The sequence below is a fragment of the Talpa europaea genome (assembly GCF_964194135.1).
Source record: "Talpa europaea genome assembly, chromosome: 12".
Taxonomy (NCBI): domain Eukaryota; kingdom Metazoa; phylum Chordata; class Mammalia; order Eulipotyphla; family Talpidae; genus Talpa; species Talpa europaea.
The window spans coordinates 92213028-92285116 of NC_140079.1; the positions used below are offsets into that span (position 1 = coordinate 92213028).

General features: G+C 45.4%; 2 protein-coding genes across 3 annotated transcripts; one reads left to right on the plus strand and one right to left on the minus strand.

Annotated features, from left to right (window-relative positions):
- Window positions 1-1107: 1107 nt before the first annotated feature.
- Window positions 1108-18507, plus strand: GDE1 (glycerophosphodiester phosphodiesterase 1; the record flags this gene model as incomplete). 2 transcript variants are annotated; one of them, XM_084249373.1, is made up of 6 exons in its annotated part: window positions 1108-1368; window positions 8694-8869; window positions 11872-11977; window positions 14319-14411; window positions 17024-17235; window positions 18360-18507. In XM_084249373.1, the coding sequence occupies 6 exons, from the start codon at window positions 1108-1110 to the stop codon at window positions 18505-18507; spliced, it is 996 nt and encodes a 331-aa protein (XP_084105499.1). The 2 variants fall into 2 exon arrangements, with proteins under 2 accessions (XP_084105499.1, XP_084105500.1); XM_084249374.1 differs by lacking the exon at window positions 14319-14411.
- Window positions 18508-23904: 5397 nt separating this feature from the next.
- Window positions 23905-56132, minus strand: TMC5 (transmembrane channel like 5; the record flags this gene model as incomplete). Its single annotated transcript, XM_084250229.1, has 19 exons — window positions 23905-23946; window positions 25144-25251; window positions 28047-28125; window positions 28805-28978; window positions 31009-31142; window positions 31348-31423; window positions 33242-33337; window positions 35167-35264; window positions 35988-36066; window positions 39334-39485; window positions 41793-41948; window positions 42792-42936; window positions 44723-44874; window positions 47428-47676; window positions 48110-48197; window positions 49266-49365; window positions 52261-52350; window positions 54095-54252; window positions 55477-56132. 19 exons carry the CDS (start codon window positions 56130-56132, stop codon window positions 23905-23907), a joined length of 2832 nt encoding a protein of 943 aa, XP_084106355.1.
- Between the last annotated feature and the right edge of the window lie 15957 nt (window positions 56133-72089).

The window sequence follows — 72089 nt, forward strand, 5'->3', positions numbered from 1 at the left end:
AGGACTAGGGGTTGAGAACAAAGGAATGAAACTTTATTGGCTGAGAAGGCAAGGAGAATAGACTTGGCATAAGTTGCTAGCTGTGGTTACCAATCAGCTGCAGCTCAGTGGTCATGCAGGCCTTGGCCCATGTCCAAAGTAAAGATTTCACGGAGGCTGTGTCCCCTCAGATCCAGAGGAGGCGTGTCCCCGCAGATCCAGATAAACAAGTCTAGTCTAGTCTCAATGTCTGGGACTCCCTTTTCTTTTGGGTCCTTAACTCCCCTTTTCTCATAGCAGCCAACTTGATAAACTGTGTAAAGATAACCCAGGAATGCCGGAATGCCAGGCTGGGGGGAATTAGTAAAAAACAAAAAAAAGTGTCAAGGAAATTGATGGCAGCAGGTGTCTGGGCTTAATGTCATCAGAGTTTTAACCTCTTGTTTACCAGCCCATGGGAACAGCAAAATTGAATGGCAATACTTCTGCAAAGTTTTTCCTTGAGTCCTGTCCTATCTCACTTCTAGGGTCGACTGAATCCTTGCAGTAATGACTACCCACCAGGGTTGGGGAAACAGATCAGGTAACTACACTCAAGCATTTGCTGGCACAGAACCTGGAGCATGGTAAGTACTTTACAAACGTTAACTGTAATTCTTAATTGCCCCACAAGAGCAAACACTGTCCCGCTGGTGCCGTGTCCAGAGCCCCTGGACCGCTGTTGGCACACCCTGAACTGACTAAAACAGTCTAAGCATCCAGTCCCTGCAAAGCTCCTTACGGCGGCGCCTCTTAATTCCTCCCCTTCTGCAGGCTGAGAACCCTTGACCCAAGCTCCAGCTCGCAAAACTACCCCAATGTCACTTTGGAACGTGAGCCTGGGTCCAGGGCGGTCCTCGTTGCCATGGCATCAGCCCCGCCCCCCGAACTCGGGCGCTCCCGGGCCCTGATTGGCTGCGGCGCTCCCCGCTCTCCGGATGTGCCTGCAGCCGCCATTGTGCGGCGCTGGTCCCCTGGGAGGGCGCCCGCTTCGGGGAGCGCCTTGGGCTCTCGCCCCTGCTTCTCTGTCTCCTGTCGGGGGAGCCCGGCGGGCCCGGGACCCCCGCTCGTGCCGGTGCGGGCGCCGGCATGTGGGTGCTGGAGGACCAGGGGGGCCTCCTGGGCCCCTTCTCCTTCCTCCTCCTGCTGCTGCTGGTGGTGACGCGCAACCCCTTCAATGCCTGCCTCTTCACCGGCAGCCTCTACCTGCTGCTGCGCCTCTTCAGCTTCGAGCCCGTGCCCTCCCGCCGGGCCCTGCAGGTGCTCAGGCCCCGAGACCGCGTGGCCGCCATCGCCCACCGGGGCGGCAGCCACGACGCGCCCGAGAACACGCTGGCGGCCATTCGGCAGGTGAGCCCCCCACACCTGGCGACCTCGTCCCCCGGGCTGGAACTTGCGCTTGTCCTTGCGAAGGATCCCCAGTTTTCTCGTGATAGTCTTCCCAGCTCCCCATGTGTCCCCGGTAGATACAGTCAAATGGCCTTTGATCCCTCTGAAGTCTGGAGAATCTCCCAATTTCAGGTATTTATAGAACACAGCAAATAGTGACATATTCAGCATGCACAGACATGAGGGCGCAGTCATGAACCAGACAGAAAGAGCCTCTGCTTTCCAAAGCTGGCCCTGGCGGAGGAGAGGCCTGTCTTAAGCAAGTAAACGCATAAAGGGTATAAGGTGCAATGAAAAAATTAGGTAGTGGGATAAAAAAAATGACAGGGCGGTGGAGCTGGGGTGTTTTAGATAGAGTCAGAGAAATCCTTTCAGAGACGATTTTTAAGCTGAAACTGGATTATGGAAACCAGCCATAGATCTGGGGAGAAGTATTCCAGGGAGGGCAGTAGCAGGTGCAAAGGACCTGAGGTAGGAATGATATTAGTGTGTTCAGATAACAAGTTTGTGTGTGACCTCACTTAATGGGAGAAAACACAGGCTGGTGTATAAGTGAAGCTGGAAATGTGACCAGGTTAAGTGGAGTCTTGGTCAGTGGTGGAGTTTATTCTAAATGAATCACCTTCAAAGCAGCTGGCCTTGCTTGTCTTCCAGACTGTCCCCTTCATATCTTTATCTCCTTTCCCTCCAAACACACACGTTCAGCTCAGACAACCCTGGCAGTAGGACTCCTGATCAGTTTTTGCCTCCTCTTTTCACAAGGCTTGCCTGAGACTCCAGAGCCCGCCCAGTTCTCTTGGCAGTTTCCTGACTTCATAATAATGACAGCTTGCATGTAAAAGAGTTTTTGCATATGTGGAAATACTATCTCTTGCTCTTATTTCTTTGAGACATTATTTTAACATTGACTGGACCAGGAAAACTGACTCAAATACAAAGAGCTCTTTCTGGAATTCAGCCTTCTGATTCCAGCCCACATGCACTTTGTCATAGACTAGGATATATTCTGGGGTGTAAAAAGCTTGGACTGACTTCTCTTCTTCTAGCTGGGGATAGACAGTATTGGGTAATGAGCAAGTTACCTAAGCTCTGTGTCCCAGACAGTCGTGACCATGATGTGGCAAGCAAGGCAACCCAGGAAACCCCTCCTCATTCTAGTCCCAGCCCTGACCTCAGTTTTCCCAACTGTAAAATAGGAATAATGTTGGTATTCTCCCTAATGGATTGTGATCACTGAGGTAGTCCATGTAAAATGCTTGGCCCACGGTAAAAATTCACAAATGTAAGCTCTTTAAACCAGGAATCTGAAGATGGCTTGACTCTTTAAAATCACCTGTGTAAAGGCAAAAATTTTAGGTGTGAAGAAGGAAGGGGGTCAGGTATGCAGCCACCTTTAATATGATGGAGGATACCTGTATTTATGAACTAAGTCAAACTTCTGTTTCACTCCCCTCGGTTCTTTACAATGGAAGGGAGATAGAGCTACATTTCTATTCTGTTTAAAAATAAGTCTAAAGTAATCAATTGTATGAGGAATATAAAAATAAAATTTAAATTAAAAAAATAAATAAAAATAAAAAATAATCAAAGAATGTATTTACATCTAAACTCAGAGAAGTTGGATGAAGTAACAGCTATCTAGGAGATGGAATTGTATGAAAAGAAAGATATTTGATTGCTAATAAGAAGGGGGGGCATATAACTGTCATTGGCTTCTGTTTCAACTTAACCTTGATGTAAGATGCTTTAAAGTAGAACTCAGTGTTAATTGAGCACAGAAGGCATCCTTAAGCATTTACTAATGGTTTGGTCAGGAACAAGTTTGACTGAATATAAATCATATTAAGGAAGTAGATGTATGAAATACACAGTGTTTCACATCCTGTTGTGTTACAAGGAAATTGTAGCTAAATTCCATTCATGTCATATGTTTTGGCTGAGCATGTATTTAATATATATAAAGCCGATTACCACTCTTACGAGATAATGAGGTGTGGTGATGCAGGTTGTTTAACAAGGTCATTGCCAATGAACTTTTTAGCTCCTGAATACAGACCTCGGAAGATAAGATCACATTGTCCCACTTGACTTCAAAAGAAATATGTAGTTGATTTCCATCAAAGTTTGTTTTTTGTCCTGTTCTTTCTTCCTTTGCATTGTTGCTGCTCATAATTTATATTCATAAACATTTTACTGTATAAAAACGGCCTTCCTGGTGGCGCAGGCAGTTGAGCACAGTGCTGTGAAGCTGTCTGCAGCCTCTGCAGTGCTGGTTCGATCCCCGCCGGCCTTGGAGCAACCCACATGGTGAGCAGACCTCTCCTGTCTCGCCCACTGCTCCCCTCAGCAATGTATTTCATCAGTCTGCCTGTTCTGCTCCCCACTCTGTCTCTGGTGAATCCTCTCACCCTCCTGCACATCTGGCCTGTTCTCCGGCTCTTGTATAAATAAAATAAATCTTTAAAAAAAAATCAGGGAGGGCCTCCCCGGTGGCGCAGCGGTTGAGCGCTGGGTTGCGAAGCTGCCCGCGGCCTCTGTCGCGCGGGTTCGATCCCCGGCTGCTCCCCGGCCACCAGAGGAGGGTCCCACATGGCGCGCAGACCTCTCCTGCCACCCGCTGCTCCCCTCAGCAGTGTACTTCGGTCCTTCTGCCTGCTCTGCTCCCCGCTCTGGCTCTGGTGAATTCTCTCACCCTCCCGCGCTTCTGACTGTACCCAGTGCTTGTATAAACAAAAAAACAAACAAATAAATAAATAAATAAAACATGCCTCTAAAAAAAAAAAAAAAATCAGGGAACATATTCTCATAGTAATAGAATTTCTGGTCTGGTCTATTATAAGATATAGAAGAACAACTTCAGTGATGTGAAGTGAATATATTCTGAAAACAGATGCACTATTAAAAACAATGACGGGAATGAAACTGTACCCACAGTCGCTTTTCAGTGTGCACTTTGATGGTTTTTGATGAAAATATACCCTGGGGTTACCAACACTAAATCTGTTTCCAGCAGCCCAGAAAGTTCTTTTGTGCTCTCTCTGGAGTCAGTACTCCACATCCCACCTCTGCCCCAAGGCAACACTGATCTGATTTCTATTAACTACAGTAAACTGTACTATTCTATTACTGAACAGTTGCTGTAGTTTCAAACATTTTAAATGAAACTACCAAATTTATGTAAACTAGTTTATGTGAAATTATTATATTTAGAATAAAAATAGTATTAAAAGAAATTTCCTTAAATAAATGAAAAGGTATGAAGTATATACTCGTGGGTGATTTAGAATCAGGGGGTTATTTTCTTGACTCTATAACCAGAATAACAAAAGAAAGTTGAATTTAAGCATTACTAGATCTGGTCTAAGAAACTCTAATATGGTAGTTCTTACATAGGGCTTTTGTTCTGGTCCTTAATAAACTCAGAAGACAAGTAAGTGAACTCACTAATTCTAGCATTTTTGCTAAAATACAGCGTCTCACCATTGTCATTTTCTGTGTTGTAGCCAAGTAAAGTTGGTCCTAATGAGTAAAAGTATAATTAAATGTAATAGTAGTGCTGGCACCAAGGAATAAGGATAACATTCGTGGCATAGTGAGAGAGATGCAATGTGGGTACTGACAATGTCATTTTTATCTGTGTTGTAGAATATAGGACCCAAGTTGATATACCTTACAAGTCAGTAGCTTATTCTGACTTTAACTTATAAGGTTAAGTCTCAGCGCTATCATCTCGCCAGCCTGAGTTCGATCCCCCACCAGGAAGCTAACCCATATTTGGCACAGCATACCTCTCCTGTCTCAGCAGTGTATTTCAGTAAATCCGCCTGTCCCCCACTCTGTCTCTGGTGAATTCTCTCACCCTACCCCCATCCCCCGCACCTCTGGCTTACACCCCAGCTCTTGTATGCATAAATAAATATTTAAAAAATATTTGAAAAGAATTCAGTGAATAACAATGGCTTGATTTTATTGACTGCTTCCAAAGCACAAGACCAGTGCTATATGCTGTTAATAGGCACTTAAATGTGGGGTAAATATATACAGGCCTGTAAGTGAATGTGAGAATGGCGCACATCAGCTTTGAGAGGGTAGTTGGCTCTGGAGAGGACGAGGGGAAAGTTTTCGCTCTGTCTGTGGTGTGGATAAGTACAGTTGTGGTAATTGAGTTCCATCTACTACCTCCTAGTTTGACCCAGAGCGAGTTTCTTCATCGTACTGTGTCTTAATTTCCTCATTTGAAAATGAAAAGATTACCTTATACAGGGTTGAGGGTCACATGAGTTATTACATTTAAAGCACTTGGACTAGTGCCTGACAAATAGAGATGTCTCAATCGATAGCTGTTACGTTTTAGGGCAGCAAGAAATTAAAACAAATATGGCAAAATGTTAACACCTCTCAAGACTTTTTTGCTATATACTTTTATGTATGTTCGCAATGGATGTTGACATAATTTTTAAAAATTTAAGTTAATGTCTTCATCATCGTGAGCATTTCACATCTCCATTGTGACAAAGAAGTCAAAGAAAACAAGTTTGGACAGTGTGTCAGAAAAGCGTGACCCATAAAACTTAATGTTCGAGGGCCTCCCCGGTGGCGCAGCGGTTGAGCCCGGGGTTGCGAAGCTACCCGCAACCTCTGCAGCGCCGGTTCGATCCCCGGCTGCTCCCCGGCCACCGGGCCAGGGTCCCACATGGCGCGCAGCTCCTGCTGCCCGCTGCTCCCCTCAGCAGTGTACTTCGTCAGTCTGCCTGTTCTGTTCCCCACTCTGGCTCTGGTGAATTCTCTCACCCTCCCGCGCGCTTCTGACTGTACCCAGTGCTTGTATAAATAAATAAATAAATCTTAAAAAAAGAGAGAGAGAGAGAGATTACATAATTCAAACTGAACTCTAGGAAGGTGGGCTTGGCCGCAGACCCTGGAAGACGGTTTGGAGAAGAATGGCAGAAACAGCTACCGAGGATACTTAAAAAATAAAACAAAAAAACTTAATGTTCATGTCCTTTTCTTAGATAAATCCTAGTATATCCCATCCCATCCTAGTATATCCCAACAAGCTCCCCGGCCTGTTGGCCAACACCCATGCTGCTCACTAATGTAGTGTCCCCTAAAAGCAGACTTGGTGTCTATGCTGCAGAGGGTGGAGTTGAACCAACAAAAACCTGACTCATCTTGTTTATGCCAAAGTAGCACAGTATCAACAAGCACAGAAGAATCTTCAGAGATACTGTACCAAACAGAGTATAGTTAAACAGTGGAAGTTGTTGACATATATGTAATTGTGAGCTTTAGTCACCCATATAATTGAGGAACTGCTGGAGACCAGCTCCAGCTAGAAGTTGTGTCAGGGGTCTCAGAGAGGAGAGGACGGTGTCGGCCAAGTTTTCTCGGAGGACTGAGGGGAAGTGGAGTGAGGTAGGAGTGAGGTAGACACAGACTCCTTTCCTGCAAGTATCTCCTGCTGAGGGTCTCAGCGGGTCTTTATACCTTAAGGCGAGCGGTGGGATTTCATCAGCGTAAGCACTGAAGCAGAGCAGAGACAATCGATACATATTTTCTCATGATCATGTAAAGACTCCCTTGGCCTTACACCTGTAGGCCATTTCTTTGGTAACCTAAGAACAATTAGTTTCCTAGGTACAGCTCATTTACTAGCATGATCAGTCATACAAGACAGCACAACATTTGGCAACAATTAAACTTTCCCAATTACAAAAGTGGGTGTAAAATTCCTATTCTATATTCAATTACTAAAATCAGTCTATCTCCTAGCACTCAATTAACTTGGTTAATAATTACTTCAAAGTGGTTGTAAGGGCAGGACTGGCCACAGTGCAGATTTTCTGATCTCATGCATACTGGGTAAAGGAGGAGTCAGAGTCCTCAGTGGTTTTTTGCAGGTCTTTTATTGGGGTTCACCAGGCATATGGCAGGCAGGGGTGCTTGTCTTCACTCTGTCTGGGCTCTCCGGCCTTCTCTGCTTCTCTCCCGGCTTCTGTTTCGGCTTCTGCTGCTTCTACTGGCGTCCCCGTGATGCCGCCCTTAAAAAGCACAGTCTTAGCACAGGTGTACCCACTTCAGGTGCCCGCCATCAGGCATGCATTCAGGATCATAGGGTTCCCTCATCTATCCTGATGGCGGGAGGGCAGAAAAGCCGATTTTTTACCTTACCCTACAGTGGTCTAAAACAACTCATCAAATCTATGTAAGTTCTACTGAAGTCTAGCTCTTAACTAGAAATTCCTAACCTCCACATGGCCTGTGAACTATTGACCTCTTGCATACACCAGGAAATGTATTGTTGCAGCAAACAGGCACCCCCTCAGGTTAGGCTATGGTTTCCACGCACAGCTGGTTCAGGGCAGCTTGTTCTCCATAGTTCTCAGGGCCAGGACATTTCTATCCTAACTATATCTTTAACAATTTTTACTTCTTTTGTGATAGTTCATGCGTAAGAACAATAAGCCAATTGTCACCTGGGTCCAAATTAGTTTTTTTTTTTTTTTAAAGATTTATTTATTTATTTATTCATACAAGCACTGGGTACAGTCAGAAGCATGGGAGGGCTAGAGAATTCACCAGAGCCAGAGCGGGGAACAGAACAGGCAGAAGGACCGAAGTACACTGCTGAGAGGAGCAGCGGGCGGCAGGAGAGGTCTGTGCGCCATGTGGGACCCTCACTGGGGATTGAACCGGCGCTGCAGAGGCTGCAGGCAACTTCGCAACCCAGCGCTCAACCACTGCGCCACCGGGGGAGGCCCCCAAATTAGGTTTTCACAGGCCAATTAATAACTAACTTACCTCTGCATTAACCAAGAACAAATTGGAGAGTATTAGCAGGCATTGCCATGGAGACTCCCTAGTTCAGATCTTCCTTGGGAAGTGCAAGAACTCCCTTCTTGTGGGAGTTCTTTCCAACTTTCCCTCTTTGGGGAGCACAGGAACTCCCCTCTTCTCAGGAATTTCCCCCAATGCTCAGACCATGTCAAGAGACAGCATGGGAGCCGCAGCCTGCTGCAAGGAACCAGAGAAACCTTAAATTTCCTAAGCCTCCTCATCTGTCACTGTGAGAGTGGGGGAAGTGGGGAAATTGCCATTTTTAAGGAATCCATAAGTGAAGAAGTTGAAGTAAGGCTAGAAGGAGGCCGGCTTGCTGTCGGTGCAGGATGGGAGTGGCGTCAGAGCGGTTGTCCACTTAGCGGGCCCTGCGGGTCATCTTGAGTGTTGTTGGTTGAAAACGACGCCCATGGCCATTTGACATTAATATTATGGATGCTTTTGTTAAGGCAGCTAAGAATGGAGCATCAGGCGTGGAGCTGGACATTGAGTTTACATCTGATGGGATTCCTGTCTTGATGCACGATAACACGGTAGATAGGACGACTGACGGCACTGGCCGACTGTGTGATTTGACATTTGAACAAATTAGGAAACTCAATCCTGCAGCAAATCACAGATTAAGGTAAGTGGTTTATTGTCGCGTAAGCATACCTTCCAGCTCTTGTTGGCAGCCACAGGACAGCGGCTCTACTGCATCTTCTGCTCCAGGAGAATTGTTTTGGTGTGCTTTGTTTCGAATGGGATACAGGTTTCCCAGGTAATGAGCAGGCGCCAGGAACAACAGAAACATGGCTGGATGTTTTTCACCATTTCCCATTGAGGCCACATTTGGTCTCAGAATCATTCCCAAGACAATGCTCTGTCTAGTCACTAACATGACAGTTACTTTCTACGGTCATACAAATTATAGCATCATAAGGCTAAAAGCAATTGCAGAGTCACTTGTCAGTCTTCTTGCCTTCACATGCCCCAAGAAACAAATTATGGGGCCTGGGTTTGGGGCAAAATGGGTGAAGTTGTTCTAAGGGTACAAGTTATAAAATAAATAAAAACATGGGGATGTCATGTATGGCCTGTTACTATAGTTAATACTGTATTGCGTATTTGTAAATTACTAAAAAGTAGAACTTAAAAGTTATCACAAGAAAAAAGTTTATAGCTAGATGTAATGGATGTTAACTGAGAGTTATCATGGTGTTCACTACACAGAATATACAAACATGAAACCATTATGCTGTACACCTGAAACTAACATGTTATGTGTCAATTATCAAAAGAAACAAATGATGCATTCTTTAAAATCTTCAATAATACCACCTTTGAACCTAGCCCTTTTAACTCATCAGGTCCTTGTAACAGACTTTTGAGGAATCAGAAAATCCTAGAAAGTATCCTAGAAATCATCTAGAACAGCATTGTCCAAAAGAACTTTCTACAGTGATTAAAAGAAAGTACATCTGGGACCTCCCTGGTGGCGCAGCGGTTGAGCACTGGGTTGCGAAGTTGCCCACGGCCTCTGTGGCACCGGTTCGATCCCGGGCTGCTCCCCGGCCACCAGAGGAGGGTCCCACATGGCACGCAGACCTCTCCTGCCACCCGCTGCTCCCCTCAGCAGTGTACTTCGGTCCTTCTGCCTGCTCTGCTCCCCGCTCTGGCTCTGGTGAATTCTCTCACCCTCCCGCGCTCCTGACTGTACCCAGTGTTTGTATAAACAAAACAAACAAACAAACCAATAAATAAATAAATGCCTCTATTTTAAAAAAAAAGAAAGTACATCTGTGCTGTCTAATGCAGTAACCACTTGCGGTGGTGAACACTTGAAAGGTGGTTACTGTAACTGGGGAACTGAATTTTTAGTTTTATTTAAATGTAAATTTAGATTTTAATAAACATATATTCCTACCATCCTAGAGCCTGCCTATCAAAGCAATCCTACTCTTAGAGATAAGCTCAGAAAAATTAAGTGACTTACTCGAGCAAGTACTCCAGGAAGAGACCAGGACTAGAATCTAGACAGGTCCATTTCCAGTCAAGAGAAACATCTGCTCTGTCACACTCTTCCTGGCTGCTTCGTGTGTCTCTACCCTGTAAGAGAAAAAGTCCTTTCAGATGTCTGATTTCATCCCCTCTTGCCATAGTTTAAAACAGTAACTTCCAGAGTATTTGTGTGCACATGCATCGGTGTCAGAGCTAGTCTTATAAGGGGTTGCACAAGAAAAGGGTTGGTTCCATGATCCTGAGAGCAAACACTGTCTACTAGATGTTGCCCTTGGGGATGAACAGCTCAAGTCAATTAATACTTTTAATTTAGTGTTTCTCAAATGTATATCACCACTGAGCCCACACCTTTTCCACCGTTAACAACCGTAAACACTGTGGAATTGGTACTGGATAATCTTCTTTGGAATATGGTTATTCCCTCTCCTCTTTGTACTGCTGAGAAATGTGTCTCACTGCTAATTGTGCTGCATCCCTTCTCCAGGCAATGGTCAATATGCCTGTATTTGACTCAGTGAATTCAGTCTTTATTTTCCTGGGTTCTAAAAGAAAAGCCAGTCAAAGAAAATCATAGTTTAGCCTAGAAAAAACATTAATATACTTGAAAGTTCTGAGCCCAGGTTGCTAGAATTGCTTTTCACTATCATCAAATATGTCATTGTTCTAGGGAAACAACAAAAGGCTGATTTTAGTGTTACAGTGACATTGCAGCTAATAAGATGTGAGGCTCAAAGTCACCACTGAAAGCAAGAAGTGCTTAGGGTCAGCATCACCCTTAAAAATCCTGTAGGAAGGCGTGATGTCAGAGGCAGTGCATGTCCTTCTGTCTTTAACACCAGTCTTGTCCCACAGTTGAAACAGAGGTGCGTTCCTTGGTGGAACGCCAGGTGAAGGAATTGGCTTGTGGCTGGGACCACATGGTAGGAAAATGGGCGTTTCTCTAGAATTACCTTCACTGTGGTGAGGTGCACATCCTCAGAGGTGGATGTGGAAGCTAAGACTGGCCAAGGTTCACATTTCTTATCTCTCCCAGGGAACAGACATTGAGTAGGATGGCGGGAGGATTTGCCTATGGTATTTGTCTTTTTTAAAAAATGTCTTAAAGCTGACTTTTTATTTACCTTTTCTTTATCAGAAAATCATGTTTTAAAATTATTTATTTTAAAAGTTGCACTTAAAATAAATGTACGATACAGTTAACAGATTTATGTCTTCTGAGAACTTCCTTTTACACAGGGTTCTAGACAGGCAATTACAATCTTGCATTAAGTCTCTGCCTTCTTGCCAAGTGGCACACACTCTGTCTACGCATTGGTGAATAGTGACTAATTTATATTAATTCAGTGGAAATCTAGTTATTTCCCAAAAATTAAAGGAGTATTGTTGCTGTTGTTCTTTTCTCAGGAATATCTGTAATTTGGTTCAAGTGAATGTAGTGAGTTATCCTTGGACTTTGCATATGGTTGAAGGAAGGAAAACACTTTGGTTTGGAAAACATTTTTCTATGATTAAAGGTGGGGAAACACTTTCCTTTTGGTTGGGAGACATTTGTCCAATGTCTGTTCCACTAAACTTTCCTATTTTTCCTTTTCCTACCATGTGCTATTCCTTTCCCCTCTCTTGTAGGAATGATTTCCCTGATGAAAAGATCCCCACCCTGCGGGAAGCCGTTGCAGAGTCCCTGAACCATAACCTCACCATCTTCTTTGATGTCAAAGGCCATGCAAATAAGGTACAGTTTATAACCGAGTTCACTTCTCTAGGACATTGCATTTTAAACCATTTCTAAAATTTACTATATTTTTTGTTTATTCTTAAATTATTTTTACACCTAATATATTTGCTTAATGGAAGTGTGCAATACAAAGATCCACATCATTGAAGAAACAGTAAATTATGGCACCTTTTTAACCTTTAATAAGCTTTCCAACAACTCTTTGCACTCTATAGCTAGCACAAAATAGAGGTCAGGTTTCCTTACTTGCATGAAACATTTATAAAAAGAGATTAAATTATCAATAAAAGGGTACTTCTTGAACAGACCATTCCAGTAACCTTATGAAAAGGAACGCAGAAGATGGGAACAAAGCAGTTGGGTCTGGCGGATGAGTTAAGTGTCTTAGATAGATAGCTGCGAACTGAATTTAAGAACTCCTATATTTAAAGCTTCTGCTAGTTTATCGGATATCTATCTTTTACACAGATTCATCCCATCTGTATGATTTATGTCTCTTGTGTATGGTTTTGTTATCCTATGATTTGAGTAGTTACACTTTATCACAACTATAGCTTATTATATGGATGACATTCCTAAATAAAATTTTACTTAAATTTTAGAACATACCCTTTTACTCATAAAAACATAATATTGCAATGGAAATCATGGGGAAAATATGGTTCAGATTACATTTGTTCTCTTATAATCGGCTTGTCAAGTACAAATACTTTTTTCCTCATCTGGGCAATGTGGATAATTTTCCCCAGCAATAGTTCCAATCAGTTGCGGCCTCTCCTCAATTCTGAATTCTGATGATGTCAGGTGTTTTTTGTTGGTTGTTTAATCCAGGATTTAATTGAGCTCAGTTGTCATCTAACTTCAATACAATCAACTCCTACTTTTGAAGAAAGACAACAGTGCTCTTTCTGTTAAACTGATGGTTGTGTACATCAAGGCTTTCCAGGCAGTCTGCATCAAAATCACCGGGAATACCTTTTAAAAATACGCATCGAAAAGAAAATCTGAAAATGTCTGGGCTGGAGGGGGTCAAGGAACATGTATTTTTAATGAGCACCTCAGGTTTTGAGGCTGACTTGCCCCATGTTTGAGACCCCTGGTAGGCCCTAGATCTCATCCATGGTATACTGACTGTCATGTTTACTGTCTTAGAATAAGGAGAGGATAAAAGAAGCATTTTTTTTTTTTTTTTAAATACAGCAATTTGAACGTTCTGGTTGGGTGCTCACAGGTGATCTAGGCCACACTGGCTAGAACATAGTGATCTAATTCACCAAAATGGCCGTATGAAGGAAAAAGTGCTGGCGGCAAATTGGAGATGGTCAAGCACAGGAGCCAAGATCATGGGCTTTTGGAAACCAGCAGACCGTGACTAAGCTCTATCCCTTCCTACAGTGTGACCTTAATCTTGATCAGCTTGTATCCTTGAGACCAAATAGCCTAGGTGAAGTTACACACAGTGCATATTAACTCAAACAGCAAGAAAACAACTCTGTGTTTCTCACACTCCATTACATTAGGGAAGGGGAAGGCATGTCCTGAGTACATTCTGTATTTTTTTTTTCTTTTTTGAAATGCATTTTATTGTTTATATCTGGTACAGGTATGTGTGAGTTTCTACAAACTCGCTGATTTTTAAGAATCATGATGTAGTAACATTAGATTTGGGTCAGCTCTGTTATTTTTAGTTTTTGCTGTTCGTGCTCACCAGCCAAATCTGTTAATTCACTAGAGGTTACAAAAAATATTGTCATTTCTTTTGCATTGATTAGCGGGACTTCCACAAGAGGGAACTTTTGTTCACCTTGGGAAGAGCTGAGCAACTTCACTTCTGTGAACAGGGAGCAGCTCCTCCCTGTCCCTTTGCTTCCGCCTTCCTGTTGGTGGTAGATGGCGTTTCCTCTCTGTCCCCTGGACTGAGAAATTCCACCCTTTGTAGCTCCCATGCTGGTGGGCTCATGCTCCAGCTAGGAAAGGTAGAGGGTGATGGAGTTGTGGGAATAATGATGATGACTGCACTGGGGTATAAAGAGACGATTTTAAAGTCTTGTTTCCAGCTTCCACCGGCTTGCAGTCTGTCATACTTCCAAAAGTATGACAGAAAGGGTGAGCTTTTCAGTAAGATAGTGAAGCAACAATCCCCCAACTTCCTTACCTGCTACAGACATGAGTTTAAAGGTATCCCAATGGATAATGGAATCTACCAATATCCCTTTCAGTATCTGGATATACTGCAAATTTCTGAATTCTTTGGAAGTGTTGTAATTAATATATAGTAGCTATTGGCTGGGACAATTGCATATTAATAGATTTTTAAATATGTGAATCTGTTTTACAGGCTACTGATGCTCTAAAGAAAATATATATGGAGTTTCCTCAACTATACAACAATAGTATGGTCTGCTCTTTCTTGCCAGAAGTTATCTATAAGGTAAAACTCAGCAATCTTGTACACAACATTATGTTAGTTGGGGGTAATAACACCAGTGGGCTAAGTAAGCTTTAGATAACACCTGTTAAATCAAACTGGATAAGTAAAGAAACTCCTCTTTTAATTTAACAAGGGACATTCAAGGGGGTCATGTACTCACACCCCTGATTCCTCTTTAACTTCCCATATGTTGTTTGTAGGTTTATTCAGATAACTTGGTAAGTGTTCCCAGGACAGTAAGAATTATGTCATTCTGTGTCTCACTAAGTAACATCCCTTTGGAATGGAACTAATTTATGAAGAATTTCAAATATTCATAAAGGCAGATAGTGGCACCAAGGGCCCTCTCTCACCATGATCCAGTTTGGTTCATCCACACACCCATTTATCCTAAACATCATCGTGTCATTTCATGGTTAAAAAACTGCATTAAGTATCTTTAAAAAAATGACTAAAAAATGACTGCATTAAGTATCTTTAAAAAATGGCGCAGCACGTTGAGCAAAGTGTTGTGAAGCTGTCCGCAGCCTCTGCAGCACAGGTTCGATCCCAGCTGGCCAGGGAAATGTGGCGTGACAGACCTCTTCTGTCTTGCCCGCTGCTCCCCTCAGCAGTGTACTTGAGTCTGCCTGTTGTGCTCTCCGCTCTGTCTCTGGTGAATCCTCTCACCCTCCCGTGCCTCTGGCCTGTACCCCAGCTCTTGTATAAATAAAATAAATCTTTAGAAAAAAAAAATGACTAAAGGGCCCTCCCTGGTGGCCTCAGGGTTGAGTCTCAGCACTGTTACCATGAAGGCCTAAGTTCGATCCCAGGCCAGGGACCTGACCCACATGGTGCAAAAGACCTCTCCTGTCTGGCCCGCTGCTCTCCTCAGCAGTGTATTTCAGGAGATCTGCCTGTTCTGTTCCCCACTCTGTCTCTGGTGAATCCTCTCAACCCCAACACCTCTGGCCTACACCCCAGTTCTTCTACACAGAATAAAAAAAATAATAAAAAGTGACTAAAAGACACACAACCACAATATTGTTATCCCATCTGAAACTATTAATAACTTCTGAAGCTCATCAAATATCCAGTAAATGTATAATTTTTCATTTGTCTCAGCAGTCCCATAAATAGTTTTGTCTCACAAAGTGTTTGTTTAAATCAGGACCCATAAAGAACTGTGTTGTAATTTTAAATCGAAAATCTCTTAAGTTCTTTCCTTTCCCCCTTAACTTGTCCATATTGAAGAAACCATGCTGTTTTGTAAAGTTTACCTGAGTCTGGATTTTGTTAATTGCGCCACGATACAGTTTAGCACATTCTTCTCCGTTTCCTGTAAATTAGTAGTGAGATCGAAGAACTTCATCAGATTAGGTTCAATTATTTATTCTTGGCAAGATCATCTTGTAGGTGTCAGTGTATTCTTCCACGAGGTAGCGCATGACGTCTGTTCCACTCACCCGGGGCCGCTTATTGCCCGCAGCCAGTTCTGGTTCACTCGAGCAGTTGCAGCATGTTATTTTTAATTCTGTCATTGTTCTTTACATGTTAGCTATAATGCTTCTGTAAAAAGAAACTTCTCATCTATTATTTATCCAATAGGCAGATAAATGCTTACTTTACTCCTTCCCTTTATTTCCCAGTTTCCAAAATAACGAGTTGGTTCTATAGCATTCTGACAGAGCCTGCAGTTCCGACTGCACAGTATGGCTGGCGCTTGCCCACATGTGAGCTGTCATTGACATGAGTGGGGGCTCAGGCCTTCAGACATATGTCTCAGTTCTTCCCAAACTCACTTGGCCTCAGAGGCCTTCCAAGCGTGTGGCACCTCTCCAGAGGCGCATAGAGCCCTCCATCTCCCATTTTTCTCCTTCATCTTCACCCCCTGCCCCCACTTCTCTCATTTCCTTCTTTTTCCCACCCCCACAACACTTTCCAGTCATTTTCTCTAGAAGGCATCAAAGCTGACCAGCCCTTCTTGAGAGGACCGTGGGGCCATCCTCACTGAGTTCCAGTGACATTTATCTGGCCAGAATTTAAATCCATATCCAGTTAAAAGTTTATTCTCAGGACATGATTTAGATTTTTTTTTTTTTAAGATTTATTTATTTATTTATGCAAGCATTGGGTACAGTCAGAAGTGCAGGAGGGTGAGAGAATTCACCAGAGACAAAGCAGGGAGCAGAACAGGCAGAAGGACCAAAGTACACTGCTGAGGGGAGCAGCGGGCGCAGCAGGAGAGGTCTGTTGCGCCATGTGGGACCCTCACTGGCGGCCGGGGATCGAACCAGCGCTGCAGAGGCTATGGGCAGCTTCGCAACCCAGTGTTCAACCGCTGAGCCACCGGGGAGGCCCAGGACATGATTCAGATTTGATCCTGGGATAGTAATTTTTTCATTTTAAAGATAGGACTGTAGTTCCTTTAGAATTATGAGCAGCGTGCTCTCCCTTAGCCATATATTAAATGCTTGCTATCCATCACATTATTATGAGCGTACTTAGCAGCCAGGGGGGGCAGGTACCAGCTCTGACCACCCTGTTGGCGTGAGCACATTGGCTAAATCTGGAGTACATGCGAGATACTGGTCTTAAGCCTTGATGATGATTTTTCCAAAATTCCTTTACAGATGAGACAAACAGATCAGAAAGTAGTGACAGCTTTAACTCACCGACCTTGGAGCCTAAGCCACACAGGAGATGGGAAACCACGCTATAATTCTTTCTGGAAACAGTCTATTTTTGTGGTGATGGACATTTTGCTCGATTGGTGCCTGCATAATATTTTGTGGTACCTGTGTGGAGTTTCTGCTTTCCTCATGCAAAAGGATTTTATATCCCCGTAAGTTGAGAGTTTGTTTGTTTGTTTTTAACCTTCTCCTGACACATTTCCTGAATGCTTTTCTTGGAAAGGAAGGAACCACAGTGGACAACCTGGATTGGTTGTGAGCCACAAAACCCACTGTGCCTTTATGAAGTCAAATGTCACTAGTTTCTTAGGTGGGAAGAGTTCAGCATATTTCAGTTTCTAAAACAAGTTGATCAGATATTCTTGGTTTTAGTACAATTTAAAGAAAAAAATAAGCCTGCCAAACTATGAAGATAAAGGGGTTGCATTTCCTTATAATTGGCTCCCTTTGGAATCCATCACGTTCAAGAAATTCTCCATTCCCTAACCTGCTAGCAACTCTGGATCTCCTGGCATTGTTACAGCTGTGTATGTCAGCTGAGTACAGTTGTGAGTCTCACTTTATTTCAGGAAGGCATGTATTCAGTTCAGCAAATCTTTGGTGTCTACTTGCAGTATTGCGAGGTACTAGGTTAAGCTGAAGATGGCAGTGGTAAAGAAACACAGCTGTGGGCTGCCCTCATGTAGTTTATATTTGAATGGAAGAGACAGATGCTAATCAAACAAAAATCCAATGAATATAAAATTACCACTAAGATAAATGTTAGATAGGAGAGAACAATGTACTGCGCTGTGTAACTCCACCTAGTCAGGGAAAACATCCCCAAGGAAGTGACAGCTAAGCAAAGATCGCAAGGGTGTGGTGAGTGGGAATGGCGGGTGGGGATGGGTCCAAGTCAGAAAAGAAAACACACGCAAAAGTGTTGTGATAGGGAGCCTGCTGCTTTCAGGGAATAGAAAGAGAATCACCTTGCAGTACAAGAAAAGAAAGCAGGAACGCGGTATAGTAAGAGCCCACAGAGACAGCTGGGACTGGGCTCTTACAGCCGCCGTATGACTTGGGGGCAGGGGTGTTGCTCATGATTCACTGAAGTGTGCGTGAAGCTAGAACAGCATGGGGGGGCGCTCATGCTGGCCTGTGGGACACTCCTGATCGCAGTGCAGAGATCAATCAAGAGGCGCTTTCTGGGCACTACTGATACTTGGCAAATACCATGCTGCGTGGCGCACATTCCTCCTCGTTATTCTGACAGGATTGGTTTTTCCTCTTTCTCCAGGGACTACTTGAAGAAATGGTCACGTAAAGGCATTCACGTTGTTGCTTGGACTGTTAATAGCTTTGATGAAAAAAATTACTACGAATCCCATCTTAGGTCCAGCTATATTACTGACAGCTTGTTGGAAGACTGTGCATCTCAGTTTTAACTTTCCCCCAGGGAGGAAACGTGAGTACGGAAACTTCCTGCTGGCTTCCTGCAGGGATACCAGCTCATCCTTTGTGCTAGACGAGCCCGGGGGTCGGGGGCCCACACAAGCAATAGGCGGTAGTTGCATTTTTACATGAACCCCAAGCCAGACCCGGGGCTGCCTCCATGGAATGCCTGCGCTCCACACCGTTGCTCTTGAAACCCTGGGTCTGCAGAAAGGCACAACAGCTCTGCCCCCGCCTGGCAGAGCACACACCAGGACCCAGCGGGGACAAGGGCAGACTGAGTGGTGCTGTTTGGGCGCAGAGGCCAATGCATGGGAAATGCATGATCACTCAGTTGACATTTTAAAACTTGACACATTTATGGAATTTACTTATTTGAAATATTTGTATTCGGCTATGTTATCAATGTACTGTAGTCATCAAACTTATGACCATACTAATAAAATCATTAAAAGGAGCACGAAGGGAAAAGTTTCAAGCATCATCTCCTAAGACAAAGAATTTGAGTATTTGGGGAGGCTGCTGTCAGCAGTCTCTGGTGGGGCGTGGAAAGTGGGTGGGAAGTCTTGGAACCCTTCTGTGGGGTTGTTCCCGTAACCTGAAATAAGAGCTACAAACCACAAGGGGGCAGAGTTGCCCTTTTTCCCCTGCAACTCTACAAAGGATGATCCCAACAATTATGACTGAAAGAAACTTCCAGGAACATCTAAGGTTATCCTCATTTTACGAACATCATTTCTGATATTTCTCAGAAAGGACACAGCTGGGAACATAGTAGATCCTGATGTTTTAAGTAAAAGTCTTGTTTTCTATTTGCCAGAAACTGCAGTGATTTAATATACATGATCTCAATTAACCATCACAAAAATCTTAGAGGTGTTCTTTCATTTTTACTGATGAAACTGGAGCTCTGCAAGGTTAAAGTCACTCGCCCAAGGTCTCAAATTCCTTGTTGCAGTTGGGAATTAAATCTAGGCAGAGCCCCTCCTCTTAACTGCCCTGTCTGCCTGTAAAACAGCCCTGACTCCCAGTTCTGTTGCCCTTTCTCATGTGATTTCTACGTAGTGGATTTAAGCAGCAATATTTAAAATGAAATTAAATCTTTAAAAAATTGCAGCCCCTCTACACTCTCCCTTAACTCCCCACCTCCAGCCCCAATTCAATTCAAACATAACAAAAGTCCTAAACAAAAGCCACTCATCCAATATGGCACAGACCTGCCAACAAGGCCCTGGAGCTCATGGCCGGCAGGCCGTGGGCCAGGATCCAACTCACCGCAGCTGGAAACAGTCACTAGCGGCGTCGCTGAGATGACACCGCAGCAGCCCTGGCCACAGTCTGAAGGTCGGGGTGGACAACACCAGACGCTGGAGCACACGACAACGGAGGCCCCAGTCTCACAAGTCGGAATCTGCTGTATAACAAGTTCCTCAGGTGACTGAAGTGGGAAAGCCACGGACGGGAAAGGCACAGAGGTTTAAGGGCTTGCCCTTATCAGGCAGGTGCAGTCCCTCAGCTCCATATCTCAGCCGGGATCTGTGTCACAGTGGATCAGGCACACACACGCGAAAAAACTGTCGCACCTTTTGAGAATTGACTGCTATTATCATGAGAAAGTTCCTATTAACAAGCTTAATGCTTACCACCTGTCCTCAATTCAAAGCTTATAAAAACATGTCAGCTGTACGCTAAGATGGTGACTCCTTTTCTAATTAAACTTCACACAAAATTAGCGCATTCCCCACTACCTTAGTGCCAGAGAAGCAGAGGGGGCCATCTGCTACAGTGCTGGGGGTGCCACGTCCTGCAGAAATCCTAGAGGTTGTCCTTTCCTTAAACTACAGGGGAGGGCCTCAGGCCTTCACAAGACTGCAGGAAAGTGTGTGTTAGCTTAATTAGTTTGAACCAATTAAGGGTTGGAAGGGGGTGTCTCCTGAAGATCTGCATACAATGTCCTGAGCTCACATTTGCATGTTTAGTAGGGCCTCAGGTGCATGTAGGGCCAAGCAAGTTTGGGAAGACCTACTCTAAGTCACAGTTTGGTACAGTTTGGTAGCTCTCAGCCCCAACTTCCCATTGGAACCATCTCAAGAGTTTTCAAGAAAAGGTAGGGGTGCCAGATTTGTTGATCTGGAGAGAGGCCTGGGTCTCGCTGTTGTCAGCTCCCTGTGTGATTCCGTGTGCAGCCAGCCTGGAGAACCTCCTGCCTGATGAGAGGCTCTGACACGACTGGGGGAGAGTTGGCACCAAATTCATACACTGAAGCCCCAGCCCCCACTACCTCAGAGTGTAGTGGAGATAAGCCCTTTAAGCAGATGAATACCTATAAAAAAGAAACCCACAGTTATCTCACTGGTGCCCTTATAAGAAGAGGAAATCCAGACACGTGAAGAATGGTCGATCAGGATGTGCACGTGTTATAGGGCAACCCCGATATAAAATAAAACGGGTTGCCTGGCTGTGGGTCCTCACCCACGCGCTTAAAAGGGACTTATGAATACTCCACTACAGGCACACACAAAAGGTTAATAAAAGGTTTATTTACAAGGGAAAGGGAATTAAGGAAATGTACAACTCAGGGAGAAAACAGGGAAATAAAGTCTTTAATGCGTCCTACCCAATCGGCCGACCTGGAAACCCAAAGGCACTCTCAGAGCTGGCCGGACGCTGCGAGCTGGCGGGGAGCCAAAATGGGGGACCCTCCAAAGCCCACGTGTCTGGCTTTATACCACACCTGGCTGCTGAACCCCACCCTCAGGTCCCAGCCACCTTCCCTTTGGTGGTGATGGGATTTGGAGTTCCCATTGTCTTTTGGCTTTGGTCTGGAGTGGTGGGTAGAGTCTACAAAGCCTGTATGGAATTAACTTTAGGACAGCCTTTTCCCCCTAACACACGTACAGAGGAAAGGCCAGGTGAGGGCAGAGAGAAGGCTGTGTGCATCTTGTCTCGCACCCAGGAGGGAGGCCCTCTGGCTGAACCAACACTGAGAACACCAACAACAGCCTCCAGAACTGTGAGGAAATACATTTTTGTTTAAGCCACTGTATGATATCCCCTATGTAGGGTAAAGAAAATATCAGGCTTTTCTGCCCTTCCACCATCAGGCTAGATAATGGATCCTTGTCCTGAATGCATGCCTGATGGCGGGCACCTGGAATAGGGTGTTGGCATAGGTAGATGGGATTCACCTGAGCTAAGACTGTGCTTTTAAGGGTGGCGTCACGGGGACGCCAGCAGCAGCAGCAGCAGCAGCACAAGCCGAAGCAGAAGCCGAAAGAAGCCGAGAAGCAGCAGAACGAACGCCAGAGAGTCCAGATAGAGTGAAGACTTGCTGGGGCCTGCCAGCCTCCCAGCCCCCCAGCCAGCACCCCTGCCTGCCATATACCCACTGAACCCCAATAAAAGACCTGCAAAACCACTGAGGACTCTGACTCCTCCTTTACCCGGTCTGCATGGGATCCGAAAACCTGCACCGTGTCCAGTTCCTGACATTACACCCTAACTCAAGATAAAAGCACCGTCACATTTGAATGTGCATGGACGACGCACAGACTAGATCTTTCTCCTGTGTTTACATCTCTGCGAGAGGAGATTCAGGTGAAGACAAGACATGGCAGTGAATAGAGAAGCCCTCCAGGAGGAAGCCCTAGGCGTGTTAAGTCGGCCAAAGGAGGCTTTCAGAGGGAGTTCGCATTTCAGCATAGACACAAGAGGGGCACAAATGGCATTAAAATTACACGAAGGGAAAGTCACTTCCAACATCCGTTTCACAGGCTGTCTTCACTGCCATAAGTCTCCCACAGCGCCCAACTTCTCCTTCACAGCATCTATAATTATAATTGCAATGAATTATTACAAAAGTTCCCATCTAAATCAGTTGCACAGTAAGCACACAGGCGGAGACTGTCTTGTTCACAATCGTCGTCTCCCCACTTGGCACTCATTTGTTGAATGAATGAAGGGACACTCAGCAACATGAGCAAAGATGATACTAAATGAAATTAACTCAGTTGGGAAAATGAATGAGTGGATGAAAGAGTGAATCAAGCAATGATTGGATGCCTGTGCTTCAAATGCTTTGAAACATTTTCTAAATTCAGTTCCACTGGCCCCCATGTTGGTGATTACTCAAGAGGATATTTCTCCCCTTAGTGATCTGTTGAGTGCACCTTTTGCTAAACCCTTCTGTTTTAAGTAGTCACTTAAGTAGTCTGCAAAAAGAATGATATATATGTGTATATGTATGTTTATAGACACATGCATGTGCATTCCACACATAGTTGCACAAATACTATTCCCCACATCATCACTTGTAGGGTAAATGCATGAGTCAGGCTTTTTATGTCACTAGCCTCTGTGGCTATCACCTGCAGCCTTGCTGGAATGCATAAGTGTGCACACTTGAGCCTAGAGGCCAGGGATACAAAGGCAGCATCATTCGGAGACAGAGGACAGCTACAGGAGGACGAGGTATGTGACTACAGAAGAGGCGAGACCACGAGAGAACGCAAGAGAGAGCCCAGAAAAAGAGCGTAGAGTCTTGTGGGGGACTGGAAGGCTCAGCTGCCTGCCTGCCTCTGCCTGCTCCCCTTGCCTGCCTCCTGGTATGCCAGCCTCCCTTCCTGGTGTGCCTGTGTACCTGGTTCCCTGAGAGCATTAAAGCCTGAGAAACTCCCTATCGGTCTGCCTGAATCCACTGTGAGCCTGCCCTGTGCCCGCTGGCTCTACACATACCTATTCCTCACGTCACCATTGTTTCCATGTTGGTTGAACAGGGGACTCTGCTGTCATGGGGCAGTCCCAGCCCACACCCCAGTCCAGCTGCAGACTCACATCCTCCTCATGCAACAGATGTCACAGACGAGACCTCTGGCTGGATTTCACCCATGGGTAACGTGATGTTTTTAGTTTGAAGTCATGAACACAAGCAGGTTCCACAATTCAGAGGCATCACATCCCTGGCTGAGAATCACATTTTTATTCATGCTGGACCGTTTTTCTTAGCACCAGGTTCTTTAAACCTTTGCCAAGTCTGGGAGGATTAAGAGGATAGATTGCTAAAGACCAGTAACTCATGCACACCTCTTGAAGATAAAATACATCATTCTGGGTTATCTCTCCCAAGGTTTCTGTGAACTAGTTTAAATATTACAACAGTCTTTATTGGAAAAGCCCAAATATTTTGTTTTGAGAAATCAGCAATTTGGGTGAAAAAGCCAACAGGGAATGCCTGATATACTTCAGTATTTACATTATGGATGGTTTCCACTACTGGCAAATGGCTTGAATTTCCCTTCTGGGAAGTTCCTAAAGGCCAAGGTGTTCTGAAAGTGGTTCCATCTTGGCTTCTGTCCTTTGATTAGTGTCTGGCCTTCATGGCAATCATCAGATCATTGGATTATCTTCTTGAACTGATCGCCGGAATCGTAGTTCTGGGTTTGACACAGGAGAGAGAAGTTAGCAGAGACACAGCCCCCTCTCTCCAAGACCCAATTGGCTTTTAAATCTCACAGCTTTTCAGTCCCATTGCCTCCTCCTTTTATGTTTCTTCCATTCTCTCCCTTTCGCTCCCATAAGTGGGTTCTGTAATACATGCGATCCAAAGAGGGTGGGGTGGTTTGTTTCCCAGTGTTCATTATCCTCCTGGCATCAGCCACAGATTTCCTTGGGAAATCACCTTCCTCCCTCTCAGTCCCTGCGGTCTCCATGGCTGGAGAACCTGCACCTACAGGTGAAGCCTGTGCCTCAGATCTAAATGAAATCACTTTCATGACCATGACAACTGGACAGGCACATCACCCATCAGAGACTTGACTCTGAAGAGAAGAGAAGCTGATATGCTGTCTTGCAATTATGAAAAAAGAGCTCATTTGAGAGAGGAGCAAACATGGAAAAGAATTGAACAGAAAGGACCTAGCTTCTGGCCACACCTAGAGCAGGAATTATTCTGGGGTTTTGCTAACAAGGCTTTGGGTCAGTGCTTGGAAAGGAGTGACTAACGGACTCAGGAGAGCTCTGCCCCTCCGTATTAGGATCTATCATCTGGATAAGTGGTTTCTCCTCTAGGGCCAGCTCGGTTCCTCACCATGAGCAGCGTCATGTTCCTCCATATGAATTATTGGGTCCTCTTGCTGAAAAAGAAGAAAACAGGCAGTCTCGTCACTATAGAAGAAAACAGATCCATTGCACAGGTCATAAGACTTGGAGCAGGCCTCCACCACCATTTTAAAATCGAGACGTGACAGTCAAGACCAAGGCTCAACCACAGAAAGATCAAACGTATTTGGGGGGCGAGGGTGACAGTGATTGCATTCATGTGTTCATTTCACAGGTATTTACTGAGCATGTTCAACACACAGGTATGTGCCAGGTGTCTAATATGCATGGTATGCCACCTGGGATTCAAGGGTATAGATGTGGTCCCTGCCTTCATGGACTCAGAGTTGAGCCTCTAGATTCTTTATGTAAATCAGGCTGACAGTACTAATTTGAATGAATGAGTAGTATTGGTTAAGTAAAACATACAGAAATGTTTAACCATAGGAAGTGACATGCCCTATGTGGTCTAGTTGCCTGGATGTGCTTCTCATGGGGAGGCAGGTAAGTCAGGAGGCAGCCTCCAGCCTCACCTTCATGTATCTCCTTTCTGGCATGAATGAGCTGGGGGGGTCTGCTCTCTTCTCAGCCTCCTGCAGCTTGGTCAACTTTTCTATCAGGAACATTTTGTCTTTGCCCTCCTGCCAGGAAGGAAAACAAGAAACCATGGAGGATGAATGATGACGTGGGGTTGAGAAGCAAATGATGGAAAGAAGGTCAGTTTTCAGGCATTTGGGGTCCCAGACATTGAATGAAGATGACACCATGTTTTCTCTCTCCTTTTTTTTTTTTTTTTTAAGATTTATTGATTTATTTATGCATGCATAGAAGAACTGTTAGGGGGAAAAGGATGTCCCAAAGCAAATTCCATATAGGCTTTGTGGACTCCACCCCCACCCCAGGTCAAAGCCAAAGACACTGGGAACTCCAAATCCCATCACCACCAAAGGGAAGGTGGCTGGGACCTGAGGGTGGGGTTAAGCAGCCAGGTGGATACAAAAGGCAGACACGTGGGCTTTGGGGGCTCTCCATTTTGGGCTCTCGGCCAGCTTGCAGCGTCCGGTCTGCTCTGAGAGTGACTTTGGGTTTCCAGGTCGTCGGATCGGGTAGGACGCATTAAAGACTTTATTTCCCTATTTTCTCCCTGAGTTGTACCTTTTCCTTATTTTCTTTTTCTCTTGTAAATAAACCTTTTATTAACCCTTTTGTGTGTATCTGTAGTAGAGTATTCATAAGTCTCTTTAAAGCGCGCGGGTGAGGACCCACAGCCAGGAACCCGTTTAATATCGGGGCTGCCCTATAACAGAACTAGGGTGCAGGCCAGAAGTGTGGGAGATGAGAGGATCCACCAGAGACAGAGTAGGGAGCAGAACAGACAGAGCCACTGCTGAGGGGAAATACACTGAAATACACTGCTGAAATACACTGCTGAGGGGAGCAGCGAGCCCTACAGGAGAGGTCTGCTGCACCATGTGGGTCAGTTCCCTGGCCCGGGATCGAACTCATGCCACAGTAGTGATAGCGCTGAGACTTAACCGCTAGGCCACCAAGGAGGCCCCATGCTTTCTCCTGATGAAAGGTAAGAAGTATTTCATAACAAAGACAAAATATCCTCCATAGCCTTCCTAAAATGTAATATTCTCTAAAACAATTCTCCTAGCAGGCTTGAAATAGCCTTCTCTGGATTGCTACTAGAAGCAGGACAATCCTTTATCATAATCCCCTTCTTGGCATGCGCTCTGCCCCATCACCCTCCCTGGGCACCCATATTGCCCAGGTCCGCCCTGTTCTCCCATAATGAATATCAAAGCTTATCGTTCTGCCTTTAAGGACATAGACTGTATTTCAATTGTCAGCATTATCTGTGTTAATGGAGTAACCCCAGATAAGCCTCAAATTGGGAAAGAGACAAAGGGAGATATCTTCCCGCAAGAGAGTGAATCACATCCCTGTGACTCTGCTACAGATAAGAGTGGGAGCAAGCACCATGGACGGTCTGCCTGGTCAAGGTCAAGCCCATTTCCTGTGCTCTAGTTTCTTTTTTTTTTAAGATTTATTTATTTATTTATACAAGCACTGGGTACAGTCAGAAGCGCGGGAGGGTGAGAGAATTCACCAGACCGGGGAGCAGAGCAGGCAGAAGGACCGAAGTACACTGCTGAGGGGAGCAGCGGGCAGCAGGAGAGGTCTGCGCGCCATGTGGGACCCTCGCCGGTGGCCGGGGATGGCCGGGGATCGCTCAACCTCTGTGCCACCAGGGGAGGCCCTGTGCTCTAGTTTCTCCATAACCTTTCACCCACTAATATTAGCATCCGCCACTAGATCTTGTTCACAACAATGATTCGTGATTTTTGATTTTCCCCATTCCTTCTATATTAATTGGAGATGTGTAAGGAAGAGGTGACCTTGGGAATTGGTATTTTTAACAAATTCCCCAGCTGTCCTGGGTATAGTCAACTCATTTGGAAACCTCTGGTCTGTAGCAGCTGTTTTCATATTCTAATCAGAATTAATTAGAATTATCTGAAGAGCTGGCAAAAATGCAAACTCCAGGTGTTGCCCAGCAGATTTTGATTCAGGGAGACAAAGCTGCATTGCAGTTGAGAGCACAATTTTGGGGTCTTGGTTCAAGCAGCTACAACCCAGGGGAGTCCTGCTAATTTTCCCATGCTCCTGGATGTAAGTACTTATGCTGTGGATATGATGGTATTTAGGAGACAGGACACCCAGCCCAGTAGTACCAAGTATCAACAATAAATGACAAGAGAGCAGAGGAAGGGGGCGGCTGTAGCTCAAAAGACACACAAGAGATGAATCAACCAAAGGCAACACCAGTGCTTTTCCAGACACTGATTTGTTTATCCCTCCTGCAAAAATAAACTCAAGGCCTCCCTGGTGCCTGAGTTCGATTTCCAGCCAGGGAGCTACCCACATGGCACAGCAGACCTCTCCTGTCTCGCCCGCTGCTCCCCTCAGCAGTGTATTTCAGTCAGTCTACCTGTTCTGCTCCCCACTCTGTTTCTGGTGAATCCTCTCACCCCTCACACCTCTGGCCTGCACCTGAATAAACAAATATTTTTAAAAAGACACTTAAGGCACAACCGGGGATTTGACCAGGGACTAGACAGTAGATGATAGTAAGGGATTATCAAGTTTCCTTTTAGGCGTGATGACAGTATTATGGTTATGTTTTTGAAAGTCTGTATCTCCTGGGCATGTAGAAGTTTTTACAAATAAAATAATATAAAGTCTACGACTGCTTTAAGATAATCCAGAGATTTGCAGCGAAAGTCATGCCGATGAAGAGCTGCAGAGTGGCCGCTGGGCTGGGTGGTAGGGTCACCATTCCATTCTATTTTGGAACATGTTTGGAAGTTTCCATTCTACAAAGATTTTAAAAGAGGGAAGGATAACAGAGAGGCCCGACAGGACTCACATTGATAATCTGTTCATGGAGCAGCCTGATCATAATCTTCCTGCCCTCCGTGATCTGCCAGTAGAGATAGGTGATGATTCTGAAAGAAACAATGACAGATACTCTTGCCAAGGTGCTGCAGGCTCTGAATTTCAACTGGGTGCCAAAGAACTGGGGTATCTGCTTGCAAATGGACTTTGGCCTGAAAAGTCGTGTCTGGTGAGACAGAGGAACTACACTGGAGCAATAGTCCTCCAGCTGGCTGCTTTTTGCTAATCTGAGGGCCTGGGGTCTTCGGTACCCCAAGGCAAGGCCTCTAGAGAAGCAGCCAGGAGAACAAGCCTTCGGCAGATCTTCCACTTGTTCACACAAATCCAAAAGCTAATTTTTTTAATTTGAAAATGAAATTACACTATCCTATGTATCAGTAACTCCCAACCTACTTTAACATATCACAACCTCAGAAAGAATCACACATAAAATTGCCCTAAGCATTCTTGTATCCTTGTTTTTTTTTAATTTTACTTGCATGTTATCTCTTAAGAGGGGGCAGAGATGAAATTGTATTGCTTTCTTCATAAAACTGGCCAAAAAAAAACAAAAGGACAAGACAATATTAAAGGATAACTTTTTTTTTTTTTTAAACTCAAGGGCAGATCAGGATCTTCTAGAAGAATGAGCTACGCTGTGGTTCTTTGCCCCCACCCAAATCCTTTGGGCTGACCCATGTCATGTTAGTGAAATGTTCCCCACACTGGTTTCCCCAGGGCCCTACTTACAGCACAATGAGGGTGAGAATGAAAAAGAAGTGCACACTTCCGATGAGATTTCGGTAGATCCAAACAACCCACAGGTAGCTGGGCATCTTACTCAGGGTCTCGATCCAGCCGTAGATGGAGTGAATGATGAAGGGCAGACCTCGAAACGGGCCACACTGGGCTGAAGGGTGCAATCTGGTGAAAGAAAGGATGGAAAGGCAGCTTGTGCTAGGAGTAGCACAAGATCAGGTAGTTTCTTCTAGAATCAGCATGTCCCTTCTGGCTGTGAAACCAGCGATTCTTGCCTGCTCCACCCACCCACTTTTTTTTTTTTTTTTAAGATTTTTTTTATTTACTTATGCATATAAGAGCTGGGGTACAGGCCAGAGATGCAGGGGGTGAGAGGATTCACCAAAGACAGTGGGGAACAGAACAGGCAGATCGACTGAAGTACACCGCTGAGGGGAGCAGCGGGAAAGTCAAGAGAGGTCTGTTGCGCCATGTGGGTTGCTCCTTGGCCAGCCAGGGATCTAACTCATGCTGCAGAGGCTGTGGATAGTTTCATAGTGTGGTGCTTAACCCCTTGCACTACCAGGGAGAACCCCACCCAGAGGGCCCCACGCCCTTTTAAAGGAGCCCTTTCAGTCCCTGTCAGCTGGTGTGCTTTACTCACACCCAGCTCTTCAACAGAGCAGCACCTGAATCAACAATCTGTTTGAAAGACCAGGTAGCAGCCTCTGTGGTGCTGGGCTCAGAGAAATCTACAGGGGTGATCAGGTTGCCTCTCTTGGAAATGGAAGTAAGAAATATGAAGAGGGGACCCTCTATTCTAAGGAAGCTGAAGTTGTAACTGTAATCTCTACTTGCAATCAATGTTATGAACAAGCAGAAACAAGGGGCCACAGGAACTGGTTAGAAGACAAAGAGAGTAGACATGGTCAGAGAAACGGCATCGTGGAGTACAGCAGCCTGCTCTGATGCCACATGAGCCCCTGAATGTCCTGAGCTAATTCCATGCAGACTTTGTGGACCCCACCCCCACTCCAGACCAAAGCCATCAGGACACTGGGAAAGACAAATCCCGTCACCACCCAAGGGAAGGTGGCTGGGACCTGAGGGTGGAGTTAAGCAGCCAGGGTTGGTATAAAAACCAGACACATGGGCCTTGGGGGGCTTGCTGTCTCGCTCGCCTCCTGGCTTCATGGCTCCTGGCTCGCAGCCAGCTCTCAGAGCGCCATTTGGGGTTCCAGATCGGCGGATCGGGTCGGGCGCATTTAAAACTTTGTCTCCCACTTTTCTCCCTGAGTTGCACATTTCCTCATTTGCCCTTCCCTTGTAAATAAACCTTTTATTAACTTTTCATGTGAGCCTGCAGTAGAGTATTGATAAGTCCTTTTAAGCGCGCGGGTGAGGACCCACAGTCAGGCACCCCGTTTTGTATCGGGGCTGCCCTGTAACACTTGGACACTGGAGCTGAGAACCAGAGAGTGGGGAGAAGGGCCACTGAGCCAAAGGAGTGAGGAGGACCCCACCCCATGCAGGCAGGGTTTACAGGTCCCACGCATGAGGCTGGAGCAGGGGGGAGGCAAAGGGAGTGAGGATCCGGAGGGAGGAGGAGCCTGATCAGACAGGGCCTTTCAGTTCATGTAGATGAAGTTCTGCTAGATAAGGAGGGACTGGCCTCACCTACTCTGGAAGCTTCAGTATTCCAGGAAGTGAGGAAACTGTGCCAGTCATGACCTGGATGCCTGATGGGTGGTGACCAAACCAGACTATATTTCCTCCCTTGGTTACCAAGGAAACTTGGGTTAAACACTAGCACATTGACCTGGAGACACTCAGGGTAGGCAGGAACTGGGAGGTCCTCCACACAGGCTCCAGTACAGCCCAGCCCAGGACAAGTTACGACATGACCCCCTCAACCCCACCCTGGCCCCTGGCCCCATAGAGGCCCCTTTACAACCTCCCTCAGGGAGCCGGCCCAGAACTCTCCCTTCCTGGGTCGCCTCCCTCGTGTGAAGGTCTAATAAGCCTCGTCTGGATGCTACCTGTCTTGCCTTCATGTTAAATTCTTTTATAAGGGGTCCAAATCTGCAAAGAGGACCCATGGGGCCTCTCACTGCCTCATCCTACCCAAATAAGAATAATAATTGGAAAAAAAAACTCTGACATTTTAAAACACCCACCCCCCTTGCTCAGACCTCACCCCAAGGCCGCCATTTTACCTCCAGATGGTGAAGGCCAGAGAGCACAAGACCCCGGTGAAGGATGGGAAAAACAGCAAGAAGATGAAGAGTGTCATCATCTGTGAGGCTCGCCAGGCTTTGCTGGGAGGCTGGAAATTCATCATCAGGCTGACCTGAGGAGAGAGGAGGAGGCACCTGCTGTTGCTGGCCAGAGGCTCTGAGGGACCCCAGCCAGGCACTGGCTTCCAGATACCCTTCCCCACCTGCACCCCCAATTCCAACCACCACTGGGTCACGGATGACTGAGTGAAGCTGATTTGATTCCCACAGGCTACTGATTTGAGTTTCTAAGTGAGCTTAGACTTCAGACTGACTCACGTTTTTGACGTAAAACATGATGAAGAGAGTAATCATTTGGATAAAAGGCAGCAGAGGGCAGAAGAAGGTTCCAATCCTAGAGGAATGGAGGGCGAGTGTCAGAGACCAGGGAGCACACAGGGGATGGGGCATGGGACGTGGAGGGAAGAGGGGGTCGTGGGCTGAACTCTGTCCCTCCTAAATTCACCCGTTGAAGTCCTGACACCCCGCTCCTCAGAATGCCACTTGGAGATAGGGCCCTTAAAGAGAGCATTAACTCTCGGTACACCTTAGTTTATGAATCTGTAACTAGGAGAGATAACTAAGCACTTACTACATTTGTTGCTCATTTAATCCTCACCTAAACCCTGTGAAGTAGATACTGTTATCTCCACCTCCCCCACTTTAGATTGGAAGACTAAGGTGTACAGAGTTTAAGTAATTTGCCCAAAGGCATCCTTTTCATTGAGATAATGTGGGTGAAAGACTTATAAGCTGGCCAGTGCCAGGGGTGACCTGGCAGTGTGCAAAAGCATCACCTGTCCTGCCCAAAGACAAAGACTTTGCAACCTCTAAAAATAAACTCTGATAAAATTTTTTAAAAATGGGAAAAAAAAATTCTGATGTTAGTGAGTTGTTTGCAGACAGCCAAATCACCCAGAGCAATTTAAAGAGTTAGCAAAGAACTCTTTGCAGGTGTATGTTATATTAGAGACTCCAAAGCACTTTGCATATATCATCTGACTTAATCCTCAACGCAATTCGAAGGCAACAATTATTATGTGTATTTTATAGTTTAGGAGATTGAAGTTCACAGACACTCAGTGACCCCAGTTCGTGCCAGGACCAGTCCAGAATCAAGTTTATCCAAGTCCAATGCCCTACTTTCAAAGTGGCAACCCGCCAACAGATGAACCTTAGAGTGTAATACACCATGCAGAATTCTGGCACTAATTACATTACATTAAAAAGGAAAAAGAGGGCCTCCCCTGGTGGTGCAGTGGTTGAGCGCTGGGCTGCGAAGCTGCCCGCAGCCTCTGCAGCGCCGGTTCGATCCCCGGCCGCCAGAGAGGGTCCCACATGGCGTGACAGACCCCTCCTGCCACGCCTACTGCTCCCCTCAGTAGTGTATTTCCGTCAGTCTGCCTATTCTGTTCCCTGCTCTGTCTCTGGTGAATCCTCTCACCCTCCTGTGCTTTGGACTGTACCCAGTGCTTGTATAAATAAATCTTTAAAAAAATAAAATAAAACACAATATTGTCTAAAAAAAAAAGGAAAAAGAACTCACAGTCTATTGATTTGCATTTCTAAGTGAGCTTGTCAAAATTTGATGCAACTAGCTGGCTATTCCCAAAGCCCACATGTGCACACACACATGCACATACACCCCACAATCCCACACCCAAAAAACTACAGAGGTTCTACCACCTGGTACAGTGAATGAAGCAGGCCAGGTGAAAGCAATACACAGCCCTCTCTGCCTTTATTTTCCCATGTCTGTTGAGACATCAATGCAAAATAAATGTGTTTACCATAAGAAAACTAACAGGCAACAAGAGATGGTAGATCAATGTTGGGGGAGGCAATAGTTCAAGGTGGGGACTGTGGCAAACTGGAAATACTCAGTCCAGTTCAAGGCCCAGACAACCACCAAAATGGTAAATCAGAAATTTTAAGTTTTGTGTGAAATCTCCTCACTTTTACATATTGCTTAGGATCCTGTTCTATGTTGGTTCTTGCCTTTCCCCATAAAGGAAAGTAATAGTCTGGGACATAAATTCATGGTTCTTAGACTCACTGGATCTGATCTCACCCATGTAGTTTTGAAAAAAACTGATTCTGGAGCTCACCATAGAAACTCCAAATCCAGAGTCAGCTGGAACCAAGGGGCACACTGAAGAGCCCCAAAACTTACCACACCAGAGTTTGTACATAGATCAGTTCTAGAACATTCCCGGCAATGTCAAACTCCTGGGAGCCAAGACTTGTGATAAATCGCATTCCAATGATTCTGTGAAAACAAAATGAGTTCAACGCCCAAATGATTAATTCCCTCCTTCAAGACTCTCGACATGCAACAAAGAAGACTCTCACCAGTTTGGAATAAAGTTCAAAATCCCTGAACAAATTTTCAAAAAGTTCTCAGAACAAGCATGTTTTTGAAGAAATAATTGAAGGAACTGAAGGAAAATGGAATAAATATAAGGCATTCAAAAGTGGTTTTAAAAAGTCTAGCAAACATTTGCCAGTAGTAATTATTTAAATTATCCCAGCTATCATCTTGTCTAATCACTCTGGCTTTTTAAGCCTTTTTGTCACAGCAGAAAAACTCAGCACCTCTTAACCAAAAAATTTCTTTTTTTTAATTTTGTTTATAGGTATCAAATTAATGGCATTTCCCTGTTCCCTAAGTCCACTAGGAGGAAACCAAAGTCTCCATTCACTCTGGAGAAACCTAAGACCACTTCTTTCTTCATACAGAGGAGTTGCCGGAAAAAGGTGTTGTCCAAAAAAACACCTCTCAGCTTTAAACCCAAACTCCAGACACAGGCTGGAATAAAAGTAAGTTTGGTAGACTGAGTGAAGTCATCTGCGCTTCAAACTACACACTTAGGAAGGGCCTACATGGCATCTTATCACTAAAGCGGCTTCCAGAGCTATGAAAAAATCTACTACCAGGACTAAGATGCCCATGATATAATTTAAAAAGAAAGCAAGAATAAAATAGAACTACAACGGGCCAAGGATAACACTACCTCAATTCCTGGGAATTAACACTTCCTCAATACCCCTCGGGCCTATAAAAATTGCAGCACACTCATTACATTTAATTAAAACAATGAGCCTAAAAAAAATAAAATAAAATAAAATAAAATAAAAAAACAGGGCCTCCCCGGTGGCGCAGCGGTTGAGCGCTGGGTTGCGAAGCTGCCCGCAGCCTCTGCAGCACCAGTTCGATCCCCGGATGCTCCCCGGCCTCCGGAGGAGGGACCCACATGGCACGCAGACCTCTCCTGCCGCCCGCTGCTCCCCTCAGCAGTGTACTTCGGTCCTTCTGCCTGCTTTGCTCCCTGCTCTGGCTCTGGTGAATTCTCTCACCCTCCCGCGCTTCTGACTGTACCCAGTGCTTGTATAAATAAATAAATAAATAAATAAAATAATAAAAAAATCTTTAAAAAAAAAAAAAAACAATGAGCCTAATCTGTATGTACTGGCCTGGCAAGATGCCAAGGATAGTGATAAGATTAATACCACTGTTTTACCCATTCTTTGCCTTTGAAAATGATGCTGTATACACATACTACATCTTGCACATAGAAAAATATGGAGGAAGACACTCTGTTAAAGTTATGAACAGTGGCTGAATCACAAATGGCTCTCAATTTGTATTTCTAGAACTTTTTTTCCCCAAGAGAATAAAGGTTGTAAAGGGCCAGTTAAACCAAATGAACTTTGACAATGGGATTGTCAGGTCAAGGTGAAATTCCAGTAATTTAGAAGAAAACAAAATCCCAAAGGTCAATAGGAAAACTAGAATGAAGCACACTTAGAACTCATAAGGGACACGTGCCCCCTGCTCAGCCAAGACTACTGTGGCTCTGGTTACAATGCCAGGTACTAACTACTGACATGCTTTGCTTCACAATGGTCTGAGAAATGCATCACCAGGCAGTGCTGTCGCTGAGCAAACATCACACACAGTGTAACTTCACAAGCTAGCAGGACACACTGCACACCAGGCAGTGGTAGGGCTGTGGCTGCACATCACACATGCAGTGTGTCATTGACCAAACCATCCTTAAGCAGCCACCACTGCACTCAAGACTGACAAATATTTACCTCCTCAGGAACTCCCCTAGTAAGGAATCGGCCAAAGAGAACATGAAATCCATCAGAAGGAGCCGGTAGATTTCCTGGCCAATGAGTGTCTCCCAACACTGGAAATAAACAAGAGTCAGGTTGTGGGGTGGGGTTGTTGCCTAAGTTCAATCCCCATCTGCTCCTGGCATCCTGGATTCATAAGGACATAGCTGGTGGCTCAGTTTGGCCAAGTTCTTGAGTACCCAGAAAAGCCGACCTACTCTCAGCAGAAATGCACCATTAAGCTCAGTTTGTTTTTCAGGTGTTGATTCCCTTTCTGTGCTCCTTCCCCCACTGAGGCTGCCCCTTACAAGTACCCAACTTTTCCCTTCACACTCGCTCCTCTTAATATGGCCTGTGTCCTTTAGATCCCATTTGTCTGCCAGGATTAATCAATTTCTTCAGGAGGTCATGGGGTGTCAATGGCTAGCAATGCCTCCGCTCTTTCTTCTTATTGGCCTTATGAAAAGTCATTATCTGCTTGATTAAGAAAGCCACCTAGAGGTTTGGCATGCTAGCACAAACTGGAAGGTTAACTTGGTGATCAGTAACATTCACGGAACTTAACAGAGAGAGTCGGAGATTTTAGATTTGACTAAAGCAGGGGAGGGAAGGTTTGAGTACACAGTCCAAGGATGCATAGATGGATGGATGGATGGACGGATGGATGCATGGACACATGAAAGAAAGAATAACATGATATTTGCTTTGATATCATGAGCAGGAACTCGAGAAACTTCTTTCCTGAGGGTCAAAAGTTAAGAAACCAAAGCAAAGGCAGAAGAGCACAAAAATCTCACCTCTTCTCCAGCCGGAGCCACAACATTGAGCCAATAGTAACAAAGAATTCCGATGATTGATATTTTCAGGAAGATGTTTCTAAATAACAGAAGAGAAATGACTATCACTACTTCCATGGCAGCCATTAGTGCTGTTTACCAGTATTTCCTTTTGGTCACATGTGCAGGGTGGGGGGTGAGGGGTTGGGGGGGTAGTGGGGGGTAGGGGGGGTAGGGGGGGTGGGGGTGGGGGGTTGGTGGTGTCTTCCTGCCCCAACCAGCTAAGATGCTAGTAAACAAAAGAAAGGGCCTCACACCATGGGGCCAAATTTCCAAAGAGCCTCACACCCTGGGGCTGCAGATTCCCTGCACCCCACAAAGTGGGGCCGAAGATTAATCTACAACCCACAAACATCCTCTTGTTTTTTGTTCTTACTCATATAAGAAAAAACTTCTCGAAAAATACATTGAGCAATAAATTATACGTATAAGAATACTGTAAGGAAATGGCACAAAGAAATACCTGCCTAAAAATTAAACACTGTAAATTTGGCCTGCCTGACAATGGGAAATAATTTGTTATACATGAACATGCCTGACAAGCAATCCAGGACAACGACTACAGTAATTCCTTCTTTTGCCTTTTTTAGAAGTTTCTTAGGAAAGTTTTTTATTTTTTTTATTTTTTTTTTTAATAGAGGCATGTTTTATTTATTTGTTTGTTTTTGTTTATACAAGCACTGGGTACAGTCAGAAGCACGGGAGGGTGAGAGAATTCACCAGAGCCAGATCGGGGAGCAGAGCAGGCAGAAGGGCCGAAGTACACTGCTGAGGGGAGCAGCGGGTGGCAGGAGAGGTCTGCGCGCCATGTGGGACCCTCCTCCGGTGGCCGGGGAGCAGGCGGGGATCGAACCGGCGCCGCAGAGGCCATGGGCAGCTTCGCAACCCAGCGCTCAACCGCTGCGCCACCGGGGAGGCCCAGGAAAGTTTTTTAATGACTATGAAGTTAATTGTGTTAAGAAGTTTCTAGGTAGAAAACCCTGTTAGCTGATAACCAGGAAGCAGCTGGTCTCCAGCTGAAGGCCATATAATAGAAGAGTCTTTTGATGCTTAGGCTTTAGCTGATAGGAGTGTACTGACAGCTATCAACTGTCTTAGGTAATTGTCTAAGCTGTAATAATGAGTTTTAGTGTAAGGTTTAGTTTTTTATCTATTAACGTTGAAGGCTACCTTCTTGCTGAGAGCACGCAGGAGCCAGATGTCCATGGGAAAAGAATGCACTAATTGTTTCTGCTTTGCTTCCATGTATATGATGGTGTAATCTCACTGCCTGCCTGAATGTATAAATACAGAGACCGTCAGTAGGAGATACTTGCAAAAGTGACTGCCTCATTCCTCAATTGCGCCAACACCGTCTCATCCTTCAGGAACCCCTGACACCCAGTTTGCCGAGGCGGGCCCCCAGCACCTCTGAAAGGGCCAGCAGTAATATTCAAGATGATGGCTGCCCTCTCAGCCTGGATCCCTGAGTGACTGATGTGAGCAAAAGCCCTGGCAATCTAAAATGGACATGCAGGGGCCTCCCTGGTGGCCTAGGAATTAAGGCTCCTGAGTTTGATCCCCAACCAGGAAGCTAACCCACATGGCACAGCAGACTTTTCCTCTCTTCCCTCAGCAGTATATTTCAGTAGACCTGCCTGTTCTGCTCCCCACATTGTCTCTGGCCCCCCGCACCTCTGGCCTACACTCCAGTTCTTCTATGCAAAAAATAAAATAAAATATTTTTTTAAATAAATAAAATGAGCATGCAATATGAACAAGAAATGTTCCAAGCCTGTGAGATCTGGGGGAGGGGGATATTTGTTACCGCAGCACAACTTAATTTGTTCTAACAGATACACCCCCTTTGGGGCATCTCCAAACTATCTGATTTCACATTTCATCAAATGTACATGGGGGCTGAGCATGGACAGTACACCAAGAACTTTACTGAATCAACCTTCTTAATTGTTACAACTCTATCAGCAGATAGATAGTACTTTATGTCTTTCTTGTGGATAAGGAAACTGAAACTCTGAGAGACAAAATAATTTGTCTAAGGTGATACACTTCGTGACGGACATAACAAAGATTCAGACCAAGGACCATCTGGTTTAACAGCCTGAGGTGTTAAATCCAGTCAGTTTGCCTAAATCAGTAATTTGGCTGGTATTCTTTGGGCGTTAGAATTGGTGCCATGTGCCACTAGAGGGCCCCATACGAGCAGCATCAAAATCATTTGCAAACTTGGTAGAAAGGCAAATTTTTAGGCCCTACCCCAGATCTACGAAATCATAAACAGAGTAATTCCGGTGCATGCTGAAAGTCTGAGAACCACTGTACTGGAATCTAAGTTCCACGAAGGAAGGGGACCAGATGGGTCTTTTTCAATGCCAGATCCCCAGTCTCTTGCAAGATACAGCCGGCGTAGCCGATGGGAAGTTCCATCTCACAAGTGGTATAAACACCACCATAAGCAGGTGGTCAGAGAACTAGCAAGAAAGCAGCAATAAGGACACAGTTTGAGCCATCTGTGTTTTGTTTATCAAAACCTTGAGGTCAACACTTCCAGCACATACAGTGCTTTTATGGGAATGATAAGAAGGCGCCCCTCCCTGCCAATGAGTTGCCAAAAATGCTCCCTCCACATCCGTTTGGGTGGCTGAATTACAAAAATGCATCAATTCCTCCCTGCAGAGCTCACAGTTTGACTGGTGCAAACACTGACAGTTCCAGCTCCCTGTCAAGGTTCCCCAAGCAGGAAACCTTTGTGCAGTGCACAACCCGCACACCCGTACATCTCATAATTGAGAAGAACTATGTCTCCCTAGGGCTGATGGTAGCTGGGAAAGGAAAGTCATTACTTTGAGCAAAAGGCAGGGCCTCCCCGGTGGCGCAGCAGGTTGAGCACAGCGCTGTGAAGCTGTCGGCAGCCTCTGCAGCACGGGTTCTATGCCTACCCGGCCAGGGAGATGCCCACATGGCGCAGCAGACCTCTCCTGTCTCGCCTGCTGCTCCCCTCAGCAGTGTCTTTGGTCCGTCTGCCTGTTCTGCTCCCCACTCTGTCTTTGGTGAATCTTCTCACCCTCCTGCGCCTCTGGCCCGTACCCCAGTTCTTGTATAAATAAAAATAAATGTTAAAAATAAAAAGGCAGACGTACTTAAAAACTGCATTTTCTCAGAGCTCTAAAGAGTCTATGGCTATTAACCCACCCCAAACAAATAAGTTTTACTCTTGAAATTCTTTCTGGAAAATAGATCTTTGCTACTTGAATGTGACCCACCCCATTCCTTCCATGGAAACAGAGGTTGCTGCAGACACACATACCGGATCAGGAGGATGTAGACTTCGTGCCTCGGCATCTCATAGCGCTCCACCAGCCTGAACATGGAGTAAAAGCGGGGCACAACCAGGTTGATGCAGGACACCACGAAAGGCAGTAACAGCACAGCCCCGGGATTATTGTGGTTCTTCAGGAACTGCAGGGAAATAAGGGAGAAAATCCAGATGCCACCTGTGCCCTGAGCCCTCTCTGCCTCGCTCAGTGGGTGCGTATGAGCAGACTTCACTGATGGGCAAACTGAGGCCCAAAGATGTGAAGATGCTGGTCCCAGGTCACCCAGCTAGGAGGTGGCAGATTTGAACCCAAGTCTATCTGTGGCATGGCCTTGAGTGCAAAGAGTCAGCTAGTGACTTTTCTTGCCTTACCAGGAGGTCTGGAAAGTGAGAATGAGCTCCCAGCCACTCAAGCAAAAGTCTGAGTAGAAGCTATGGTCCGGGCAATCAGTCACCTGAGAATTTCTCTCCCCTCTCCTGGGTGGCCTTGTTCATTTCCATGAGGCTTTATCTGTCTTTGGGGCAGTGTATGGGGGAGGGAAACCCCTGCATCACCTTGATGTGAGAGGGAGAGGTGCCCCTTCCTTCCCGGATGCACCCTGAGGGCAGAACAGGGCTGCCCCTCAGCTGGGTGTCCTTGGGTGAGGGATTCCAGAAGCTTTGTGCCTCAGAACCCCATTTCTCGGCCCTCATGCTTGACTTCACTTCCACCCAGCTCTGGGAGGTTCTGAAAACATGTCTCACACTTTGGGCAGAATCTTTCAAGCCAATGTCACCTAAGTTCAAATGCTGACCCCCTCTTCTGCCCACAAGCTGCCGGGCTGGGACTAGACGCCCTGGACCCTGGGCCTCCTGTCCCCATCTGTGTAACGGGGGCATTATCACAAAACCCGCAGACGTTACAGGGATTACATGAGATCCAATAAGGCAGCATCTGCTAAACAACTCAGCTGGGAGCGCCCTTCACACAAAACCACAGTGGCCAGAGAATGGGGACCCTGGAGTTGTGCCAACACCAACCCTGCCTGGCGCTGAGCACTGTGCCAAGGACGGGGGCCAAGTTCACCTCCACTTCCTTCCTCCACTGCCCGTGGGTGCGGAGAAAGCCTTCAAGGGGAAGACAAGACTCCAAAATCTTTATACCTACAGCTGTGTGGTCACATCGGCCATGCTAGGTAGGCCAGGCCAAGCCCCTGAGGATTCTGACTCCCCTTCCCCTCTCTCAGGGCCCAACTAATACGGTCAAGGGCAAACTCTTAAGTTCCTGTAAGTCCACGCCCATTTTCTTGCTGGCTGCTCTTCACTTGATGATCCACTGGGCTGAGCACCTACAATGCACTAGGTATCGGGCCAGCCTTCAACTGACAAACAGGAAGAGTTTTCAGTGTTGCATGTGATGAACCCTCAGGGGAAGCCTGAAGAGTCAGGAGCACCTAACACGGCCTTGTCAGGCTGGTGGTGGTGGCAGAAGGCTTCCAGGAGCAAGAGACACCCAGGCTGAAGTCTACGGGAGGAATTTGCAGTCTATGGGAGGGGTGAAGAATGAACTGCCTGTTTCCCAGCTAGAGATAAGGAAAAGCTGGGAGTGTTCAGAAACTATTTTCCCACTATTTAGTGTCGCTGGTGTGGGATATGAGTGATGGTGGGTGTTGAGTCTAGAGATGTGTGCAGGGGTAAGATCATGAAAAATCTACCAACCATGCCATGGAAGACAGATGTTATGTTGAGGGTAATACGATGCCATTTTTTTAAATGACATAATCAGACCAAGCTGCACCACAATTCTAGAGGTCAAAGACCTGGCTACAATCAGTTCCATATTCCATTTCTCCAGAAGAGAAACGTTCTGGAAAAACAGTACTTTGCCCAGGCCATCCAGGAATTAGTCTCAGAGTTCATATCATTAAAAAAAAAAAAAAGAAAGAAAAAGCTAACATTTCTTCATCACCCTAAGTACCAGGCACTGGGTCGACTCGCCACGTAACTTTTTTCCTGATCACACACCTACAAATCCAAGTAGGATCATTCCCACTTTACAATTAAGGAATCTGGAGATCAGAAAGATAAAATCACGTGCCAAAGTTCATCCTACTTATGGAATGTCCAATCTGTGCCAGGGACTGTAGGAAGCATTAGGACATCACAATAAAGGAAGAAAGCAGAACTTGATCGCAGGCCACAGCCGGAGCTACTCTCTCTTCCCCAGCCCAAAGCTTCTCATTGTGTGTGTTGAGCACACACATCACTGGGCATGCTGCGAAAGGTGCAGGGTCTGAGTGTGTGAGCCACAGGACCTGAGATGCTGCCCTTTTAACAAGCTTCCAACTGATGCAGACCCCAGTGTGCACAGCAGGCCCTCCACCACTCTCCCTCGTGAGCATCCCAGCCCCCACGCCCTCCCCTGACTCTCTCTGTGCTCAGCACCCTGCTGCTCCTGCCTCTGTGGTTACCTCCAAGTTGTTCTGAGCCAGGAAATAAACAGCTGCACAGCAGGCGACAGCCATTCCGGTAGAGATGACCCAGGCCGCCAGGTGGGCAGACAAGCGAATCAGCTGCTGGTTGAGTGTTAACTTGACATTCTCTTGACGGATTTCTGACAGGTTCTCCTGTAATCACAAGGAAGTCAAGGTGAGCCCCAAACCCCTTTCCACTGTTAGAGAAGATCCTTGCCCAGGGTGAATACCTGACGTATGCAGAGACATAAACCCCAGATCCCCAGGCAAAAGAAAAGGGAAAGTTGATGATGAATGTGGATTTTGAGAGACGCATAGGGAGATTTCAAATGGTCCGAGAGCCACCCATCACCACATCAAATGCCCTTTCCATCCTAGAAGGACATATGGGACCAGCGGATGGGTTTGTGCTCTTAAGGAAAGTACAGTGAGATCGTGGAGCTACTTGAAGAGTGAGGTGGGGTATCTGTGCCCAGGGAGAAGTCGATATCAGCAACCCTCTTGTCAAAATTCCTTTGTTAATAATTTTGCTTGCTTTGTCTCTTTCATACATTTTTCTATAGACCAGGGTTTCTCAATCTCAGCATTACTGACATTTTGGGCCAGATAATTCTGCATTGTGGCAGCTGTTCTGTGTATTAGAAGAGAGCATTGTTCCTGGCCCCCTACACGAGATGCCAGTAGCGCCTTCTCCCCAATTCGGTAACAACCAAAATACCGTATTATTCAAAAAATCATTGAATAAAAGTTTAAACCTGTGAGATCAAGAAATAATTACATTGAACATTTTGATACAAAGTGCTCAACTCCCCTCTAGTGCCAATTATGAAAATGTCCATTTCTCTATACCATCACCAGCACCATCATTATGAGTATTTCTAGTTTTTTTGACAATAAAGTAAAAATAAATAATTATCACTTTAATAAAAATTACAGATATGCGGAGAGAAGGAAGAAGACAGATGACGGAAGGTATACAAAGCAAGCTTGCCTTACCCTTATCTCAGTGCTAAGATTCTTCTGTTTCAGCTTTACAGCATTTTCATGAGTGACAGTGAAGTCCCAGCAAAAAATAAGCTTAGTGATTCCTCTGGAGTAAATGTGGGGGTTAATGAAGTTGTTCCGGAAATACCTAGCCATGCTGAGGAAGGCAGAAACCAAAATACCCAAGAGTTATTTGGATAGGAATTGGGGAGCACAGGGTTTAATACAAAGGTAAGTCCTATCACTAAGGGTGACAGGCAGCATGCAAGAGGTAGCCTCAAGTTCTTCAGAAACAATGGGACAGCAAATATAATCATTAAAGCACTGGCTTTAGGCCTGACAGACCTGACTTGCAATCCTGGATTTGCCAGCTGGGGGATCTTCATAATTTTAAGTGTTCTGAGCCTCAGTTTCCTTATCTATATAATGGGATGATGATAGCACCCACCTCACAGAGCTATTGTAAGTGTTGTATTAGTTTCCTATGGCCACTGTAAACAAATTAGCTCAAAGTTAGAGGCTTAAAACACATTTGTTCTCTTACAAGAGATCAGAAATCAGAAAGTGAGTCTAAAATCAAGGTATCAGTAGAACTGTGTTCCTTCTGGAGTGTCTAGGGGAGAATCTGTTTCCTTGCCTTTCCCTGATTCTATAGGCTTGCTGCCTCTTCTCTCATCTTCAAAGCAAGTAATAGAGCAAATGCTTGTTCTCTGCTCTGAGCCTCTGGGCTCCCACTGATAAGGAGCCACATGATTACACTGGGTCCATTCAGAGAATCCTAATCTTCCCATTTGAGACTCTTAATCACATCTGCACAGCCCCCTTTGCCAGGTAAAGGTCACAGGTTACAGGGATTAGGACATGGTTGACTTGAGGAGGTGAGGGAGGCCATTATTCAGGTGGCTACAGGTGTCAATGCAGCATTTGGAGCAGCAAGCTTGTGTTATTATCATGGAGCCACCAAGATTCATTGAGAAAAGGTCCAAGAGCGCTTGACAATGAGCTGGGCACAAAATAAATGCTGAGTCGGGCCTCCCCGGTGGCACAGCATTTGAGCGCTGGGTTGCAAAGCTGCCCGCAGCCTCTGCAGTGTTGGTTCGATCCCCGGCTGCTCCCCAGCCACCAGCGGAGGGTCCTGCATGGCGCGCAGACCTCTCCTGCCATGCCCGCTGCTCCCCTCAGCAGTGTACCTTGGTCCTTCTGCCTGCTCTGCTCCCTGCTCTGGCTCTGGTGAATTCTCTCACCCTCCCGCGCTTCTGACTGTACCCAGTGCTTGTATAAATAAATAAATAAATCTTTAAAAATAAATAAATAAGTAAATGCTGAGTCAAAGGGACCCTGCCTTCCCAAACTTTGCCATCACCGAGTTACAGCAACTTAAACTCCGCCTCACTCGATAGGACAAGATCTCATTTGCTTTGGGATTATTGCATTGGTAGTAAGGTCATTATGGATTGACTTGTATTTTTAGATGGAACGATTTCTTTCTCTTCTTCTGTCTGAACTCATATTTTCTGTTGTAGGATATAAGGATTGATCAGACCAAGTCAAAAGGACAGAGAAATTGTCTCCTGGGTAATTTCTGAGTCCCGTGGATTCTGCCTAGATACGAAAAAAGCTTAGAATCAGGAAGTGCATGGGCCTCCCTGGTGGCACAAGGGGTTAAGCACCACACTAAAAGCAATCCGCAACCTCTGCAGCATGAGTTCAATTCCCGACCCTCCAGGGAGCTACCCACATGGTGCAGCAGACCTCTCCTGGCTCGCCCGCTGCTCCCCTCAGCAGTGTATTTCAGTCAGTCTGCCTGTTCTGTCCCCCGCTCTGTCATCTGGTGAGTCCTCTCACTGCCCCCAAACCCTCCGCATCTCTGGCCTATACCCCAGCAACTGTATGCATAAACAAATAAATATTTTTTAAAAAGAATCAGGAAGTGCACTCCCTACCTGAAAAGTAAACTGAAAAAGCAGATGACCAAGCACATGCCCATAGTGAAGATGTAGGCCAGCTGCATGTTGTAGGAGGCGCCCCCGCTTCTGTGCTGGATGGTGGAATTGGTGTAATAGCCGTAGTACATCACTGTGTCCTGAAAATAGCCCTGCAGGGACACGAACCTGAGGTCAGGTAACTCTCTTGAGAAAATGATAAATGGTCACAATCACACAGCTGGCCACTAGAATCTACAGGAAACTTGCGCTGGTCACTTTAGACACTTTGTTGGCCAGGAAACCAGCACTGAAGGCCACTGAGAACATAGACATTTTCTCCAAAACCAACATGACTTTATAATGGGGAGTCCAGTTGTCACCATCTGGACCTGGGGCATGAGAAAGTGACACCTGACGAAAAGCAGGACAGTCAGTCATTATGTGCCTCTGTCACCTAGTATTATGGTCAGACGTGTTTAATACGAAACAAACCAAGCCTTGAGGTCTACATTGCAATTTACAGGAAATCATGGGACAGAGGAACAAATGAGAAAGGAAGCAGATAATGGCAGAAGGTGGGACTGGAATGGACACAACTGGCCTGGTTTTGAAGACAGTGTCAAGAAAAATAGGGGTCAGGACAAGGGAGATTATTCTAGGTTAACAGAAGCTAGATAAAGGCAGCTGGGTGCATTGTGTGGTCTTTGATTGGTTCCTGGTCTGAACAAGCAAATTACAAAGACACTTGGGAACAACTGGGAAGACCTGAACATGATCTAGAACATGATCCATACTTACCTATGGATCTATTATTATCTATCTATTCATGTATGTATGCATCTATATATTCTATCTATAGAATCTAGACAATGCCAATTTTTTAATTCTTCTAGGTTTGCTAATGACAGAGGGACTATAGGAAAGTGTCTTTATTTTTCAGGGATGCACACTGGAATTCAGAGTAAATTTCCCAATGTCTGTAATAAGTGCAAAATGATTCCCCAAAATAATAAAATCAAATATAGCCAAATGGTTAACACTTTAAGATCTATTATGGTCATGTATGTTACCACTCCTTATTTTTTCGTGTGATTGAAATTTTTCAATGTTTCACATATACACAAATCTACAATATCAATATAATAGTAAGGAAAATGAAGGAGAAGTTGACACAATAATTCTGTTTTAATGCATCTATGCCAAGGAAAGGGTTTTTATTTTGTTTTTGTTTTTTTTTGTTTTTTTTTTACAGAAAAGGAAAAAAAAGACAAAGGGATGAACCTTACTTTGAACATTCTCTGCAAGAGTCAGCAAACTTTTTCTGTAAAGAGCTTGACAATGAACATCTTTGTCTGGATAGATCAATAAGGCTACAACAGCAGCTCTGCCCAGCTGCCTGGTAGCAGGAAAGTTGCACAGACATGAAAACAAATAGGCCTGGCAGCACTCCCACTGCCCACCTGTGACTATGCAGGTGCCTTTTTCACCAACTCTCTCCCTCTGCAGGGCAGCAGCCTCCTGCCCGCCCATGACCTGTCAAGGCCGCCCGCCTGCAACCATGCAGGGCTCTCCCAGCAAACCTGTCCCTTCTGGGGCAGCTCTTCCTGCCTGCTTGTGTCTATGCAAGTGTCTAACTTTTTTATCCCTTCTCTAATAAACCTTCCCTTTAAATATTAAAAAAAAAGAAAGAAAAGAAAATAAGTAGACCTGCCATGTTCCCAAAGAATCTCACTGATAGACACCAAAATTTGGATTTCATGTAATTTTCATGTTTCACAAAATGTCCTTCCTCAGAATTGTTTTCAAGCATTTGAAAAGGTAGACATCAATCTTAATTTGCAGGCTGTACAAAAATAGGTGGCCAGCTACGTTTGGCCCCTGGCTGTCGTGCATCCTTGCTCTACAGAATCTCTGTGACAAAACCCCCTTCAAGAGGTATACTCCAAGGCAGAGGCTATATGAGTCAAGAGGGAACTGGGTAAATAAATGATGGTTCCTGTTAAAGAAAGTAATGCATATCTCTGTAAATATTCAAGATATAGAGGGAAGCAAAAATTGCTGCAAAGCCAGACTTATAGTACCCTACCTTTTAAACATAAGAGAATGTTTATTGTGTCTCTACCTACCTACTTACCTATGGGTCTATAATTATCTATCTACTCATGTATATATGCATCTATATGTTCCATCCATCCACCCAACCATCTCCATTTACCCATCCCCAGCCATCTATCCAACCAACCACCCTCCTGTCTATAGGAAGAAAAGCAGTGAGATAAGGGAAGAGATGGAGAGAGAGATAAGGGAAGAACAGAAAAACAGACTTTCTCTTAGCTTGGTCTCTATCATAATAGAATTTTTTCAAAAGGAACACAGTGTTTCGTAGAGAGAAAGTAGATCTACGAACACCAATATGTCCACTACCTAATAGGAGAAAGAAAAAAGTTGTAGGCAGTATATGAATAATTCATCATTTGTTTAAGAAAAAAAGGATACATAGGTATATGTATGTATGTGTGCAAAAAAAGAACATTCTGGACAACATGAACTGTTGACATGCAAAAAGGGATTTCACTCTGTGGTGTATTACTTTGGAGAAAAATATTTTAAATACCTACTTTCCCCATCAGTCAGCTCCCAGGCAAAGTGAGAGGTCTTGACAGTGATGGGCACAGTTCAACTGAGGTTTTCTAGAACATGGGTTGGGGAAATGAAGGACTTACCGCCCCTGTGAAAAATTCCAAACCAGTGAACTGGAGGGTGTTAGTCTCAGCCTGGGTAAACTGAGGGATTATGAGGAAGCTGAAGGTCACAATGAACGAGAAGATGTTGAACTTCAAAAGCCACCTCAGAAAGTTGAAATACGAGAGGACGCTGGTTCCAAACTTGCCACCGATGACTTTGAGCGTCTTCTGCCACAGGGTGAAGGAACTGAGCACTTCTGACAGGGTGTTCTTGGATCTCCGGTACCCCTGGGTTGGGACCAAAGCACCAGGCTTGACATTCACTCCACAAAGAGCTACCGAGCAGGAGTCACAGCACAGCAACACTCACTGTTTCTAGAACATCCCACAGTGCCAGGCACCATGCTATCTCCCTTCTTAGTAGCACGGAGTTATCTCATTTAATCCACACGTCCATCTGCTGAGGTGAAAGCTATTTACCTCCCAGATCTGTTTATTGCCAAAGGTGACACAGAGGCTAAATCGTCCAGATAGTTCAGCTGTCTCTCATCACCCTCTCGCCTCCCACCCCTAGAGAGACCCAATGTTTCAGACTTTCAATAAACAGCCCAGATTTTTGCTTCCTCTTCCCCGTGTGACCCCTTTCATGCCCCCTCTCCCACCTCCCTATCTTCACCCACGGCTGCACCCATTTTACTGACAGCAAGCAGGGTGGACTCACCAGTGAAATGGACCTCAGACACTGCGCGCAGCAGCCGAGCTGAAGGATGCCAAGGGACTGCCTATTCTTCTCGTTCTCGACCATTTTCCTGTGGGAACGGCAGGAGAAGGTGAGCGTCAGAGGCTGGAACCATGACTTGCAATAATATTTACTGAGCTCCTAGAACCTGCCAGGCAGGGACATGAGAGGTGAGACAGAGACTGATTTCCCTGCTCATGGAGCTGCTATCCTAGTTGGGAAAGAAAAACCCTAAATATGATGGAAAAAATGGGCAGGCTGGATAGAGTATTAGAAGGTGATTTCAGACTGTGGGAAGAGAGAAGGAAGACAGTGAGTAAAGAGGTGGGAATTTCTGAAATTGGATGGGATTGGAAGGAAGTTTTGAAAGGAAAAGTGGGGTATGGCTCAGGGGGTGGGCCATGCAGAGGGAACAGCCAACACCAAGCCCCAAGAGGACAGAATGACACGGAGACCAGAATAGCTGCAAAGGCCTGAGCAGAGTAGGGAGGAGGGAACAAGTGATGGGCTATGGGTTTTAGGAGAGGGGTACCATCGAGGGAACATTCCTTCTTGTCACATGACTTATTTCTGGGGTGCCAGCCTAGCCAGGTGTTGTTGGCAGAGCTTCGCCACTGGTCAGTACCTTCCTTCTCTGTCCAGACTTTATCTTCAGAAGCAGGTCACTAAGAACTGTTCACATTGCAGGTGAGAGGAGAGAAGAAAACCTACACAGATTGTTTGGAATTCGCCTATAGGAAAATGGTCTCTTCTCTTGCATTTATTGATTTCTTTTTTTAAGATTTATTTATTTATTTATACAAGCACTGGGTACAGTCAGAAGCGCGGGAGGGTGAGAGAATTCACCAGAGCCAGAGCGGGGAGCAGAACAGGCAGACTGACGAAATACACTGCTGAGGGGAGCAGCGGGCGGCAGGAGAGGTCTGCGCGCCATGTGGGACCCTCCTCTGGTGGCCGGGGAGCAGCCGGGGATCGAACCGGCGCTGCAGAGGCTGCGGGCAGCTTCACAACCCAGCGCTCAACCGCGGCACCACCGGGGAGGCCCTATTGATTTCTTATCTTTCTGAGATGGGGCAAAAAGTAGATGAACTGAAGTTTGCTTGAAATCTGGGAAAGAAGAAAAGCTGTAGGTGCATACCTAAGCGTTCTTTTCTCCTCCATGGTCCTTGGCTGATTCCTGATGGTTTTAATTCTGTCTCTAGAGGTCATGGGTATCAGAGATGCAATTAACTTTTGTCCTGCAGAAGAAAATAAAGGTTTTTTTCCCCTTTAACAGAATAATAGCATTTTAAAATATGACAGTGAAGTTAGAGCATCTTTAAAAGAACTGGAAAGAAAACTCTATCAGTGCAGTGGTTCCAAAGGTCACAAATAAAAACAAGAGGCCCATGTGGGGGTGGGGGGTGCGCAGCGGGGGCAGCAAGAGAGGGGACAGACTGGCTCCCTGGTCGAGTTATTGAGGAAGAACTCTTCTTTATAATGACTTCATGGAGGTAAAGGGGGAGTCCCCAGAAGAGGGTCCCCAAATCACTCTGCTGAAGACAAGGAATTTGTGTCTCTTCTGAGAGGCAAAGGGGAGTAGACAGGGAGGAAGAAAGGAGAAGTAGGAAGAGAGAAAAAGTCAGAGATCTGGGTGAGCAGCAGCCTGAGTGGACAAACTCCAGTCTCCAATAAAGGGGTTCAACCTGATAGAGCTAAAAGAGGTGGTGGGAAGGAATGGGGGCACATGCATACACATTGCTCATGGCCTGCTAATCTGGGGTAATTTTCCAGTCCTAAATGTGTCTGGAGAACACGTTCTAGAACTATCAGAAGACCAGCTGCAGCAAGCAGGAATGCGCTTGGGTCCAGATGTCCAGGAGAGTGATAAGGAGCCCTGGGGACTGGACAGCACTGGCTCCCGATCAGGATGGCGGCCTGCTCACTGAAGAACAACTGTCTTCGTTTAACTCACTATAAAAAGCCAGCTCCAAATGACTTGTTAAAGCAGTTTCTGTAGGGTATGACCCCACCATCCTCTCAGAATTGATGGCCTTCTGAATAAAGCGCACCTTCAAGATTCAATTCCTGTCTCTGTTTTCGCATTCAGTGGTGATGGGCAGCACAAGCCCCAGAATTCTGGTTACAAACCCACAAAATGCTTTGGCAATTTCCCTCCCATAAATCACGGAGAGCAGCTGGACTTTACCCCTGGGGGATTATGGGAGATAAACATCTGTGTTTGACCTCCAGAGCAGAGAGGCAGGGAGGACTCAGCTGAGACACGCTTTTGTGGTCAGCTGAGCAATAAGAAGCCTCCTGTCACCTAGTCCAGGGAGGGGGGAATGGACTACAGGGTCAGGCTTGGGAATCTGGCATTTGAGTCCCAGATCTGCTTGGTCCTTTCATTTCCCTGGTGAGCTTCTGTTTCCTCATCCAACACATGGAAATGACAAGTGGACCTGCCCCAAAGGTTTGGAACCAGGAGGAAAGGATAACAAAAAGAAAATGCTTGGCAGAGCTCCAGGCACTGATTGACCTTGAAAGTCCTTCTCAGGAATCACAGGCTCCCAAAGGGACCCCATTCTCGGTCCCCAACATCCTTGGGTCATCTGTCAAACTTTCAACTCACTCAGTGTCTTAAAAGAACCCAGTGGAAAACTCGGAAGCCATCTTTGTTCCTTGCTAAGTGTCTTACTTCCCTCAGTGTCTTGTTACCTTGAATGTTTTCATGGGATGTACTAAGCATGTCTATGCCCAGGCTCTCTGGGATATCAAGGGGTGACAGAACCATCCAGTCGAAGACTTTGTTAACCATAATGGTTGCTTGCCTTTTTTGTCACTCTGGCTGCTGAAAATCTGAGAGTCTGGCCCATCAATGTCAGAAATGAACGAGGCCATGCTGAAGCTCGTGTTCATCAGCACCCTTTCTGGAACAATCTGACTTGAGAAGGAATGGCTTTGGGCTCCAGATGAAACATCCTCGACCTCCAAGATGATTTCATGTACTTTGTCATGAGACGGCATCTTTCCCTTCTCCAAGACTTAGCACCCCTGGGGCAGTCTTCCAAGGACCTCACAGGGCAGTCAGGCTGGCATTGTTGGGAACCACCGAGAAGAAGGATGACAAGGGCCAAGGGACACCCCATTCACTTTTTTTAAATGCCATTCACTTTTTTAAAATGCCAGGAGATGGCCAAAGCCAGCTACACACAAATCACAACATAACTCTCCTGACAAAGAGGTGTATTCCTGCAGAGGTCTGCACTGGTAGCTAGGTAAGAAATCGGAAACAGAATCCTTCGCTAAAGACAATGGGATTCTAGAAAGAGAAGGCAGGGATTCTTCCAAATGACTCAGAATCAAAGGGTAAGATTTTCTTCTTAATTGTATGGACTAGAACTTATATTTATAATTTTAATGCCTATATGAATGTAGATGGTCTGATAATTATGACCTCGTGAAAAAGTTGGGGGCATGGATATGTCTTCTCTCATATGGTGAAATGATCAGTCCAAATGTGGGTATGTGCTTCCAATAGGTCTGGTTAGAGTCTTTCCTTGGCATTGACCCAGGGAGAAAGAGAGACTTTGCAGTGAGACTCTTAGCTCCCAGCTGAGGATAAGTCTTTGCCCCGGACTTTGGAGAAGGCTTGACTGGGGTAGAGACAAAGGAAGTGACGTTTATGAGAAGCTGAGTCAAGCAGAGAAGAGAGACAGAGTGAGAAAAAGAGAGTCCAGGTGGCACTGAACCCCTAGCCCCCGGTTCCTTCAACAAGTGTGTCTGAAGCACCTACCATGTGCCAGGAGCTGTACTAGAAGCCAGAAGGGGATTGTACCTTAAATTCTTTGCTTTTCCCATACCCTTCCTGTCACACAAGCCAACAAATTCTCCTTGGGCTTATTATGCCAGTGTGAGCTGGGTTCCTGCTACTTGCAACCAAAAGAGTCCTATGAAAACACCTTGATATCCAGAAAAGAAAAAAACTCCACGTGTCTAAAAGAAGCCCTCCCCTCCCCACATCATGACAGATCACACGAATACTGTGTCAGGTACCACACCAGAAGCCCCAAGAAAATGGCAAAGCTTGCATCACTTTGGATACGATCCTTCTCCAAGGCTGATGTTTTGGTCACTGTCCCCTTAAGTCTTACCTTGGGGTGACTTAAGCCAATCATGTCCAGATGACGGTGGGTTCCTATAAGCTTGGTCCAAGTTAACTTCACCCACAAAAGTGGGGTTCACTAGAAGGAAGAGGAAGCAGACATTGCCATTTAATCCCACCACTCCAGATATTACTGAACATGTGTCAGCAAGACTGAGACTGTGAGCTTGAAGGTCAAATGATTAAGCACTTGGGACACAAATATAAAAGCAATGGTGCTAATTACAAATAGCTTCGATCAGCGATTCTTAAGTCATGGTTACAAATAATTGTCATGCTGAGATCCAGGCCACAATGACAGAACAGCCTTCATGGAACAATACTTTGACTACGTAACAGCATTCTGGTGTTTTCTTATTCTATGCCATTCTTTACTATTTAATTTTAAAGGTGAGTATCACAACTTATTAATAGATTACAACTCTGAGTCTGAAGGATTCTTGCCTAAGGAGGGAGGGATGAATAGGCAGAGCACAGAGGGCTTTTAAATGCCTCCCTGGGGCCTCCCCGGTGGCGCAGCGGATTGAGCGCAGCACTGTGAAGCTGTCCGCAGCCTCGGCAGTGCGAGTTCAATTCCTGGCCAGCCAGGGAAAAACCCACATGGCATGGCAGACCTCTAGTCTAGCCCACTGCTCCCCTCAGCAGTGTATTTCGGTCTGTCTACCTGTTCTGCAACCCACTCTGTCTCTGGTGAATCCTCTCACCCTCCCGCACCTCTTGTAGAAACATAAATAAATCTTAAAAAAAATTTTTTTAAAAAAAAATAAAGCCCTCCCTGGTGGCGCAAGGGGTTAAGTTTCAGCACTATCAAGCTATCGGCAGCCACTGCAACATAAGTTCAAATCCATGGCCAGGGAGCTGACCCGTGTGGCGCTGCAGACCTCTCCTGTCTCACCTGCTGCTCCCCTCAGCAGTGTATTTCAGTCAGTCTGCCTGTTTTGCTTCCCACTCTCTCTCTGGTGAATAATCTCACCCCCTGTACCTCTGGCCTATACCCCAGTTCTTCTACCACAAAAATAAATAAATAAATAAATAAATAAAGGCAGCGAAATGACTGAGCCATTGTAGTGGATAAAGTCATAGGCATTTGTCCAAACAGAGTACACAACACCAACGGAAGGCCGATGTAAACTCTGGACCTTGGGTGATGATGATGTGTCAATGGAGGTTCATCAGTTATAACAAATGTACCGCTCTGATGAGGGATATTGACGATGGGGAAGCTGTGCCATCATCAGGGTAGGGGGTCAAAAGGAAAACCTCTGTACCTTCCTCACTGTGAACCAAAAACTGTTCTAGAAAGTAGCTTCTGAACACACACAAATGCTAACAGTCTGAGCACCTCGAGGACGCACTGGATCAAAGGCAGGCACAGGCAGTGTACCAACAGGACCCAGCTCACCAGTGATTGCATTTTCCCGGCTCTGTGTCAAAAATATTTTGTTATTTTGAAGCACATGAAGATCAGGAGGTTTCACATAAAAACCCAGATGTCTGGCTTTTGAAAAATCTGGAGAATTGGCTACACAGAACCCACATTCCCACACAACCACAATAGGCTGAACTTCGTTAATTGTCAGTCACCTCACAAAGGCACAGGGTATGCACACCCCCATTTTCCAAAATCCCTACCTGGCCTGCTTTGATAACTGATGCTGCTGCTTGTCTGTTCTAGACCCTAAATGCTCAACCTTGATAAGGTGGGTGTTACAAGTGGATAAACCAATTCTCTCATTGCTGCAACTCTCTGATGGCTGTTCCCCCAATTCTACTAAATTCTACTTTCTTCCCAGAATATGATCCTCATCTTGACAAATGCTTACTGTAGCCACTTCCAGGATCTCCTGGCACAGAGCGGTCATACGAGTTTGCTATTGATGCCATTTCAATGCTGTCAGGGTAATCTTCACTCTCCCTCCCAAAAGGGCCATAGGCACCATGATGTAACGAGGGCTGGATTGAAGATGTTCTCGTGAGCATCCTGAAATCCAAAATGATGATTCAATATCCATCCAGAGGCATGGTCAGGATAGTCACTCAGGCATGCATGCATTCATTCATCCATCCATCCATCCATCCATCCATCCATCCATCCATCCATCCGCCCAACCAGCCTTTCCACAAATGCTACTATGACAGCTAGCCATGTTAGGCATGGGCTAGGGGATGAGGACACAAAGATAAAGACCTGGGATATCTATTCTCACCCAATAAAATTTTTCAATGACCAACAACTGATGGAAGATTTTTATCCTGACAAAATTTAGATCTACAGAATCTGCCCCAGGAAAAATTGGACTTAACATTTAAAAAAAACAGCCTTAAAGGGATACCCATAATGACAAAAGCTATAATTGATAAAATTTTATGAAATCAAAGCAAAAGATCAAGAAATCAAATCTACAAACAAAAAGTGATCAATTTGGACAATAATAATTTCAGTAAAGTAAAAAATGAAATGAAAAAATCAAGAATGGCTCAAGCATCTTGTATAAAAAGCAACTGAGGAATTACATTGCCTTCATGGAGTTAGATCTTCAAAAGATTTTCTTTACTAAAATACTCCCCTGTTGATGAAATTCTGGCTAAAACACTTGGGTTTCTAACTATTAATTCTTTTTTTTTTTATACAAGCACTGGGTACAGTCAGAAGCACGGGAGGGTGAGAGAATTCACCAGAGCCAGAGTGGGGAGCAGAGCAGGCAGAAGGACCAAAGCACACTGCTGAGGGGAGCAGCGGGCGGCAGGAGAGGTCTGCGCACCATATGGGACCCTCCTCCGGTAGCCGGGGAGCAGCTGGGATCAAACTGGTGCTGCAGAGGCTGCAGGCAGCTTCGCAACCCAGCGCTCAACCGCTGCACCACCAGGAGCCCCTCTAACTATTAATTCTTACCCGTAACCTCATCGGCAGATGCAGGCAGGGCCAAAACAATGGGGATCTAAATATCTTGTAGGGGTTGAATTAGAAAGAGGTAGGAGACAGGGGAACACATTATCCAAGTAGAAGTTGATGAAAAATTAAGTTCAGATAAGGACTTGAAGCCTTGGGCTAAGAGTTATGACCCAAATAAGATCTATATGTAGGTATGAAAGTTTCACCACAACTTCAGGTCATGGAAACCATCCTCCATGTCGCTGGCCCAAATAACACCAACCAGACACCACCCATGCCGCACCCCCAATAGAAGAAGAAGCCTGAACTTACCCCCTGCTCATTTGTTGCATCTCAGAAGAGCCATAATCAGGACTATCCTCAGCACCTGGATAATCAGGCTCCCCCCATTTGTTCGGAGAGTTGTTATAGTCCTGAGCACCAGGGTAGTCTGGTTCCCCAAAAACATTTATAGAGTTGAGTTGATTCTTAGCACCTGGATAATCAGGCTCTCCCACAGAGTCGAAGTAGGGATTGATTCCAGGACCAGCATAGTCTGGATTCCTTCTGGAGCCGGGATGGCTGGAATTGGCTCTTGGGTTAGGAGCTCCAGGGTAGTCTGGTTCCCCTAAGGAGTCAACATAATCTTGATTTGTTCTAGAACCTGCATAGTTTCTACTCCTGGAACCTGCAAAATCAGAATTCCATTGGGATTCAGAGTAGTCTGGCTTTCTGGGTGATCCGGGATCATATGGATTACTCCTAGATCCAGGATAATCTGGTTCTGCTAGAGGAATAGGGTGCTCTGAAAGTCTTCTTGAGCCTGAAGAGTATGGATTGCCACTGGAGCCAGGGTAGTCTGGATTCCCCAAAGAAACTGGATAATCCTGAGTGTTCAACCCCTGTGTGTGGTTCCAAGATGTTGAAGAGTCAGGGTAATCTGGATCTGGATCTTCTTCATACCCATAGTTCCTGTAGTAGGAAGACATGCTGGTACAGAGTCTTCACACTGGAGTGTTAAAAAGTTCCTACATTTGCAATTACTCAGGAAAATTTTTTAATCTGAAAAAGAAAAAGGAAGGAAAGAGTCAGATTTCTTCCTTTCTTCCCTTCAGGATTGCTGGTTGTCTTCCAGTCTCTGTTCGCCTTTCTTTCATAGTTGGGCACGTAGCAAATGATGTCCCCCACCAACCCCTCCAGGCTTATACCAAGGAGTGGTCATGCACATGGACAGTGCGCTGTGAGCAGAAGCCACAGCTGCAACTTCCAGTTATGCTGTTAAAGGGAAGGGTCATTCGTCCCTTTCCTAGTCTCCTGACTTCCTGTGGGCTGGGATGTAGAAATAACAGTGTGTCATTTTGGGTCAGGCACGCAAAGACAGCCCCCTACCTAGGGGCAGCACAACAGCGGGGAACGAGGCTGAGTGGCTGCTGATATCACACCTCAGTGCCAAAGTATCAGCTTGGGTTTGTGAAAGAAAAGCAACAAGTTTGGGCTCAAGGGAAAATAGACCTACAGGGACTGAATCAGCCTATCAGAGGGATTAGCTGGGCAGAAAGGCACCCTGTGGTCAATCCTGCCCTTTACCCCTGGTAAGCAGGAATCGCCAGCAGAAAGCCCAGAAAGCCGGAGCTCTTTCTCCCTTCTCCTGCCCCCAAGGCAACCTGCAGTGTCCAACCAATATGGGCATTTCCTTAGGACAGATTTTTATCTCTTACAGTGTTTGCCTTGGGCCTCCCTGGTGGCTTAAGGGTTAAGTCTCAGTACTGTCACCATCACTGCCTGATTTAGAGCTCAGGCCAGGAGGTGACCCACATGGCAGAGCAGACCTCTCCTGTCTCACCTGCTACTCCCCTCAGCAGTGTGTTTCAGTCAGTCTGCCTGTTCTGTTGCCCACTCTGTCTCTGGTGAATCCTCTCACCCCCTGCACCTCTGGCCTGCACCCTAGTTCTTCTACAAAATAAAAAAATTAATAATAAAATTAAAAGAAAAATAAAGTTTTTGCTCTTCCTCACACACAGACTGCATTTGCCACAGAGAGAGCTACCCTGAGTTCATTAAGGCACGTACATCTTACTTTGTCAAGATTGTTAGGAAATCATCATATTCCTGTGAAACCTAACGCTTTCTCTAATGTGCTTGCCTTAATACGATTTCTTTTCTTTTTTTCCCCTGAGAATAACACTGCCAGCCCTAACACTACAAAAGCTGGATCCACCTCAGGGAGACAAACTAACTGGTCAGGACCCTTTTCTTAGCTGACTGCTTTGTGCCAGGTTCATTCTCAAAATTTTTTTTTTAAAGATTTTTTTATTTATTTATACAAGCACGGGGTAAAGTCGGAAGCACAGGAGGGTGAGCGAATTCACCACAGCCACAGTGGGGAACAGAACAGGCAGACTGAGCAGGGAACAGAACAGGCTGACTGACGAAATACACTGCTGAGGGGAGCAGCGGGCGGCAGGAGAGGTCTGCACGCCATGTGGGACCCTCACCAGTGGCCGGGGATCCAACCAGGGCTGCAGAGGCTGCGGGCAGCTTCTCAGCCCAGTGCTCAACTGCTGCACCACCAGAGGAGGCCCCATTCTCAAATTTTTGACTCTGAAAACAAAAATTGTCCTTTCTTCCACAGGGTGGTGATTCTTTCTAGTCCACAGACTTTACACAAAGAAGGAAAAAACCTTCATCTCATATAACCCACTGTTCTGGGGAGAATCTCATACACATGGCCAGTTTATATTCTGACCAACACATTCTCTCTGCTGGGGGTAAGGGAACAGGGAACAATAACCAAAGACTGGAAGGAACAAGGACCTTTTCAGCCCTTTGATTGCACTTCTGTCTCTTGGATTCAAAACAAAGATAAGGCAGACAGAAAGAATGGTTAGTGGTAAGGAGAGGATTTAGGTAAGGAGACACCTGCTACCATCTCTTCCAGTTGGAAAATAGTTTTATGAGTTCGTGAGCTCTACAGCACAGCATACTTTCATGTCAGAAATTATGGGGTTTTTATTCCTATGTGTGCTGTCTCTCTATTGTTTTTACTTGTTTATTACCTATTTTCTCTTCTTTTGAATCGATGCCCCAATTTTCCTCTGGGCATCTGCTTTGATGCAGGTGATTTAGGAAGGGCTGGCATTACCAGTCCCTACAGTGGTTATATGACCCAGATCTGCCCAATCGGTGTCCATCATGTCCCTGGCCACAGGACTTGGTTTAGGAATGGGCAGGTAACCCAGGTAAGTCCTATAGGACCTCCACTAGACTGGAAGAGATGTGCTTGTATTTTACTAGGGCTGCCACATGATTGGATATAAACCTAGAACTGCTGGTACAGTGTCAGTAAGAACAGAGAAGAAAATAATAAGTAGGGGAGAAAATTTTGAGGAATCAATAGGATTACTGGATTGGTCTAATATGGGGAGGGCAAGAGGTAAGGAAAATAGAAGACAAAAATCTCTCTCCAGTTTCAAACCCACATAATGAGGTGAAAGGTAGTGATTTTTTAAAGTTCAGCCAATATTTATAAGTTTATCACTATACCCTAAAAAAAAAAAGGCTAGACTTTTTGTTGAGTAATTAGAGCTAAAGGATTAACATTTTGCCACCACCTATAGTCTTAGAATGTACATTTGCCAATGAAATCCCATGTCTCTTGGCATAGCTGAAGTCTGCTTTTCTTTTTTTTTTTCCTTCACGTCAGAAGGGTAATGTGCCAACATGGTAACAAGGTTTAAGGGAGGCACATTTCACACAGCCACGTGAACACGCAATCATCATGCTTATGAACCGGAAAAGGATCTGCTTTTCTTTATTTTGTTCCTGCCCACCAATTCTCTCTTTCGTGGTAAAACTTTCCCCCAAGGGACACTCATCCCCAAGTCCCAGTCTGTGTGGGACAGGTGTGGATATATGACCCTATCAGAAATATTTTCTTGTTGGCCACAGTGATTGGGTGAGGCATATAACCCAGTCATTGCCAATGAGATTCAATTCTGGGAGTTTTGTCAGAAATGCTGGGAAGAGAGAAGCTACGCTTAGAGTCTGGAAGTTATGACCCTGAAGCTGTTGGTGGTTGCCAGTAGAGAAAGCCTGCTTGAGACTGACGCCAGCATGGAAGAGAGCAGAGCCATGGGATAAACAGAAAGAGGCATCAAATGCTGGTGACATTGCTTAAGCACTTGACTCCAGCCATGCCTGAAGCCAGGAACTACTGGATACTCTCTCTATTGAAAATTATTTTTCATAACAATGAACCCATTCATTTACATATAAGACTAGAAATTAATATTCTTATGGTTTAGGATTTCTATTCCTTAGCAAAACCCAAGCTATTATATCAAACAAGCTAAATGATGACTACTAAATACAAGAAAGTGAAAACAGTAACAACACCAGCCCCAGGAGACATGAACATGTCCACCAAAAGGCAGCATGTACACAGCAGCTTTTTTCCCCCATAAGTTCCAGAAGTTGAAAACAACCCAAATATTATTCAACAGCAGAATTAGTAAATAAATTGTGGAACATTCATACAATGAATTGCTATAGTAACAATACTAAACTGCGACACACAACAGCATGGATGTATCTATCTCACAGATAGGAGGAGTAAAAAAAGTCAGATACAATGGAGCATATACTATATAACATTTATGCAAAGTTCAACAACAGGCAAACTAATAAATGATGATAGATGTCAAGATAGCATGATGTTGGTTAAGGCAAGAAATGGGAAGTGACACCAGGCAGCCTTTGGCCTTTTGGAAACGTTCTATATTGTGATGAATGATAGCTGCCTGAGGATGTATACGCATGTGTGTGTTTACATTGTGTAAAAATTCATCAAGTTGATTAAAAACTGGAGCACATCTCTGTGAAACCAGTCATGCATTGCTTAACAACAGGGATATGTTCTGGGAAATGACTCATTAGGTGATCTCATTATGCGGATGTGACAGAGTGTGGCTGCACTAGATACTATATAGCCTCCTATACAGCTGACTATATGGCATAGAGTCTGTTGGGATTTCTGTTACATATGCAATCAGTATAGGATTCACTGACATGTTGCTAAGTGACACATGATTATATATATTGCTCCTTTATTTTATAAAGAAAATGAGGGGCCTCCCTGGTGGTACAAGGGGTTGTCTCAGCACTATGAAGCTTTCGGCTATCAAGCTATTGGCAGCCACTGCAACACAAGTTCGATCCCCGACCAGGGAGCAACCCACATGGTGCAGCAGAACTCTCCTGTCTTGTCCACTGCTCCCCTCAGCAGTGTATTTCAGTAGATCCGCCTGCTCTGCTCCCCTGCCTCTGGTGAATCCTCTCACCCCCGCACCCTCTGGCCTGCACCCCAGTTCTTATATGCATAAATAAATCTTTTTTTTTTTTTAAATCCTGGTGACATTTAAAAAAAAATGAAAAAGGCCTAAACCAGATGCTATAGCATAAAAACTTCTGTTTCCCAAAGTGTTGTTAGAATAGTTGGGGGGGGGGGGAAAGAAAGGTTCTGGCTCATAAGCATTTCCAATTTTCTTATATATACATCCCAGAAAATGTGAATGAATGAATGAGAGGAAAAACTTGGGCAGGGACTGCTGGGAACAGGACACCTGAATTGAATGGTCTGTCTGTGTGATGCTGTAAAATGAAAGTGGTTAGGAGCCCAGTCCTTGGTATCTGCAAGAACTGGGTCTCATTTCCATTTGCTGGCTATGTAGACTTGGGCAAGTCACTTGACCTCTCTGAGTGCTTCTTCACCCATCGAATATGACAATAATATCTCATAGATTGGCATATGGAATGAAAACAAAAGGTGCACAAAGCAGCTGGCATTATATGTATTACAGAACAGAAGCTGTGTTTGACTAGTTTAATTTAGATGTAATATTAATCCTGGCAGCTGCAAGAGGTAGAGGTTGGTAGACAGTAAGGGTCATCCGCTCAACCAGGAAATGACTAAAGAAAATGTTCTGTAATCAGGTAGTGGGAGGAACAAGTCTACAAAATTCCTAGGTTGACATAGTGACATAAAATTACATTTAGCAATGAGTTTCTTATTAACCCAGACAGGGAATCACGGCAGGTTATCTAATTCTCACTGTTCATGCAAAAGAAGAAGTATACCAGTTTTTCAAGAGGGCCACACTTCTTCCTAGGATGAATTTCTGAAAAGAATTCACCATGAGAACCCTTCCAATGGGATCAGATAGTCACATAACCAAGCCAGGATTCGGGGTCAGCAACAAGGAGCTCAGAGGCTCTAGAAACTCCAGGCTGAGCAACAGGAGGGGAGTGGAGAGGAGTCTCTGGCGTCGCTCTGGGTCACTGTGAAGATGTGGGCAGTGCCCTTAAAGTAAGGGCAATACTGGTCAGTGGACTGTGAGCACACATTACCAAAGATCTTAGAGTTACAACCCTCTAGTTCCCTGCTAAGGCAACCAGTGTACCTCAGATGGGCACCATTCACCAGCCTGGGTTCTTGGATGACTTAATGGAGATACATTATATCCTATATATATATTATAGGATATATCCTATATATATATATATATATATATATATACACTTATAACATTAAATAATCTGGAAGGTAGAAATGTAGATGATAGATGAAATGATAGAATAGGTACATAGATGATTAATAGATTAGTAGATGATAGACAGGTAGGCAGGTAGGTAGGTAGATGTTATATGTGATCAGCCAACAATTAGTTTCCAGTCTCTTGGTACAGTTCTCTGTTCCACTGATGTCATTTGACAGGAGCTGAGGTAATTGCATGTCTTCTCCAGTCCAGGCACAAATGGCACTCACCAATACCACTTGCCTGGGCTGAATTCCTAAACAAACGAAAAGCTAAGTCCACAGCAAATTATTGGTAGAGGAGGAGGAAACAGTTACAAGGAAATTGTCTTGGATTGTCAAATGAAATGGAAATGATCTTCTGAGAACCCTATTCATAGCACCCCATTAACTATTAGAACAAATATCCTTCCCCTTCAAAGAAATGACTGTTTTGTGACTTGGAAAAAGCACAAAGAGGATATTACACATTTTCCCTCTCCAAGCTTTGTTGCTTTAGGACCTCCCTAACAAGGGCCATTGGATTATCCAGTCTACGCCCTCCTTCTAAAATCCCTTTTAGGGTTTCTCATCACATCACCAAGCAATTACACACCTTCTAAGTCTATTAATCCAAGACTCCCTGTTTGATCTTGCAAGGCTCCAGGTGTGAATGGGTGGTCATAATAATCTTGCATCTGGGCCTCCCCAGGGGTGCAGGGATTAAAGACACAGCACTATCAAGCTATCACCAGCCACTGTAGCACCCTGGTTGGCCAGGGAGCTACCCACATGGCACAGCAGACCTCTCCTGTCTCACCTACTGCTCCCCTCAGCAGTGTATTTCAGTCTGCCTGTTCTGGTCCCCAATCTGTCTCTGGTGAAATCTCTCACCCCCCCCGCAACTCTGGCCTACACCCCAACTCTTCTACACAATTAATAATAATTTAAAAAGAAAGAATGGCTCGTTCTCAGGCATCTCAATCAGCCCAGCTTTGTAACTGCAGTTATAGAAGCTTCTATTCCTTTCCTAGGCACCTGATCTTGGAAAGAATACTCCAACACAAATGGTTAAAGCCACCACACGTCCCCAGGTGGTTGCCTAGGGGCAAGGTCAATCTCAGCAGAGATGGTTTGATGGTTTCCAAGTTCTTGGTTGTTCTTGTTGGGCTTGTCATGTTAGCATAACGATTACTTGGGCTGTCAACACTGACACCATTTTAAATAAGTGCCTTGGAATCTTTTATCTGCAGTGTTTAATGTTTAGAACAAGGAAACAAATGCTATGTCAACAGTATCTTTCAATCATATGAGGTCAAAACCTGCAACGGCCTGTTTAAGAAAACCCTCCTTAAGTAAACATTTGCTAGTGCAGGCCCCATGGAGCTTTTCAAAGACTGCTTCTGCCTTCAAGCCAGGCCCATCCACTGCCACGGGTCTGGCTCCCCCAGAAAATAAAGTCTGTGAAAAACCGGTGTCAAAGACGAACAGGACAGAGAGAAACAAAAACAGGATAAATTGCATCTTCTTGTTCCTTTTTTTTATGTTTTCCCTCCTCCAAAAATTTGCTAAATTTTCAAGACATTTAATTATTTCTCCAGGAAAGGTAATTCTATTTTATGAATGCAAAAAGAATATAGAGAATGATCTGGCCCGAAATGTCAATAGAGGCAAAACTTGAGAAACTTTAGTCTAGAAAGACCATACAGCACAATGTTGCTCCAGAAAACTTGCTATGATGATGGAATTGTTCTAGACCATGCAGCAGCCATTAGCCTCATGTGTCCATTGAGTACTTCAAATGTGTCTTCAAGTGCAACTGAGGAACCAATTTTTGATTTTATCTTATTTGGGTTCATCTCAATTTCTGCGGCCACAAGTGGCTGTGGGGCTACCATGTTGTGCAGAGCAGGTCTAGGGAAGGAAGCAAGAAGGATGGAGCCTAAAGGAAGTTTGATCTTTAAAGCTTTGTTAGCGTGCATCAGGGAGCAGCAAGCTGGAGTGTCCATAAGTCACCTGGGAGCTGGAGATGAGACCCATGAGCAGCATGTCCCAGGCTGCCCTGAACTTTCTCCATTGTGCAATGGAAGCTCCATGTCCTGGGAACCCCATCGGTCCTGAAAAAACCACCCTTGCTTGAGTCCCATCCCAGAAGTTTTAATTCAGTGAGTCCGGGCTGGCATCTGGAAATTAGCTGTTTTACAGTGTTTCCAGGTGGTTCTTCTATACACATGGTTTGAGAGTCATAGCCAGTGAGCCAATTCAGGGAAGCCACAGGGAGCGGGCACAGAGGAGGAAGGAAAAAGTGGGTTGATGGGTGGCTTGTATTTTGGCCGTTAGGCACCTTCTCCCCTGGCAGACCTGCCCCAGGCCATCCTAGAACTAGCATCCTTTCTGGGAGAAACAGGACAGCGCGGGGTGAAGATCAAGCTCAGCTCTCACACCAAGGAGACCTGTTAAAAGAGCAGGCTCCTCTGCTATCCCAAGGAAGGACCTCCCTTCCCGGAGACTATGGAATGTTCTGCCCCTTTCATACAGCCTCTGTGCTCAGACTCTTGCTGGGAGGAGTGAAAACTGAAGAATCTTAATACCCCCTGGGGCTCGGGACACGCCTCTTTCTCTACCACTGAGTTTCAAAAAGGCAGGAGGGGCAATAAAGCCAAATAAGCTTTACTCATCCCTTATGATTCTAGGTCTGTGTCAAGCCTCCTTCTTTCAGAAAAAAAGAACCTTCTAGATCTTTCTCTGAGACTAAAAGCTCAATTCTTAGACTAATTCAGATCCCTATAAAATTTTCATGTCTATTTAAACAAATATTATATAATACATCCAAGTATTATTTTTCCAGATTTGCATGGAGGAAAAGGGAAGCAGAAACCAATGACAACAAAACAAGTATGTGTGTGCCAGACACTGTTATGAAAACCCAGCAGGTATTGTTAACCCATTAAATCCTTTCAAAGTTTTAGGAACAGGTGCTGCTCTTACCCTTTATTTACTGAGAAGGATACAGTAGCATAGAGAGGTTAAATACTCTAGCCAGGAAACACAGCCAGTATGGGCAGGAGCTTGGCCACCCACCCAAGCAGTTGGTTCCAAAATTGGCACCAATGTGCTTTACACTTTTCAAAGATATTAAGTGACTTGCCTGAAATTAAGTGGTTGGTCCATATTCAGAGCCGGAACCTGAGCCTATAGAACTCTAAGTTCTGGGTGCCTTTGTGGATAAGCCAGGGTTGGAGGAAACTGTAGGTCAGAATAGGAGCCTGGGGCCACCGGGCAGAGGTAGAACAGTCAGTGCCAAGCTCAGGGCAGGCAGGCAGGTATAGGGAAAATGGAGTGGCCCTGTCTTTATTCGCCTCCCTCTGCTAGCCTCTACAGTCACCACCTGGGGCCTGGTTTTCCTTCTAGTCTTCATTGCCCACACGTGACATCATGTTGGTGCAAAATGAACTTGGAAGAGTGAGCATGGGGCACACACAGATACCTGGGGCTGAGAGGCGAGAGCACAGGGCATGGGCACCTATAATTGTGGACATCTGGGGCATGCATGGAGCATGCATAGCTATAGGTATGGCACGAGAGGGAAACCAAGAGAGAATGCCAGAGAGGAGAGAGAAGAGATTTCCTGGGGGCTGGGGGACTTAGTTGCTACCAGCCTCCATGTACCCCAGCCTTCCTCATGCCAGCCTCCCTGTCGACCTCCCTGCCTGCTGGTCTGCCTGTATCGGGTTCCCTGCTTCAGAATTAAAGGTCTGTCACATTTACCAAGAGTTCCAGGATTTCTTTATCCATTTGCCCAAATCCACAACGAACCTGCCTGCCCTAGGATGGCTGCACTACTCAGGGGTTGTCTGCATGGGCTGGAAGCGCAATTAGATACTATGCAGCTGCTCCGACCCTAGCTTCTGCAGGAAGCCCTTTGATTTTAGGACAGACTGTGTATTTGAAAAAATCTGTCCCTGGTCCTGGGGTGTTTGATTAACCCTCTTTGGAAGTTGTTGCCCTTATCTCTGGAGCCTTCCTTAACTCTCCCAAAGTCCCTGGCTGCACTGTCCAAAGAAATCTGGCCTTTCTTCTCCAAAGAAATCTGGCCTTTAACCCCAACTCCTGGGAGGTCATCGCCAAGCTGTTGTAATGTCCTGCCTGATGAAAGTGTCTTTGTCTACCTGGGCCTTAGGCCAGCCAGACAGGAACTTGGTGATTCAGGGTGGGGGCTTTTGGTCATGCAGTATTGATAGACCTCCTGAGGCTGTTGACTGAAGTCGGCCTGTAGGTGCCAACCATGTCAACTGGCTGAGCCCCAATAAAGATTCTGGACACCAAGGCTTCCGTGAGTATCCCTGGGAGGTTATAATCCACATGTATCGTCACCCCCCTAAGAAGAGGGCAACTGTAAGTTCCACATTTGCTAATTTCCTGGACTCCACTTTATATGCCTATCTCAATCTCTTTACTCTGGTTGTAACAAACCAAAACTGTGAGCATAACATTTGGTGGTTTCTGCTAATTCTAGAGAATTTGTAAACCTAAGGGTGGCTGTGGAGACCCACAATTTTTAATGGGTGTCAGAAACGAGTGGGGCTTCTGGACAGTTGCCCTTATCTTTGCAAACAGAGAGCCTCCCTCTGAAAAAATGCATGGACTTCTGGGAGGAATTCAGCCTCGAAGGAGGTACCCCAGCTTAAAGCCAGGTGCAGTAAAACCTTCCCGACTGTGTACCAAGTCATTTCGGTCAACCCTGACATTCAGAGATGGGGGTCTGCTGTTGAAATAAACCTACTCCTGGGCCTCTCTGATGGTGCAAGGGGTTAAGATGCAACCTATGAAGCTGTCCGCAGCCTCTGCAGCACGAATTCGATCCCCGGGCAGGGAGCTACCCACATGACCTAGCAGATCTCTCCTGTCTCACCTGCTGCTCCCCTCAGCAGTGTATTTCAGTCAGTCTGCCTGTTCTGTTCCCCACTCTGTTTCTGATGAATCCTCTCACCCCCCATACCTCTGGCCTATACCCCAATTCTTGTGTGCATAAATAAATCTTTAAAAAAAAGAAGAAATGAACCTACCCCTGAGTCCTCAGCAAGTTAGGGATAATGAGGCAACTTTAGGGGCAGTGCAGGCAGGGACTTCAGGAGACTTAAGGAAGGCTCCAGAGATAAGGGCAACACTTCCAAAGGGGGCTAATCAAACACCCCAGGAACAGGGATAGAGGATGTTCCTGGACAAGAGCAATAAAGAAAAGAATGCTAAGATAAGGGCTGGGACACAGAGACTTAGTTCTGAGCACAGAGACACTAAGGTAGTGAGTGATACCACCAACCTGGGAGTCCCACTTCATTTCTGTTCCCTTTCTCCTTAATAAACTTTTTCTTTCTCTAAACAAATCTGCCTCTTCTTGCTTGCTTGCCTGAGCATCAGCAAAGTTCCTGCCTTGGCTTCGTGAGACACCAGCCCTTGGTGGTCTAGTGGCTAGGACTCAGAGCTACTGTTGCAGCCTGGGACCTGCTCCTGGCTGGGAGACTAGGCCTGAAAACCTGAAATTATGGTATCACCCCTACAGCGTAACCCCATACAGCTTAATCAGTCCTCATTCATAAAGAAAACAGCTGAACAAAGATGGATAAGCATCAGAGGAAAACCAAAGACACAAATGGAAGGGGGAGATTGTTGACTGACAGGGGTAATTTGGGGGAAAGAAATTCAGAACTTTTAATCTACTGTCCTCAGAGAGATTTCATATTCTTCTGCCCATAAACAGGTTGTTACAGGAAAACTTGAACAGGCTGTATTACAAAAAAAAAAAAAAAAAAAAATCATCAGAAGGCCAAAAGGAGCAAGTTTAAAAATGTGACTACCTACCTGCTTCACATTTACAGAAGCGTCAGAAGACACAGTCAAGAAAGTCTCCCAGAGCGATGAATAAAAAGTTTATGAAAAAATATGCTAGAAAATTTCATAATAATTTATAGAAAACTGACTGCGGATGTCTAGTAGCTACAAAACAGAAGTCCTAGAACAAAGATAATGGAGGGGCTGCAATGATAGAATATAATAATAATAAAAAAAAATCCTGAGCAGGACATGAGTCTTCAGCTGAACAGGCCACCAAATGTGGGTAAAAGTTGACCTCATGCTCTGAAGTTGCTAGAATTTGCTTGAGGATAAGCTGACGCAGGACAAAGAAGACATCCGAGAGACCAGCCAGGACAACGTGCATGGTGATGGAGGATAAGGATAGAAAGGTTGGAAAGGAGGTGCCACAAGACCAGAAACCTGGCTCACACAATGCCTGGGGCTGGAGGTAGGGTAGGAGTGTTAGGGGGAGAGGATGTCCTGAGCCAACTCCATACAGGCTTTGTGGACTCCACCCCGACTCCATCAAGACACTGCGAACTACAAATCCCATGATCCCCAAAGGGAGGGTGCGAGGACCTGAGGTCGGAGTTAAGCAACTATGTTCTCTGAGTACTTAACTGGCCATGTGGCTGGGGAGGGGGGGCAGGGGTCGTTCTCTTGGCCATGCAGCGTGCTCGGTTTTTCGCCAGATCAGAGGGTTATTGGAATTCCAGGTTGGCGGACCAGGTAGGATGCATTTACGAATTTATCTCCTTCTTTTTCTCCCTGAGTTATTCATTTCCCTATTTTCCCTTCCCTCGTAAATAAACCTTTTGTGTGTGTGCAGTTTAGCATTAATAAGTCCCCTTTAAGCACGCGGGTGAGGACCCACAGACAGACAACCCGTTTTATATCGGGGCTGCCCTGTAACAGGAGGGGTTAACATAAGTCATTAAACCAGCTGTAGGAACTGAAAATCCTGAGCCCCGAGGCACAGACCCAAGCAGATTGTCAGATGCTGTTAGTGACATCGGAGGGGTGCAGAGGCAAAGTTATGGAGATTGAGGGCCACTGTAGATTCTCAGGTCCCTTCCAAATTCTACATAGTTATTCAAAATCAACAACCACTCCAAGAAGGATGAGCCCCTCCCAAAAAGAAGACTATTATCAGTGTAATCTCCACACTGGCCCCAGAGCAGCCCTCTTTTCTGCCCACCTGTGACTATGCAGGTGCTTTTTTTTTGCCAACTCTCTCCCTCTGCAGGGCAGCAGCCTCCTGCCCGCCTGTGACCTGTACCCTACCACGGCTTCTCTGCACTGACCTCCCTCAGTGAGGCAGCTCTCCTCAAGGCCGCCCGCCTGTGACCATGCAGGCCTCTCTCTTAGGAAACCTGTCCCTTTCAGGCAGCTCTTTCTGCCCATCTGTGCCTATGCAAGTGTCTTTTATTCTTCTCTCCCTTTTATAATAAACCTGCCTGTTTGGATATAACTAACGTCTCTGTGTGGTGGAGAAACTCACCTGGGAAACTTGCCAGTGGGAGTGAAAGGGGAGCTCGGTGTTACCCAAGGACCCTACTCTCCAAACCCAATGACTCCAAAAATGACTTCAATGAGACAAATGAAAGAAATCCCAGGATAAAGAAATCCCAGCATAACAGCTGTTCCATCGGTGCAAAAAACAGTTGGTCCAAATGATGGCATCGAACAAAGAGGAGGAGGAAAAGCCTGGGTTGCTCAGTGATGTGGTGAAGGTGGGGTATGTTTTCTGTATTAACAAGAAAACAATTAAAGACAAATAGAAACTCCAAGACAGTTCCCCAAGCTGAATAAGAAAGTCGTGATTCAGGTATGAATTGACGACATGCTGAGCTGACTGTGAGTGACAGAGGGAGCCCCTGAAAAAAAAGTTGATTCAGGGGGACTTTACAGTCAGTTTCCATCTGTGGCTCAGGCTTAGTATTAATAATAGCTCCAGGTCCTTTCCTGGGTCCAACTTCCCTAACTGGCTCATAACTATAGCTTTACTGTTTGTCCTCAGTCTCTATGCAGAGACAAGGCAAGAAATGTATCACTGATGTTGACATGGTGGTGGAAGAACTATAGGGAGTGGACCTGCCTGGTGGCCTGGGGTTAAGTCTCAGCGCTATCACCACTGTGTCCTAAGTTTGATCCAGGCCAGGAACTGACCCACATATGGCGCAGCAGACCTCTCCTGCCTCACCTGCTGCTCCCCTTAGCAGTGTATTTCAGTAAAATCCACCTGTTCTGCTCTCCACTCTGTTTCTGGTGAATCCTCTCACACATACCCCCCACACCTCTAGCCTACACCCCAGTTCTTCTATGCAAAAAAAAAATCACACTGTCCAAAAATTAACAACAATGTAAGAAAATAAATAAATTTAATTTTTTAAAAAGATCTTTCCTCTGATCATAAAATTTATGTCAAATCTCTGCCACCAGAAAAAATTCCACCCATCCTTTGAAAAACCACTGTTTTGTGTTTGAGATAAAACACAAGAAAGTTTGGAAACAATAATTGTAGGCCCCAAATCTTCTTGTGAATTACAGAAATAGGACCTGCTTCTCTTCTTTTAAATGATACTCATTCCTTTTCTCCCCCAGCCTCCCCATCTTAGCTAAGCTATTTAGAATGGCTTCTGAAGTAGCCTGGGTGAGTTACCTGGTCAGGCTGGTTCTCTCCTACATACACAAGAGGTAGATGTATTGTTCAATTTCTTTTTTACTTTTCTTGATCTATCTGGTGCTTGTTTGATTACTTGCCAGCCTAGAAGAACCCAGAAGGTTCCGGGATAACTTCCTCTGTACCTAACACTATAGTCAAATCCACCTCCTCTCATCTACCATCCTAACCCCTGCAGTCTTGAGGGTGTTCTCTGGACCCCTTTGTCATTCTGAGAACTTTATATGCATAGAATCACCTGGTATGTGACCTTTGGATTCTACTTATATAAGATGTAACCAGTAAGGAATGTCAAGTGAAGATTATATGGGATCTTGCTGTACTATCTTTGCAACATCCTGATTTCGAAATAAACTAAGCGGTATATTTGCATTTCGATAATAAAAATACATTTTATTTTGGATAGATATATAATAAAAAATAAATGACAGCCACCCAGATGCAGATGTCCTAGAAAATGGAACTTGTTGGACGTGGCACTTACAAAGACACAAAAATCTTACATAGTCCCTTTTTATGAAGGAGTGAGGTTCCTAGAAATGACCCTCCTTGACAAAGAACATTCCACCAGCTGGGGCTTATCTCTGGGGACTCTGACCCCTCAGTGGCTGGAAATAAGCTGAGCATGAACATAGATCAGCTGTTGCTCCATCCCCAGAACTTGTGGCAAATGTGACCTGATGAGAAGCTGACAGAAGCTTCAGAAACAGTTATACCTTGAACCTGCCCTTGTCCCTTGGGGTCCTTTGGGGCAAAACCCAACTACAAACCCCATTTTCCTGACAATCATCTCCTCTAAACTCTTCTCCCACTATTTCATTGCCAAATATTCACAATCACAATAAAAAAAACAAGCGTAAAGACAGCACCACACATTGGGCATGCCAGACACCCTGCTCTGTCCACACATTTAGCCACTGAACCCTGCAACACCCTTACAGAGAAGCAGGTGGTCTCCACTATATGATGATTACTTCGAAGACCAGAGAGGTTAACTCATATGCCTGGGGTTACACAGCTCAACCAAAGCAAAATGGGATCCACACCCACCTCTGGCTGAACTTGGATCATCCTCATCAACTTCATTGGTATTAGAGGAAGGAGTTAAAGCTAACATGTATTGGGGCCTCCCTGGTGCGCAGGCGGTTGAGTGCTGCACTGTGAAGCTGTCTGCAGCCTCTGCAGTGCGGGTTTGATCCCGGCCAGCGGGCGAGAATCCCACCTGGCGCGGCAGACCTCTCCTGTCTCGCCCACTACTCCCCTCAGCAGTGTATTTCGTCAGTCTGCCTGTTCTGCTCCCCACTCTGTCTCTGGTGAGTCCTCTCACCCTCCCACGCATCTGGCCTGTTCCCTGGTTCTTTTATAAAAAAAATCTTAAAAAAAAAAAAAAAAAGCTAACATGTATTGGATGCTCACAGTTCACCGAATTTCCTCCTGAGTCCTGATACCCACCGTGTTGGTGGGAGCTCATCACATACTACCCATTCCACAGATGTGGAGACTGAGGCCAGAAAGGAACAGGGACTCACTCACCAGCATCTCACCAATAGGGCCCACGGAAGTCCACACTCCACCTGGCACACAGTGCCAGCAGGGGCCAACACACCCTCCTGCCGCCCTTTTCTCCACTGTTATCCTTGGTTCTAACAATTGTGTATCGTGTGTTTATTCAGTGCCTGGATCCAGCTATAAGCCACAGGACCGTCGAGTTGCTGTCCTCTGCCCACAACACAGCCCCAAGGATCCCCCATCATTCCTGTATGCTCCCGCCCCCTCAAAGCACCGTTGCTTACCTGCCCTGGCTCCCTTACCTGCCCAGGGTCCCGTAGGAACACACAG